The sequence below is a fragment of the Epinephelus moara genome, chromosome 19 (assembly GCF_006386435.1).
Source record: "Epinephelus moara isolate mb chromosome 19, YSFRI_EMoa_1.0, whole genome shotgun sequence".
In the NCBI taxonomy this organism is placed as follows: domain Eukaryota; kingdom Metazoa; phylum Chordata; class Actinopteri; order Perciformes; family Serranidae; genus Epinephelus; species Epinephelus moara.
In genome coordinates, this window is record NC_065524.1 from 31,780,999 (window position 1) to 31,853,087 (window position 72,089).

At 41.3% G+C, this 72,089-nt stretch overlaps 1 protein-coding gene and 1 long non-coding RNA gene across 2 annotated transcripts; one reads left to right on the plus strand and one right to left on the minus strand.

The window, feature by feature from the left end:
* Positions 1 to 2,429: 2,429 nt before the first annotated feature.
* Positions 2,430 to 41,544, minus strand: LOC126406514 (uncharacterized). The gene is made up of 5 exons (XR_007571703.1): positions 41,491 to 41,544; positions 31,413 to 31,519; positions 26,271 to 26,344; positions 4,611 to 4,740; positions 2,430 to 2,511 (listed from the first exon to the last, which is right to left on the minus strand). It is a non-coding gene; the product is annotated as an uncharacterized LOC126406514 (long non-coding RNA).
* Positions 41,545 to 41,598: 54 nt separating this feature from the next.
* LOC126406500 (ewing's tumor-associated antigen 1-like) lies at positions 41,599 to 47,987 on the plus strand. Its single transcript, XM_050070806.1, has 6 exons — positions 41,599 to 41,926; positions 43,189 to 43,317; positions 43,543 to 43,607; positions 43,730 to 43,839; positions 43,985 to 45,399; positions 46,728 to 47,987. The coding sequence occupies exons 1-6, from the start codon at positions 41,785 to 41,787 to the stop codon at positions 46,838 to 46,840; spliced, it is 1,974 nt and encodes a 657-aa protein (XP_049926763.1). The 5' UTR covers positions 41,599 to 41,784; the 3' UTR covers positions 46,841 to 47,987.
* The last annotated feature ends 24,102 nt before the right edge of the window (positions 47,988 to 72,089 follow it).

Consider the following 72,089-nt stretch of genomic DNA (forward strand, 5'->3'; position numbering starts at 1 on the left):
AAAATCCCTTTGCTTACAATATATCTCATAAAATAAAATCATTATACTTCCAAAGCAGGATTTATACCTCTGCATTGTATCAACGCCGTACTTATGGCATAGGTTCTGCGTAAACATGCACACTATCCTGTAGCCTACATTGTAGCCTGACCTGCACCTCCACAGAAATGTAACTTCACAGCACAATGCAGACCTCCTGTTTATTTACTTTAATTTACTTTTATTTGACAGATAAGAAACAATAAAATGTGACGACAATAAAGCCCCGCAAAATTTTAAGTTTTGTGTTTGATTTATCCTGGCTTCATGTGAGTAGAGGAAAGTCAGCTAGCCGCTTGGCTAATTTATGCAATGGGAAATGCCAGGGGTTAATGCTAATAATGTTAGCATGTTATTTATGTTGGGAAAGCATGTCTAGCAAAAGAGGTGTTTGGTCTGTACACCTTGAGAGTTATAAATGGAGCCAAATTGTGTTACCTTTGTTAGATGCTGCTGTTGTTACAGGCTTCATATGAGTAGAGGAAAACTCTGCTAGCTGCTAGGCTAAATTATTCAGTGTAAAATGTCATAGGCTAATGCTAATAACATTAGCATGTTGTATTCATGGGGAAAACATGTCAAAAGACAAGTGTTTTGTCTGTAAATCTTGAGTTATACTGGAGCCAGAGTTTATACTTGTGCTTAATATTGCCACTGTTTAGCAATGTGTATGTTTATGTGTGTTTTATGTGTGTTTTAGAATTAATTAAACGTTACTGCACTTCACAGAAACTTAGCACAGCGGTACAGAACCCCGACCCCAACTAGTGTTTTCGAGGTGTAATTGCAGAGCGACACACACACACACACCACCGCACACACATGCTCACAGCAGCGAAGACCACTTGCGTAGGCTACATCGTAGGCTCTGCGTAGAGCCGATGCACAACTAAAAGTCAGTCTTAAGGCAGCCCTGACACCTATGAATTACATTCATATGCAAAAATAAAAACTTATATATACATTTAAAATGCCTGGATCTAAATGAGCTATTTCTTTCTGAACATCAAAATCTATAAATTCCCAAATTATAGCTGCAGAAAATGCAAAAGACAGAAACAGAATCCCTCACGGCTCTGTCCCTTGTTTAGTTATGTAATACCCAAAAAGGAGAAAAAAATGTTTGGCATATTAGGAATTGTTCATTATCATAATTTTGCTGTCTTTCAAGCAAACTTTTGTGAGGTCACACTGTTGTTTTTGGCTCGTCTCACAACCTTGGTAATGGAACATGTATAGCCTGCAGACACATGGTGCTTTGAGGTGTGTGAGTCGGGGTGGCAGCATATGGCTCCGGCGCATGGCAGTCGCGCACAAAACCTACAGCGTGTGCCATATGTGAGCGTATTTTGCATGCTCAGTGTATACAGCCTCGGAGCTTAATGGCAATAACAATTACACATACCTCCTCTGATCTCGTATCACAAAAGACTTGGTTTCACTCCAGCATGATTCAATCAGCTGCAGCGTGTCTGCCGTCTCTGAAAAGATAAATTACGCCATTACCGCTCTGAACTGGAGCACTGTGCGCTTAGAAAACAGTAAAGCTACGTTGGACTTTAAAGAAAACGTCACTAATTACCCACTTTTTGTTTAGGATAATATTGTTAAGTCATTTATCACTGCAAAGGGTGCCACCGCAGCTGAAGAATTATGAATAGCCGGGTTTTTCTGGCTCATGTATGCAGGATATTTAGGCCTCTGTTAAATCCCTTAAACTGTGAGATGTGCACCATCTGCAAAATTCAGCTACACTGACAAAATGCTGCAATAAGAAATCTAATCCACCATATAATATTATTGTATGTATTGAGTGTTTTAACCTATATTTACTTTCAAGATAGTAACATTTTACAGGCAGCTGTTCAGTCTTTTAAACTAGAGTACAGTATCAGTTTCAGATGTTATTTTGACATGGCTGTATGGGATTTTGTAATGACGATTACAAACTATTACAACGTAACAGTGCAGCCCCGCTGAACTCATGCATTTTCAAATCACTTTAAATTAGTGTTAAACCTGTATTGCAACATTTTACTTCCCCTCAGTGCCTGTGGAAATCTCCCCTGACCAGGACTATTTTTTTTTCACACCCCTACTCATTTCATTTTGATGCTAGCGTGTGATGGAGGCACAGCATGACAGCGCTCACATTTCCAATAAGGTTGGCACAATGTGGCTCTGGACTATTAATATCCAACAATGCCATGGCCACAGTGGTGGCATCTGTCTTCTCGGGCCTCCCCCTTTTCCTCCACCTCTCCCCACCCCCACCACCGCCTGTCTCATCCTCCTCACCTCTTCTCCTCCACCACCGCCTGTCTCATCCTCCTCACCTCTTCTCCTCCTCCTCTCCTCTCTCTCTTCATCTTGCTCAGATGGACTGCGCAGTCCTGCAGTACGACACACAGCTTGGTGAAAGGCAGTTGAACTGTTGCCAGCAGCCACATGCTGCTCTGGCTATTTCCATCTCTAAAGAGTAAATGAAGAGAAAATGCAGAATATGCGTTAACTTCCTTCGAAATCAGGGCAGCTGGGAGTCTTAAAAGTTCTTTAAAATCTCAGGAACAGGGCCAAAATGTCACCTTTTGTCACAAATAGATATTAATATCAGCTAAATATATTAATTTCTCTGCTCCAAATGTGAGACTATGTTTTGCATCACTCTAGGTCATGTCACCATTGCCATTACTGATCTCTTTTATGCAAAAAAATAGCTTTTACTATTAAAGTGATTCATAAAATCATGTTATATCAGCTTAGAGAGGAGCAAAATGGACATTCATTTATGTGTTAATGTTGCCGATTATAACTGTAATGTGAATCTGGAATACATCGGCTTTCACAGTAAACAAATATTCCTTTACAAAGGCCATCAACACCAGTGTTTTATGTCCGAGCCAGCACTTCATGCTAATGCTATCTTAGGACTCAGTTTGCATTTATTATGAGAAACATTTTGGACAACTGTCCGGCTGCTCATGGCCCTCGCGTTTCATTAGTTTCACTTGCGCTTTAATTGATCTTTATTTCCCTTGATTATGATCATAATTAAACACCAGAAAGCTGTTCGAGCTACCAGCCATCTGCCAGGTTGGATGATGGGCACCATCAGTGTGGGTATATGGGTACAAGGCCACCACGGTGCACTCTGCCAAGACCCACGTCTGAAAATGCCCCCTCAAATGTGTTGTTATAAGGTCAGCTGGATTTTTTCTCTTGATGTTACAGCAGTGTTTTTGTGCACAGCGTTTGAATATGTTTATTTTATTGTGGCATACTTCACAAAAACATAACTGATGTACAAAGCATGTTTTTAAATGTAGAAAATAAGTGGTTGAAAGGTTCTCTCGCCCTTCACTATACTTAATAATAATCATTATTTTCACAGTTTATTGTCTTTGAATGTAATCTGTTTCATGTTCTTATGATGTGAGCCGACATCTTCGCCAGAACTCCCTTCTTTATTCTCCTAAGTGCCCGCCTGCTTATCTGATTATGTTTAAAGGCCTTGCAACATGAAGTTAAGCATATTTATCTAAAATCCCCAAAGAAGACTTCATTACTGGGCCGAATTAGCGCCATCAACTCTTGACCTCTTTAATTGAATAAGTTGAGGTAGTCGGAGCCCAAGGTTAGGTGAGCCTAATTTCAAGAATGGGGCCACACTGCCAACATATGGCTTGGATAGAGTTGATTTGGTCGGCTTTACCTCCCCGACCTATATTCTGATAACTTTGCTGGATGTCTCTGCAGTGTAGATGAACATGGAAGGGATCTGATAAGAGCATGTAACCTGCACTAAACAGGATGTAAAACTGTACCGCCAATTTAAACTCCCAGCTTCAACCATCCAGATAGAAAAAAGGCTCAGTCGTGGATCAAAGGTATCAATAGTCATCCAGTCAAAAGGCCATATTCTCTTGATGAAAAAAGATGCCATTAAAAACATCTACTTTACATTTTGATTTTCTTCGGATTATGTCCTCGCATTAGATTTATACTCATTCCGATTTTTATTGTCCGGGCTCCACGCAGCTCAAATCGAGTTATGAACTTAATCAATCTGTGCTCTCCTGCATTGACTGTTTTATGATTGGCCGAGGTCGCCAGGTTTTATTGACCCGATAACCTTAGATGAAAATGGCTGTGCGTATTTGACTAGGAGTGGGAGAAATGGGCAGGGCAGAAATATAGAGCCGCACGAATCCGTCTCCTCTCGGTAGCGCCTACTAGTTAAACGCATCATAAATGAGAGCTGACGTGAACTAATTTCTTCCGGTGCGTTCTCTGATCCCTTCACTATTGCTGGCTGACGGTGAAGAGCAGTCCATAAAGACAGTCATATAGGATAGCTGGTGTGTAAATCTGGGCTGGGGTGAGGAGGCAGCCCCTGCGTGAAGAGTGATGGATGAGGTGGGAATCTTGCCCTTTTCTCTCTCTCTTACTCCCGATCTCTGTGGCCCATTCCATCTCCTTCCACGGGGATGAGGAGAGACATGACTGCATTCCTGACCTCCATAAGGAAACAAGGCGCTGTTGCTACAGCTGCATGCTGAGCAGGCCCTCACCCTTTGGGAGCAGGCACGGCTCTGCAACAGGTTTGGGGAGTTTCTGTCTCGGTCAACAGATCATTGAGCAGACGCTTCATTTGGTGAATTGTAGAGGTGAAGTGGTGGAGGGTAGGAAAGGTTTCAACATCTGAAAGAGACAACAAATTAGTAAATGGAGAGCAATAAATTAATAGAGTTTGGATCTAGTCACCTTAACAGACAGATAAGTACTGTAGACTTTAAATTTCTTAAATAACTAAAAAGACATCAGTCGTATTTAATCAGAGTTAAACAAACAAATTCCACTTTGTCCTGGTCCAGTCAGAAAAATAAAATGGCTCTGAAGTGTAGCGTGCGGTTCTTTTGAAAGGAGAGAAGCTTGAATCCTAATTCCCTTCACACTACATTATAACATGTACCACATATACATGCTGACATGCTTTATTTTGTGATATTTTGCACAACATAGTGCAAAACGGAGGTAATAGTCATGACGAAATTTGAATCATGATCAGGCTTTAAATCTTTCTCCTTTGTTGCATAACCCCAAACACACCATATTTCATTTGCTGTATTCACAACAATTCTCTAACTTAAGCCGTATTGTAGTTCCCATGCATAGAAAGAGCATAAAGAGAGAAAAAAAATACAAGCATTTGGCATAAAAAAGGACATTGAAGGCTGTCTGGTGTTTCAGGGGATGTTCTTGTTTCGATAGGGTTGGGAAACCAGTGGTGAACTTATGCTGCATTTAATTAAGAAGTCCAAATAAAATCATCTAAATTTTCAGGCTGTTCTCAAGCACTGTTGGTATATACACCTTTGAAAAGTAATGCAGCAGAATTCATCTGTAACCTACATAATCTGGGAGGCTGCAATCGCAAGACCAATGCGCTGATGGGAGTAAAGACCGTTGTAGAAAGAGCAAAAGTCTGCATAGGGAGATGGATAGGTCAAACAAGCACAGGACTTTCTCCCAGGACACGGGTGCTCATGACCCGCGTAAAAACCAAGTGAGCTATGAGTGACGTGAAGGTACACTGCACCATGTTTCTTTTCTAAACCTAACCTTAAGTGACTCTCCTGAATCTCACCTATGTAACTTTACATTAAGTACGTTACGTGATGATGCCCAACCATGTTTCTTTTCCTACACCTAACCCATGTAACTTTACTTTCCTGAACCTAATCTACGTAACTTTATGTCAAGTAGGTCATGTGACAATGCCCAACCATGTTTCTTTTCCTACACTTAACCTACATGACTTTAGGACGTTCTTGTCGGGACAAGGTTGGGAAACCAGTGGTGACGGAACCAATGCGCTGACAGGAGTAACGAAGGAAGGGGTATAACGAGTGAAAGTCTGCATAAAGAGGTGAATGGTTCAAGCAAACACAGGACTTTCCTCCAGGAGATCAGTGTTCCTCTCCCATGTAAACCCAAGTGAGCTTTGAGTTATTTGAATGTACGCTGCACCATGTGTCTTTTCCTAAACCTAACCCATGTAACTTCTTTGCACATCGACTGCCCGCTCTAACAACTTACCTACTGGGCGCCCTCTTTTAAAATTCATTTATTTTTTCCTCTCTCTTTTTCTGCATGTTTTTGGTTTGTGCTTGTTCTAAGTCCGCATACATTTTCTTGTAGGGCTGCAATTAATAGTATTGATGGTGATAGTACTTACCATCACAATAATAATTGCTATACAATATCTGCCTTATTTAACTAAGCTACCAGTATTTGCAGCTCCAGTACTATGGTCTCTCCTCGTCAAGGTTTAGGGGGTTGGGGTAGAGGGGATCGGGGGGCAGAGAAATGTCAGATCTTTTCTGGTATGATACCACATATGTGACTGTACACTGCCTTTCCTGCCTATAATATAAACAGCAAACAATTGAGCACAAAAAAAAGTACGTAATGTGACGATGCCCAAACATGTTTCTTTTACTACATCTAACCCACGTAACTTTCTAATCTACATAACTTTGTCAAGTAGGTCTTTTCCTGCACTTAACCTACATAATCTAACCTTAACTACGTAACTTAACATTAAATATGTAATGGGACGACTCCATTTGTGGGCCGCAGTTTTGTAGTATGTGATACAAACCGCTGTATGAGGATACACTGACCACATCGTAGTTGCCATGTGCGTATCGTAGAAAGAGAGTATTAAAAAACACACTGGCACTGAAAACATGGATGTTGATTGTCCTTTGAGGTTCCTGGGAAAGGTTTTTTTTATAGGGCTGGGAAAACATTGGTGAATAATGGAGTCATCCAAATTTGTTTTAAAAGCCTGCTTCTCTGGCCATTCTATCCAATCAAACAACAGACCATTGGTTTACACTTGCAATACTAATCCCTCACTGTTCAATGCCATGCCCCAAAAGCCAGTTTCAACAGGAATTACATCACATTAAAGAAGGTAAGATATAATGTCATAAGACCTTTAAGTAATACAGATCAAGGTGGAATATTTAGATGTGGCACTGTCATGAGCCACCGTGCTGTATGAGGACAGTGAACCCATCATACAGTATTATGCCGCGCTGCCGCCACCACTGTGGCCCCTTCAGCATTAACACATATGGCTTTCCTTAGATCATTACTTCCATTAAGTCATTAAGCCTCGGCCTAAGCGAGGCCTGTTAGTTAGTCACATTAAAGAGTTAACACTTTCCGTCTCCACAACCCGATGGGCTTGACACGTCTGCCGTGGCAACTGACACATCGCTCCATCCACATAATTAGGAAAATTGCTTTTAACAGGTCCACCGTTTAGTAATGGTCTCATTTCTTCCATCTCGCTCTGACGAGAGCAAACTGCAAGAAGATGTCCCCATTAACTCTTTGCACCGAGGCTAAACCCCTCCTGTGTCCATTCAACATGGTCTGATCTGTCACTGCCCCCCCACACCCCCCCAACACACACACATACACTTCTTTCTAATGGTCTTAATGAGCCAACCCATGGTCTGTTCCCCTTGCAGATCTTTAACATATTTTTGGAGACCTTTGATCGAACAGCTATCATTTTAGACTTTTTTGGGGGAGTTAATGCTGTATGTGCAGAGGGGAGAGGGCAATTTGGGAAGAATGAAGGATGGTGAGACGATTCGGCGGAGAATAACACGCCAAGCTTTCATCTTGTCCCCCACCCCCCCTGCAAAAGGCACCCAGTCCTCCATCCCTTCATCTCACCCCCCCCCATCCCTTCACCACCACCACACTAACCCCCCCCCCCCCACTTCTCTGACCAAATTAAATTGAAACCAGATGGAGCAGGGCCTGGACTGTGCGTTGTGTCAGATTGTCATGGCGCATTAACCATGATTTCACATTGAGACGGTCTGCCTGGCCAGAAAAAAAAAGCGACGAGAGACAGACAGAGGGAGGGAGAGAGAAAGATAGAGGGATAGAGATGGAGAGAATATGAGTTTAAAAGATAGAGAGAGGGAAGAGAGGAGAGAGGTTTTCAGAGAGAGAGGGGACTGATGAATATGGTCCTGCTGCCAACAGATCAATCCCACTGATCGCACAGCTGGCACAGGCTGATGATATGAACACCATATGACATGGAGACAGGCCTGCAACAGGGAGGCTCAGGATGGTGCCATACCTTTACAGATAGGATTTAACATAAATCTGAATCCAAATCCAATAATCATTTCATTAACATCTGCATATCGCTCTGAAAGTAAATCCCCATTGGACTAAAGTTTTCCCTTTTCTTTACTTGCTCACCTTTGGCTGAGATTGGCTTCAACATTTAGCTGTGTCACGGTTGTCAGGACACGTGGTCTCCATTGCTTGGGTCAAAACAGCAGCAGACTTTAAACCAAGATCAAATTTACAGTGTAACAGTTTATATGAATGCTGAAAGTTAAGTCAGGAAAACTGAAGGCAATCTGGGCTTATGAAGGTTTTGCAGTAATACGAAATGCAGATTTTACAAAATATTGGGAAAAACATGTGACTGTAAAACTTAAATTAGTAGCCCAGGCTATTATTTGCTTGAATCACTGAACTCAGCAGGCCTATATTTGGGACAGGTGTCTATACAGCTTTTATACATCCAAAGAACTTCCATAAAATGAACTGCGTGGCAACCAGACCAGGTGTCTAACTGAGACAGGCCTTTATTGGTCAAAATGTGTAGCGACACAGGGCTAGTAAAAGAGACTAGGCATTTAATTTTTTACGGTAAATGATAAATAATTTAACTTTAGCTATCTGCTCACCTTACAGTAGACTATATGTTTGTGTAAAGTGCATTATAGAAATGAATCCTTGTTGACTGAAATGTCATCGAGAAGTCATTCAACATGTACATCCTTGATCTCTGGTAACATGTGTGTCAAATTTTGCATTCTGGTGCTGTCCAGTTGAAACCATGTATCTCAAAAATGTCAAATGTCAAGTTTGAAAGCTGAAAAATTTCCAGGACATATAGTGACATATACACATATACAGAGATGTGTGCACGTTTATGGCAGTAAAAATATGTTCCCACACACCTTTAATGGGAAAGGTTTTAATCGGCATTCCTTTATTGTCTCTGGCTCCGATCGACAGTGATGGAGATATCACACTCAGGTGGATGCGCAAATTTTTCCTCCTGTTCTTGCATCAAGTTCAATTTTTTTAACCGTGTGCCTACAAACAATAATGCTCGGTGAATTACCCTGTAATCTGGCACATTCATGATGCCAAATGTGACACACATAAAAGCATACATGTGTACTGAGTCAAGAAATATCATTGAAATATTCTACATACATATATTCAGAAAATTCCACAGACCTCCATCCTTCATCCTTCATCCTCTGCCCCGACTTGAAACTTTAATTTTCTTCCAACTTTCCTCAACTATTACATGAGCGTAATACTCTCAACCATAGTGAAACATTCATCTTCAATTCGCCACCCAAGGATCAACGGTCCACTTAACCTCTCGAGGGATGGAATTACAAGTTTGACTTCAACCAGCCATATCATCTCATTGCAGGTGTCATTACCCCAGCTTATAATTGACAGAAGCATTAACATGTCATTAACACATAAGCTTAGACTTATATTTGAACCTTTTAATGAGGCCATCATTCAACATTAATAGATTAGTTATCATGGGTAATGACTGAGGTGTCTTTGGCTGTCCCCACAGGTCGGTGTATAGGAAACTCAGCATAATGTTTTTGGTGGTGGCGAGGGGGGAGCTCCCTCAGGAAATGAGAGGGGAGGTCGTTCAGGGCAAACGTAGGGAGACAAGAGTGGGTACTGTCGTCCATACTGAGGTCTTTAGGTGAGGGGAGATAATGAATGAGAGAGACCATTCCTGTGCACAGTAGGCTAAAGAAGGTTTAATCAAAAAAAGTCAGACAGTGACTGAAAGTTTTGTCCTTGTGCTGCTCTCGATATAATCTAACGTGACACCTGCTCTGACAAAATGCTTGCTGGCATGATAGTAAGACCAGATGTCAATTCTTCTAAGCTACCTTGAGTCCTTTACTCACTAAAAAGTGGCCATTTTGAATTTACGCCACATTTGGGATGAGAGGCTCTGCCCAAATGTTGGCCTCGTGCCCGGGTAAGTTGTGTACCTAAATGAAAAATAAATTGGAATACGTATAGATGCCAAGCAACCTCAGCAGTTGGTTCAATTATTTCTTAAATTACACACACCTAAATCTGTGTGATTTCTCTGCACATTATAGAAAGTCAGTTTGGGATCTATATCTTGTGCTGTACATTTCTCTGGTAATAAATAAGAGCACTGGCGTAGATTTCAGGGGGGATGCAGAGGACATGTCTCCCTCGATATTTAGAATATGTGCATTTGTCCCACCTCCAATAAAAACATTACAGTGAGGGCTTTTACTTTGTCAAAATTAAAGACATTTACACCATAAATTGATGCAGGAAATTCACAAATTGATGCATAAAAATCTACCAGAATACAGGAAATTAAGTGTTTGATGATTAAAACTTCCTGAGGGGGGACTCCCAACCCCCCAATTTCATATAAGCACCCCCAGTGTTGAAACAGATTGACACCCTCGAATGAGAAATAACGTCAGAAGCAGTTTGTGATGTCAGTTTCTCACATTCTGGACTAAAACCACTGTGATGTAGCCTTTAAATGTGTGTTTATGTTGTATTAGAAGTTTCCAGCTATGAGCTTATCTGCTCTCTAACCCTCAAACTACAAAAACACCTCAAACCCCCACTGCCACATACTAATCACCCTGAGCTAGAGTCCTTCCTTGTTTACATCAGGCCTTGAATTAAAGACTACAATTAATCTCCCAGAATGCCTCCTCTCACCTCTGCCACAGCTGATGATTGATTAAAGCTGGCTCTGACGTGGCAGTGGCTGAACCTGGCTAGAGTTTCACCAACAGGAGAGGCTGTGTGAGCGGCTCGGCCCTCTCAGTGCCGGACTCGTGGCTTGTGGGCCTTTTGAGACGCCACAAACCCCCTCCACCCCCTCCTCAGGCTTCTCTGATGTGAAAACCAGGTAGCCCCATAACCCCCCGGCCGACTCTTCGGCCTCCTGTCTTTCCTCCTTTGCTCCCATTTCTCAGTCCTAACGGACTTGGTGATGGATTGTATTTTGCTCCTCAGAAACACATTGTTTTCTTTAGCACAGCAGGGTATTCTATTTGCAAAGGTCTGGCCGTTGAAGTATTGTGGATATCTATCACTGCAGAGGTGCCTCTGGTAAGCATGTTCCTTCCTGTAAGAGGAGGAGCAGTTGTGAGCAATGGATAGCTCTCAACTGTCTGGTCCCTGCAGCAGTCTGTATTGATACAAGGCTCAGAAAACTAAAACAAGGGTACTAAAGCTGTCTGTATGAAGAGAAACCTGGGTCAAACATATTTAAATAATATTTGACCCAATAATACTATAATCCTATGACAAAATATTTCCCAGAGTTTGTTTTTATCTGGTACCAGGTGGGTTGAAATCAGAGCAAGCAGAGCAGAGTTATCGATCAAATGACTCTGTACACACTGGATTTTAAATATCTCTTTATGAAAAATAAAAAGGGGTTGTTGGAAATAATGGAAAGAAGACAAATGTGCTGAAAAGTGAAAGTTTATCCAAAGCAGTTGGACCACGGAGACAGAAACCACAAACTCATACTCGCATTTTCTCCAGCTCACAGAAGAAGCAGCGGAGCAGACCGCTGATGAAAACAGAAGTCGCTTATTGTTTATAGCAAGAAAGTTGCAATTACTTTGTTCCGTCGTGCATTTCACGTTATTACAGGACGAGGCTACAAGTTGGAATCAATCACTATCAGTTAATCAAGAGGCAACGGAGAGAAACTCAGAACCTCATTTGGTGTCTTAGCATCAGAAAGTCCCGTGTAATGCAAGCCCCTTTGTGTTTCTCTCAAGTTACGATATCACAATCACCCAAATGGATGCTTTCCAACGAGGGATTACCCGCTCTAAGTCTCCTTTTAGCACCTCCATGTGAAAGTCAAACAGCGGCGGCGTTTCGGAGAAGGCGACAGATGACAACCTTGAACCCCTAAGCGTTGGTCGGGCAGTCCGTTGAAATGGTTTGAAAAGGTCCTGCCTCATGGCATTTCCACCGCTGTGTTCACCTCAGGAGAGACTGAATACATATACAGAGGTCCTGATATGTTTTACATGCTGTCCTCCGAGGGGGACCAGGGGGTATTTGTAACGCAGCTATTTCAACAGAGCGATGATGTACACACCCCAGCTATGTTGAAATAGATTGGAGATGATGTGAAACGCAAACAGCACCAGAGACTCTGAGACCTGAGGCGAGCGATTGGAAATAAAATAAAACAAAAATAAATAAGATTGTACATCACAGATTTGTGTCTTTAATCATGTGTAAAAAGTGTTGTTGGGATTAAATATCACAGAATATCTTTTTGCTTCACACACATACACACACTTTCTTTCTAACACACACACAAAGGGGAGGCCTGGGGTTCCTGTGTGACCAGCAGACGAGGGAGTTGAACTTGTGACCCCTCCCTGGGGCGTGAGGCCCCGGGGGTTGCAGTATCACAGAGCTGATCCACTCCAGCCTGCCTGGCTTGGCTCGAGCTCCGCCTGCCCACCCACTCCCACAGCTGGCACGTAACACACAGCACTCAGTGTGCAGCCCAGCGCCTCACACCACAGCTCATGCTATGATGCAGCATTAGAACGCCACTGAGCAAAGTCCACTCTGAGGATTTGATATGATCCTGGAAAATACACGATTGAAGATTGAAAATGTTTTGACTCAGCAAATGTGGAAAATTTAAAAAAAAGTCATTAAGGATATTTATTGTTAAAAAATACACAAAAAGTATTTTAGATTATTTATTTTATTATATTATTATTCTATTATTTTATATTTATACTATTATTTCTATATGATATTATTTTATTTATTATTATTTTATTTATTTCTTACATTAAAAGCATCAAAGTCAGTTGTGCACAACTGGTTTAATTTTCAATTATGATGTCAATCAATGAAAAAAAGCAGAGAATGACACATAAAAAAAAAAAAAATGCATCTCACCTCACCTCTGTGTATTTATTGTAAGCAGCAGGCAGGGTGCAGATAACACTTCTTCATTTTGTTCACCTGTTGCTGATTTGCAATAATTGCAGAAAGATTAATTTTCTTTGGTCTTCACAGCTCTCACTGCAGAAGCTAATGTGCCTCAGTAGGCCTCAGACGAGCTCGCCGGCACACTATCACCATAATCCAGCTGAAAGTGTGAATGAGGAAATTTAAGTCATTGCAGTAAACGCAGGTCGTCCGTCACCTGACACAGCAGCCCCTCTTGAAATCAGCTCAGATTAACTCAAATGTTTACTAGTGCAATAATACATCATGAGTTCTGACCAACGTGAGCTAACAAATATAAAACAATCATTTATTCATCCTCAATTGGGAGGGTGGTTCTTCAAAATATTGAAAGGACTCTATGATAAAAGCTTATTGATATTAATATATATATTAATATATAAGAGACACATGTATGGAGACACACAGGAATTATTAGTGTGGTTGTTTAAATGCAGCATGCATCTATCACCAGAACCTGTCAACAATGAAATAATCAATAAAAGATCTATTTATATATGTAAAAGGAGAGTTTAGATTTAATGCAGAAAGACAAAGATTATTTATATTATCAGTACCTCAGCGAGCTATATTTTAAAATACACACACAAAAAATCCTAAATGATTAAAAAATTACACACAGGGTAGAGAACTAAAAAAAAAGGCATTAAATATTTGTTAATTTAGCTGTAAGGTATTTTTAAAAAGAAATGTCTGTAATAATTAAATGTATAAACAATAAACTGATTTTTTTAACCATAAACTGCATGTCTGTAATTATTTTGCTTCGATATAATTTCATAGATTTCTATAGTTCTGATATACTACACCACTTTCAATAATCAGCTCCATTAATCTTTTGTTATATCTTATTAAATCTCCTGAAGACTCCCTGGTTACAATAATTCAGACAGCAGACGTGTTTTAATATCTGAAACCTCGACTGTATAATAATTATAATGTTAATTAGGAAATTATTGATGGAAAAGCAATACTGTTTTAATAATTGGGGCATTTCAGATTAATAATTATTATTTCATAATTAATGAAGTGTTTCAGGAGCGAATATGTGACCTGATATTTCCACCTACTGCCACGTGCGGTGTGTGCAACACAGGGAACTTCATTATTGTGTTATAACGTCTGATAGAAGAATAACCAAAGATAGCATGAGGCATGACGTTTAACAAATTATACAGATGAACATGAGCTCACATCTTTTAGATTTAAAAAGAGAAATGCACAGAGCGACTTAATGAAACGAGACGCTGCAAGTTGGGATTCTCTACTTCCTAATTTGTTCTAATTTGATTTAGTTAATGTGGAAAACAATTTATTACAAGTAGAACTGCATAAAAAAATCCACAAGAGCAGAGATGTTTTACTTTTTCACACCATTTAGCCGCCACACTACGGCTGTCCAACAAGCTTGAATATCCACAGATTCCCAGAGCCAGAGGAGAAGCTGTGGACCATGAGCCACATTCAGAGAGGAGGAGGAGGAGGAAGAGGAGGAGGAGGGGAGTTAGCACATGGTTATCAGGGTGTCAGCACCCCCTGCTGGCTTTGGCTGCCTGACTGGGACATCTGCCCTCCTGTCGACCCCCCCTGCCCTTCCACCCAACTCTCTCCTCTTCTCCTAATATCTCTGTTGCAAGTCCAGTTGGATCATTTTCCGATGACACTGCAGGTCAAGGAAATTCCACCACACTTACACTGGTGTAACATCTTCAAAAATTACACGAATACACACACTTTTCCGGCAATGATTCACAGTCATCATCAGAGCAAATTAATATCTACACTCGGCCCCACTGACCACTTCAAATGCTTCATTGAGTCACTTTAGGGGAATTATTTCATAAACAAACCGCTCAGTTACAAATTTTCTGACGCACACATGCATGAATGAAACAAGAGGTTTCATTTTGTTCATTCATTTATACTGTGTGTGTCCCCTTTGATCAATCACATGTGCCCTTCTCTCTATTTGAATAGTGTCTGTGTCTCTGTAAGTGCACATCAGTTCAATGACACAACTGTGTTAATGGACGTTGCAGTATGACACATATCACACTACATTCCTCAACAAGGGTATATGTGACAGGTAACCTGGATGCTAGTTCACGTCTTGGGCTAAGGTCATGTTCAAGATAAGCTGTTTATTAATGCAGCTTTAGATCACATTTATACAAATGCCTTTCAGCATTAGCAAACACAAGACAGTGAATAAAAACCAACAGAATATAAGATGTCATTTTACCTTTTCTGATAATTGGGATATGAGTTTAGCAAGACAGTCATCAACAACAATATAATGTCTGCATTTATCGACTGTCACAGAGAAAACCTACGTTTCATGAGCAGAACTGAAACACTAACCAACTGTATTATTGTATAATCACCACAGCTCTGACTCCCCCAGACTGGTTTTATTTAAATGTCTTAGGTCTGGTTTAAAGAGTTAAGCCAGTCTTTGCTTTGCTCTTAGACTTTACTGATGCTTTTAAAACTTAGACAATAACAAGGACAGGTATAAAGTGAACCACCGTCACCTCAGGTGAACTACCAACTTAAAAAAAGTGTTTCTATCGTAACAATAAATGACACCTGCTGACAACTGGCCGAAAGAGGTGGCGACCAGTTACTAAGAGACAGCAGCAACCACTTGGAAAAGTATGGGATGTGAAGACTGATAAAAGTAAATCTGCCACATGGTACTGCAGTTCTTCCACTGCTGTTAACAGAGCAGCTTAAACCTGCAGCTCCTACGTCCATGTTTTACTGTCTTTATTGTCTTAATTTGCCCAGAATAAATTCTGCTTAAAATAGCCTTGACTTTTTCCAGCAGACACTTGAGTTCAACTGATGAACGGAAATCGAATTCTATCTTTGTGAGACCAGCCCTGTACAGTCGGAGCAGTGCAGTCATGCGCAGAATGGAAAAAACACCATCGGCAGACTTTAAGAGGAGACGATCTGTCACAACGAGGGGGATCATTAAAAGTTCTGTACGAGTACACAGGTGTTCTCGGTTACACAAGCTGATTAAACCTATTCTCAGAGCTGACTCTGAATGTACTGTACAGACTGTGCTTGACATCCGTCTGACTCTCCTGTTATTTTTATTCACACATTAGAACAGGAAGCAACATGGGATCCTTGATTTGAAGCTACCTCGGCCAAAATTTAACACAAGGAAGGGCGTACTTGAGTTGATTTTTGTTGTTGTAAGTTTCTTTTTTGGGTTATTTCACAGTTGAAATTATGACACGCACCCCACCCAATGGAAGAAATGGAAGTCTCCACCAAGACAAAAAGAAGAAATTAGGAACTTGAGAATTTAGCTTCAACATTTGAAATTGTGAAGTCAAAATTGATGAATTGCAAATGTGGGAAACGGTTTCCAGACTCGGATAAAAATAAATGAGCCACAGCTCAAAATGACACCTGTGTTCTCCTTTAATTTGCATATAAACACTCTCACTTCCTAACTGTCCACTGACTCATCTTCCTCAATGGGAAGATTTACCAACCACAGGAATATCAAGGTCTCAAATCAAAGCCAGGAATGTGAAAACGGAGACGACGGCAGCACATTACCATGACACCGCCGTCTCCCGCGTGGACGTACGGGAGAAGGGTGACACCACAGGGGGCTCTGGGTCTTGTCGTTAGCCAGGAACGAGCTGCTCTCTCTGGGTTATCAGGCTTCTCCCGTGACCCCCCAGTGGAGCAGCGGGGCTGTTCTGTTGTTTCATTATCACAGAGGTTCACGTAGCATGGAGAGGCGCCATCATTATCCATCAGGCTTAATGAGACTATCTCGCTGCCGTAAAAGGTCAGGCAATTACTGCTGGTGCAGTTTTCAGCCTGGAGACGCGAAGGGGTTGGAGAGGGATGAAGGCGGAATAGATACACACAGAGCCCCACACATACAGACAAACAAACACACACGCTTGGTATTCACACTATTTTATAAAAATGTTGTATCTCCTAAATGTCAGCTCAGAAAATTAATTTAAGAAAGCATTATTTTTAGATTTCCATGTTTGCATTTTTATGAGTATGCATTAAATAACTTTGGTTGAATTTTGTTTGTTGAATTTTTCATTTTTACCTAAATATCATTGTAAGAATAATATTTTTTAGATTTAATTTAGCCTTTAACACAGCTGCTGTTACTCGCACTGATTTGTGGACGAGCCCCAGAGGAAGAGGAACTCTCTGCAAAACAGCAGGTGACTTTTCCAGTCATCTGGATCATGTGCAGTATATGACAAGCCTGTAATTGGATCAGGCATTGGACCTTTGACCTGTGGCATATGACATCACCTAGAGGCTGCATACGTGTGTCTCTCACAGTTCTAACCATAAGCAGCCACGGCTTCAAACAACAAAGTCTCAGAATATCCAGGACGATGCTGATAGAAACCTTCGTCCATTTACAACCAGTGTAGTTAAATGGAAAACAAATCACACAGTGAAGACACTCTAAGGTCTGATAGTTACTTATTTGTTACTGCAAACAATTAATTTTGTTAAGACACTGACTCTCATTTAGTTTGAAAAAATAATCTACCCTCAAGATCCGTCTGTTAGGTTTTTGCCAGGGCTTTCAACTGCATCTCACATACTGCTTTTTCAAACCAACATGGAACCAGTTCAGTTCCAGTTCCCGCACCTAATTCTGAATGCTTCAGTGCATTTCGACCAAATATAAATTGGTTCAGAGCCAAAAAATATGTTTTCCTTGACCTGAAGTGTGAACTGACATCAGTGGACATGTCATATTCTTGCAGTTAGAAAGAGAAGATGGAGGAATCAAGTGAGAAATCATTGGGGGAAAAAAGTTCATGCATTAAAAGTTGGCCCGTGCTTGTTTTTTGGGCAGAAACAAATATCTGTAATAACAAAACAAAAGTTCATATAAATCATATAAATCAAGTTTATTTATATAGCACATATAGTTGGCAGGTAATTAATGTAAGCCACAATTTTACTACTATTGTTTATTTCCATTGTGCATTGTCCAACACCCTCCATTGATGACACATATTTGACGACAATGGTTCCGCACAAAACTGGTAGCTATAGCCAAGAATCCTGAGCAAACCAGTTCAAGCACCAGAGCTATTTTGATGGAAAAGAGGTACGGTCTTTAACAGCTGACGGAGTTTGTTCGGTTGGCATTTAACTGTCAACTTCAGTCATGTATAACAGGTGGTTGTCAAAGGAGATCGTAATCTCTGTCTCTGTTGAAGGTTGGTCTTTGGTGTCTAATGTGAACAACCTCTAGATGTGATTAAGGGTGCTTTCACACCTGCCCTGTTTGGTTCGGTTCAATCAAACTCGAGTTTGTTTGCCCCCTAAGTGTGGTTCGTCTGGGCAGGTGTGAACACAGCAATCACACTCAGATGTGCACCAAAACAACCGGACTGAGAACTCCAGTGCGGTTCGTTTGGGTTGTTGTTTGGGTTAAACATGAGCATGTCACAGTCCTGGAGGATTATTAATGTGCACCTCCTCCTGTACTGCCTTAATATGCACATTCAGCACATCCAATGCATCAAAACATTGTTTTCTAGTTGGAGCCGCGCCTCGTTTTCAAACTGTATGGTTTGACTAAAATGAACAATGACAGCAATATAGTCCACGATGAGCAGCGCTAAAATCAACCTGCGTAGTTGTCCCTCCATTGTGACATTAGAAAGTGTCACATTTATCTTGCAAGTGTACTCTTCTTCAACGTTTGCTTTACTTCCTGGATTTTTCCCACATGGAAATTCTGACCAATCAAGAGCAGCTTTCTTACACAAGGCATTTGATCTGGTCCGCTTGTAAATGCTGCCGTGAGAACACGAACCAACTCTAGGCAATTATACAACTTTGGAACAAAATGAGTCCCTGATTCAGACCAAAGCAAGACAACTCTAGGTCTGAAAGCAGCCTAAAAGTCTGGAAAAGTGGAGCTTGAGTAAACTGTTTACACACATTTAACATTTACGCACAACTACTTTTAATTTGTTCAACACAACATTATGACTGTTGGTTAGATGGATTCTTTACGCTGCTGGGGTTGCAGCTCAGCTCTATTGTTCTAATATATTTTGTGATAGATAAAAAACAACCTGCTCTACATTATCCCTCACTCAATATGCAATGTGCGTGCATAATCTTGTTGCCATCCTCACAGATACATCCTTAAGTCTTCATTAGCAATGAGGAATGATGATAACTTCTCCAGCGCCATGACAACAGTAGAAGTGCAGAAATGATCCTTTTCTATATTGCCTCTATTTCAATGTATAATCATCTAACTCCAACTGAAGTCTCTGCAATGACAAAGATACCTGCAGAAAAATAGCACCCCTCCTTCCTCTATCAGAGCAATATCTTGCCTCCAGAGCCACAGGCGATCCTGGGACAGGTTTATGCTCCTCTCGCAGAGAGTTTGAGCCACTGGTTACAGTGTTTTAACGGCTGGATTAATGGGGTGGCAAGAGGGGCCATAAATTGATAATATAACCGCTGAACATACTTGCCAGGACAATTAAGATAATACAACTGGAAATAGAGGCCCCATGAATCGCCATGGTAAAGACCAATGGCTGCCTTACAATGATGCGCGCCCTTGAGGCCTTTGGCTGGAAATTGTCGTCTGTGTTCTCCGAGATATGAGCGGCGATAAACTTCTAACAATCACACCTGACGGCCGGAAAGTAAAAGACATTTAGAAAATGTGGAGGATGGTTTAAGCTATTTGTTGCACATGCAGGGCTTACAGGTGAGTAACTAAGAGAGTTTTTAATGCAGAATTAGTGTTAATGTCACGACAGGTATTACGGGACTTCATGCTTGCGTGTAAAAAGAATCAAAAGCCTTCAAAATGTCTCTTTTACATTCCCTAGGGTAATTTGTCCTGTCAAAACACCATCTACAGGCATATCCATAGTTTATTACATGGGGGCTTGACATTTCAAATACTATTACAGTGAGTAGAGTGTCCAAAGGTCAATGGTCTTGTCTGTCATTAACTATGCGGCTGTGTCGTTGAGATGGAGAGCTTATGTGCTGAATGATTTGAACACAATTTGCTTAATACCTTTCTCATCTCTTTCAGGCTTTTTGAGCCTGGAAACACACAATGGATTTTGTCAATCCACGTGCAGCAGAGTAAAGAGCCGAGTACCCACCCACTTCCCTCTCTGAATAAAATAATGAGTAGTTTCATGGCGTCATTATCAATATTTATCAACATTAAACAACAAAAAAATACAAATCCACTGCACCTTAATCACGGAAAGTGACAAGATTAGAGGGCCGATTCAGGAGCGTCCTTCCAGGATCGTTACTCAACATCCGTAAAAAGAAGGCCATGTTTTTCCTCCCTGCCCCTGTCGCCGTCGACCACCATCCCACTGCATAACGAGCGCGCGGCGACAAGCGGGTAACAAAAACAAAGGCGTAATAAGAGAGTGAAAAATGATGCGGAGTGGTTGTAATGAAGATGAAAAGACTTGCTCTGATGCCTAATGAAGATACATGCCCGTATTTCTCCGACACAGTGCTAATTACAAGCTGGGTTTCCATTAATAGCTCATGAAATATTAAGTTCCATTAGCTAATAAAAGCAGACGGCAAAAATGAACGCAGGCTCACTGGAGCATTCTGAGGCAGGTAAAGAGATACAGTATAAGGTCTTGGTTTTATTGCGGGGAGCAGAAATGATGGAATGTGCCTCCTCATTATTACAACTTAACACTTATCAAGACTGAGGCGGAATTGCTCTTTTTCCCCGGTTATTACAAAAACATAAATTTGTCACATTTTTGTAGACATGTTTTACATTTATCTGAGTTAACTCCATCTTTTTTTGCCTTCCCCGTGCTGCTTGCTGACACTTCACTTACAATGAGAAATTGAACACATCACACAAAATAACGTGAGTAGCTTAAAAATACTGAAATGCACCCACATTTGCAGAATGTGTTTCAATTATTTTAGGCTTTAAATTCCTTCTTTAGCCTCATCTTTATCTAATAAATTGGATTTAATAGATGAAATCAATTAGAAACCATAGTATTTAGCTTTTAGCTTCACGTAGCCACACTGAAAAGAGCACGGCAACACTTCTCGTTCTCTGCTCAAATAATATCTTTATTAAGTAAGCTCATTTAACCAAAGATAACACAGATACATTATCCTCTCCTACTCCTCTGGACATGAATCTAAGAAGAAATTCAGGGAGAATTAGTCCATTTATCATTAATGGTCGGCCGGTAATGATCCCGGGACATGGCGTTATTGGTAAATTACAATGAATGATCATAAAGCCTGGCCCCGCTCGGGCCCCTTCAGCTCCAAGGCCCCTGCAAATGAGAACGGAAAAGACCCGTAGTCGGTGAGTATGGGCAGCGCTGCCAAGCGCCCGATTGATTTTCTTATTTTCGTGCCGGCAGCCTGGCTCTGAGGAATGAGTTTTAATTCTGGCAGTGCATGATTAAGTCTGCTTGTGCTTAACGCCGGCCTGCTCAACTGGAAAAGTGGATGCGGTAGGAAAAGGAGGAAAGAGAGTGAGGGCTGAGATAGTGAGGAATGTGTGCAGGTTTGCTTTAGTAAGGCTTTATGTTTGTGTCTTAATGGGTGTCTGTGTATGTGTGATCCAAAGTGTCTCAGTGTCTGTGTGTGTGGGTGGGTGGTGGGAGCTGCGGTTGTTCAGAGGGCCTGAATGGCACCTGTCAGGCTCTTGATTAACGAGGCCCTCTGCCCTTCAATTCCCCAGCCTGTCACTCAGAGAGGATGCATTAATCTTCATCGCCTGCTTGTCAGGTCAGGGCCGGTCCAAGACACCCACCAGTGTGTGTCCGTGTGTTTGCGCGTCTAATGTGTGTCTGTGCGTGTTCGGACGTGGGCTGCATGTGTTTCGGTGCGTTTAAGTGCATGTATGTGTCCTTGCGGGTGTGTGAGATCATGTGTGTGTCTGAGTGCACGTGTGAGATTGCTTGGGTAGAGGAGAAAAAGCAGGAGGGAGGAGGTGTTTGGAGTCAAGTAACATCAGGCTGGACGAAAGTACAACTACACGACCACAAGGGCAAGGTGACGGCGATCAGAAGACACTAAAATATCAAAAACGCTTCTAATTAATATTTAGCCCTTCAAAAGTAGACATTTGCATAATTTATTAAGATTCACAAGAGCGTGTGCACTCTGTAACACCCACATCATTCCCCTGTGTGAGAGGTGAGAAGAAAGGCTGGGCTGATGGGGGGTAGGTTGCTCATCACTAGTAACAGTGTGTGTTTGTCTAAGTGTGTGTATGTGTGTGTGTGTTTGAGGAGACAGATGGAGAGTAGGGCTGCCACTCCTGCCAGCCGCCACTCGCGCTCATCCAACCAGCACCCCACCCCTAACCCCTCGACACAACCCGTCCAACCAATCAGATGAGCCCAGCCGCACAAGCATCGGCCAATCAAAGAGCCTGCAGTTCAATTAGAGCATAATAAAGGGCCATTCATCATTCAATTAGGCATCTGTCACCGAGCCACAAAAGGGGAAAAACTTGGAGATGCAGAGAAAGAAAGGGTGGTGCAAAGAGAAGACAGAGAACAGGAGCGGGGGAGAAAAGGTGAAAAAGGAAAGTGGGAAGAAAGCAGAGATGCAAACAATAAATAAACAGACCACCAGAGAAAAGGACGGACAGAATGACGGAGAGAAAGTGTGTGGGAGATTAGGTGGAGACGGAGACAACAAAAACAAAAAGAGAGAGTTGAAAAATGCAAAGGGTGATGAGAAAGAAAACAATGCGGGGATGCAAAATATTCATAATGTTAATTACAGTGCCATCGCAGTGACAGTGTTATGACTAACCGCCAGCTCTGGTGTAATGAGGAGCAGAGAAAAACATATCAGGACATCAGAGACATATCGGGGAGATTATCTGCCGCTGTGCGTGTTATCATAAAAACTTGGGCCATAAACTATTTCAAAGAAGGAAAAGTTCTTTTGTATTCAGCCTCTCATCATTTCCAATAAAATATGGAAATACATGCTGCTTACAACACAGCAGCTTGTGCAGTTAAGTATAGTGATAGCTATTTGACTTAAAGCTTTTACATAGGAACCTTTAAAACACACACTGCATAGGTATCATTATATAAAACAAACATAAGACTATTAATCAAGATGACTGGGTGCCTCTGTACCACACTGGTGGTATTGTTTGTTTTTCAAAATGAAGATTTCCTACTTGAAAGGAGGACATCTCCACTGGTGGGAGTTGTGGTCGCATGTGTTTTTGTTTCTTTAATCATACTGAAGACTTTGAAAGAGACTGAAAGCCTCGGCTCTGTTTATACAGGAAGAGCCTGCTACCTGATTTTGTTGTATAGTAACCCACTACACTTGCTTCAAGATCAAACTCAGTTTAAAGGTACGCTATGGAGGATTCAGTCACTGTTTTAAACACGGTCGCTAACGAAAATGAAATTAAAAACCAACCCCAGATTCAATCTTGTTTGGCGCATCGCGTTGAGTTGCTGCAGCAGTCCAGATGCCAGTTTCCTCAAAGTAAATGATTTCTAGCCAGCGGGCCTGTAACCATGATAGTCTGGGAAAACAAAGACACACTGGCGTAGCATGCTACTGCTAACTAGCATACTTAACCTTAGTTCAGTCAGGGACAGCTATATTTGGTGGTAAGGCTCTGTTCTGGGGCCCCTCTGCCTTTCCTCAGGCCTGTGCAGAAAGCCTAAGGCAGAGAGAGCAAACCTCCCTGCCCTTCCATGCGTCTACATGGAAAGCCTTAAAGCAGAAGGAGCACACTTCACTGACCTTCCACATGCAAACGAGGAAAGCCTGAGGCAAAGAGAGCAAACCAAGCCCTTCCCTATGCCTACATGGAAAGCCAAAGGCAGGGAGAGCAGCAGCAAAGACCCCCCGGGAACAGAACAGAGCAGCATCAATGACAAACAGAAATGACACTGATAAGTCAGAGACAACATGAAAAGGAGGAGCTGGGGTGGAGGCCCATTGCAAAGCAGCTTACAGAGGAAGCAGCAACAGTAGGCAGGCCAGAGCAGTTTAAATAGGGCACCCTGAATGAGATTCACCAGTTGGTTGCATAGAAAGGAATCACGTGATCTATCAGCTGACTCCCTTCCATCGGTCAGCTGCACCATCAGTTGATTGGTTGTTTGAGATCAGCTGTTGTAGCTGGGATGTGAGCTGAGCTTGACACTGTGTCCTGTCTGAACTAACGCTATGCTCAATTTCTGTGAGGCTAAAAGTTGCTAATTGATTGATGGGTGGATGTCATGATATTATTGGTTGAAAGTGATCGGTACTAGCTTACATAAGTGCAACTCATATTTTGCTTTAAAGAAATAAAGATGGGGTGTCGGTGGCTTAGTGGTAGAGCAGGCGCCCCATGCACAAGGCTGCTGCCGCAGCGGCCCGGGCTCAAGTCCAGCCTGTGGCCCCTTGCTGCATGTCTCTCCCTCTCTCTCTCCCCCGCTCACACTCAACTGTCCTGTCCATTAAAGGCAAAAAATGCCCCAAAAATATCTTTAAAAAAAAAAGAAAAGAAAAAAAAATTAAGAAATAAAGACAAAGAAACCGATTGTACTGTTGGTATTTTTTTTACAATTAGGCGCACAATTTGGCCGGGGATGTGATCTAAAAGGGTTAAAAAGACATTTTTCTTTAAAAGTCACTGACTGTAACGTGCTCAGCAGCAAAAGTGATTGTGAATGCCAACCCCAGATACACTCTCATTTGAAGTTTCACCTCGCTGTATTTGTGTCTTTTTTGGTGCTGTTAGGTAAGTTAAGCTACTGTGGTTAGGTTTGGGGAAAAGAAACTTGGTGAGCAAGTACCTTAAAATGACTCAAGGTTCACTAAAAACTTCACAAGGTTCCAAACACCGAACTCCTGGGGAAAAGTCCTGTGTTTTGTGACCCATCCACAACCTCAACCTGCCTCTTTACTGGACCACTTGAAAACGCGTTCTTGTTTACTCCCGTCACGGCATTGGTCGCTTGATCGCAGCCTTCCAAAATACGTGGGTTATGCACAAATGACTGGCTCATGATTACGTGGGATATGTACGAATTTGGGTGCATTACCTATGGTGGGAAAATGTACGAACAGTGCATGAGAACAGCCTGACTATACTTGTACTCAAGGGCGTAAGGTTTTGTTTCAACATTGAGGGAGACACATATGAAACTGGGGGGTTGGGGTCCTCCTGCGGAATAGTTTTAGTATCAAACACTTAATTTCCTGCATTTTGGTCAAAATAAAAGTTCTTTTATTAGGTGGAAAAATGCACATGTTCAAAATATAGCGGGGGATGTGTCCCCTGTGTCCTCCCAAAATCTGCCTATGCTTGTACTTACACAAAGTCTTAGTGTACTGTATAATATATAATAAAAATGGTGAGTCCAGTTTTCTATTTTGATCTTGTGCTTTCTCATCAGTAACCAAGAAATTAATTTTCACAACTGGCCTCAATAAGGAGTGCTCTCCTTTCTGCTGTAGCCACACTTTGAGATTTAGGTTGGTATTCTTACACAAAACTATGCCTGGTGCAGCCTTAAATAAATACTTGTCATAAAAATCATTTCAAACACGCTCATCACATTGTCTCTTTCTCGTCTTCCATCTCTCCTTCTCTCTGCCTCTCTCATGCCAGCTGTCTCCAAACCCCTGTGGTCCTCCCTCCCTCCCTCACACCCCACCTCCTCTCGTACCTCCTCCCCTCCGTCTCTCTCACCCCAGTCCCCAACCAAGCAGGAAAATGATCCCTAGTAAATAATATATCAAGATAAATGATAATTGCTCCGATTTTTTGTGTGTTCCGCGTCACTTAATGAGCGCCATAAATTAGCAATGAATACGGCTGACAGCGTTTGTCAGAACACGGTCGATGCAAATGCGCCTTGGCATCCCGACGGTTAAAACTTCTCATCTCTGTGTTGCTTCAGCTCTGAGACGCGTCACTTTAATTCAAATTATAAAACAGATCAAAGTTCATTTGAGAGTTTGTGACAGAGTTCACTTACTTGTATTTTGCAGGAGAGATGAATCCGCTGGTATCTGCTCTGCTGGATCCTCTGAGGATGCGGGCAAGGAGGAACTGTGAGAGTCGACGAGGAAAAGGTCAAAATGTAAAAGATGCTGTGATCTGAAAGGGAATGCAAGCCACAAATTTGGCCTTAAATTCACTCGCTTGCATACAGAAGCCATGTACTGTGTTTCCCTTTGACCCTTCTTCACAATATGGCAACATTTTTTTAGATTGTTTCATTATAAATTTCAGGAAACAACATTTTTTAAAGTATTATGGCCCATTTATTCATATAACTGAAAATATCCTGCAGTATTATGTCACTGTAACAAAAACCTTCCAAACAACAGCAGTGAAAGCACACACACACACACACACACACACACACACACACACACACACACACACACACACACACACACACACATCCTGTACAGTAATTGTAGATTGGCTGTGGGTGAGCACCCGCGCTTAAGCCCTGTCCCTCCGTCCCTGTCAGACATCAAACGGGGGGCCTTGGCCACAGATCGCACACGCGGGCATCCCCAGAGACCGCCTGATTGAAACCTGGCAACAGGACCAAACAGCTGCTTCAAACAAAAGACATCTGCATATTTCAGATTTGTTTTTCATAAATTAACAACGCAACCTGCCAAAAATCTGGGCGAGGGAGTCTATCGACTTGTGTATAATTAGATAAAGTTTACAAGCTTTGAAAGTTGGAAATTAGCATGAGGTAAAGGGGTGCTCACCGGGGAGAGGGAGGGAGGGAGGGAGGGGGGACCCCGGCTTACAGGCATGTTTTGCCTTCTTTTGTAATGACAGGGAGGTGGTGGTGGAGGTGGTGGGGGGTGTTGGCTGTTGAAGCTAAGGGAAAACATACAAACACAACTCCTCTGGTGTGTGTTGAAGCCACAACAGTAGCTCGGTCTTGCTGTTCTCTTCGGAGAGGTTCAGGGTGAAGTTTTAGCGTGTCGGCGGCGTGCTGACAGTAGGTGATGCTGCTGGCTGCAGCCAATTAAAAACTGTCTGGCTTTTTAAGGCTCTGCCTTTGACCTGATGACACCTACTGTGCATTTGTGTGTGCATGCATGAGCGTATCTGTGTTGAGCTCTGATAGGGCCCCGTGTGTCGCCTTTATGGGATCAGATAGCGAGCTGTTTCACTTGTAAAAACCCCTTCAATTATTCAGTGAAGTCAAGTCTCCCCTTTATCTCCCGCTTGTCTCCTGGTGTGTTTGGGGACAGCAGGGATAGAGAGTGAGAGGAGCGAGGGCGAAAGAGAGGAATGGAGAGAGGGGAGGGAGGGAGGGATGGATGGATGAGTGGATGGATGGGAAGGAGCGGATGTCTCCTCAAAAGCATTGCTGCCTAATTACTAGCTCATTTAGATCAGCAACCACAGTTATAAATAACCCAACAGCTGGCGCGATGGAACCAGACAACACCAAACACGGAAATGCAGCACAATATCACAGTCAGCTGAAATAAGCGTTGGAATGATAATGGTGTCTGTGGTGCAGGGAGAGAGACTGATGTGTCTCAACATGGCTGTGCTGTTTACAATCTAAGAACCCTCAATTGGGCCCGGGGTAAGGGAGAGGTGAAGTTATAAGAATAGATGTTATGCTGCAGTTTCATTGCAAAACTTGTGTTCATTTTGAAAAACATGTGTTGCCTGAACATCAGATCTAAAATAATAGAATATATTAAAGTTTGCCAATGACGTAAAAACGCTCTAATTTTATAACCAAAGGTTTGAGATCACAGTGGCAGATGAAAGTTGTAGCTCATGGTTATGATGTTAGAAAATGAAAATTCCACTTTTCCCACAGCAGTAAACGTACAAATTGAAACTTGAATTGAAGGTAAACATCCTCACATTGGTACCAAACTACTGCCTGTTTCTGCATGCCTCCTTTTGTGGTGGTCAAGTATATTTCTGTCTTATTTTGTTAATGGATCGTGACATAAACTTCCTCAGACCAGGCTGAGAGAAGCAATCAATGCCATAATGGTCTGTGAATATAAAATATTGTCATCTGTGCATCCCCCGGGCTAAAGGAAATATTTTAAACAACACTCTGTTTGTGTCAAAGCTCCCACGAATGCAGGGCTGCCTCTTCTGTTAAGTGATTATACAGACAACTTGGGAGTGATATAATTACCTCAAACATGGCAACCCTAGTGGTGGAGCTTGTGGAGGTGATAATATATGGTAATTACCAGTTTCTAGGGCTGAACAATCTGGAAAGAATGTATTTAAGATAAAAGCATGAAAACAACCCCGGCAGCGCTTTTACATGTACGGTGTGGTGTTTGCACTGTAAAGGAAGACAATGGCTGTAAACATTTAAGAAATGGTAATGAGATAAATGCTGTATCCCTTCCGGAGTACACATGTATTTTTGTTCATAGACGTACAGTGTAACAGCCCTCACAAGGAAAGAATTAAACAATGGAAAGATTAAAATCTTTATCCCCAGAAACCAAGTAGATAAAACGACTGTCTAGGCAGTTCTAATTAGGTTTTGATTGTAATTAAAAGTTTATTGTTTCAATAGTTTGTTCTGTTCACTTGAGGGGGAAGTAAAATCACTCATATTTGTTTATTCAAACCCAAAAATACTATTAAGTGTCGACAGCATTTATAGAAGTCTGTCGAGAACTACAAAATCCTTTTTGCTGTAAACTTATTTGAGCATCTCCAAATAAATCTGACTTTCCCTGACATTAATTAAAGGCGAATGAAAGATTTTTCTCCCAATTTAGCCCTGAAATTTCATTAACCACTTTGTGGCAGCTCATGACTGTCAAATCCTTGTCCCATTTACACAAACCTTCACAGGGGGAAACACAACTCTCAGACTGAACTCTCTGCGAGCATCAGGGGAACGTCGGTTTTCAAAAGGTATTCATTCAGTCGCAGCGCTTTGACGAAAAGCCTCTGATACAGTGGATCTGCTTTGGTCGTTGTCTCTTGACAGACATTTTGGCAGCAGATGACGGCTCCTCGGTTCGAAACGAGGAGACCAAAAGACTGTAGCTCTCTGTTAGCAAACAATGGGCAGGTTTCTGTTTCAGCAAAGTGAAAGACCAGAGCGAGAAAGGTGATCTACATGTCCCAGAACGCACTAGCAGAAATGAAAAATCTGATGGGGCAAATCCAGTTTTCCGCCCTAATATTAAAGATATTTAATATTGCAATATATAACAACTTAACGTGCGTGTCATCTGGTGGTTCACTTGGACGGCCGCCTACATTGAATGTGGTGCAGAAGAAAGGAGAGCAGGTGGGTGAGATTAAGATATCAATTTACCGCATTTATCTTTATGTTGCTCATTTTTCAGGTTCGCTGACGCTCCGATGTTTAAAAGCCTACTGAGTCTATTAAAATAAACTTTGCCTCGTAAGTGTTGCTGTCACAGCTACAACAGTGTAACTAATTTCCAACATCTCTAAACCCAGAGTGATGGAAGGACTCTGGGAATAGGAGATGTTAAGAGTGGGCGGTCCCTCCTGTTGTAGGAACTCCGGTGAGGGGTGTTCGCCATATGCTTGCCGGGTTCCGAGGGAAAAGGGCTCGGAGGATAAAAGTGAGCGCAGCAGCGACGGCCCTCCATCAGTGTGTTCAAAGCCTCCATATGAAAATGACTGTGTACAAGACTTCTACTGAGGCCAAATTTAGATCAAAGGCAACCCCAGGCAGGAGGGGAACAGAGGGAGGAGGGGAGGCGGTGTTGGTTTGGGGCAGACGGGGAGTTGTGCATGAAATGGAAGTTTGTGCAATGTGATGAGCAAATCTGCGTGTGCATGGGAATGTTAATAATAATAAGTGGGGAAATTTGTCAATTTATTTTCCCCCCTTTACACTGAGGATGTCAATACCAAATTGGAGCTGTTAACTTGTGATGTGACTTCCAGCTGGATGAAATTAAGTTGTGTCTTTTCCAGGTCACCAAACTGCCACTTTTACTGTACAGGATTGAATTTGGAGAACGGGACATGTAGCAGGAGATGCAAATTAGCTTTTGATGTTTGGAGTTTACAGTATATTTGTTTCCTTAATTTTTCTCTTGCGGTCGAAGCAGAGAGAAATGTACCCATCTGTGCTGGCTGATGTTCTCTCCAACATCTGCTCTACATGCAGTCACAACTGTAACTTTGTGATTAATTAATCTTTTTTTAAAATGTTGTCTCTCTGTTAAACATTCACTGTTTCTGCACTCCTGCACTGCCCAGAGATCACGTCAATCAAATCGTGTGGGTGACTAAAGCACGTCCTTTTTAAGGAAAAGTCTGGTGTTGTACTATAACTTTCAACTGTCAACTAGTCCCATGAAAAGTCCAAAACTAACAATGTGTAAGTCCATCTCTGATTACTTTTCCGACGTCTGTCTGTGGCACTGGGCCCATTCATTTTTACGGACAATGTAAATCTTTAAAAACAGGTCACTAACATATTGTTTTGTTTTTAAAAAAAGCTAAATCTTCCTTAAACAGCTGGACACTGCTGTTTTTGGCAAACTCAAAGAGTATATAGTGCATTTGTTGGGGGCTATCTTCTGTTGTGGATTAATACATATTTAGTGCACTATTAAGCATTTACGCCACCAGGACTGGATTTTTTACAGATAAGAAAAACTTTAAGTTTCACAAACCTCATTTTACTACCTACATCTTTACTGTTTCATCACTTCCTGCTCAGAGGCTTTTTTGTCCGCAGGAAGACCCTCCAAACACTTGATGTTCAGACAACTAATGCAAAACCCTAGCTTGCTGAATCACTGTGCTACATCATTCAGAGATATAAAGCAAAACAGAGCAAATTTATTTATATGAAAATGTTATCGACGTCTTCTTTAGTGTAATATATATTACCATAAATCACAATTTCAAAGCCCCCGATCTTACCGGTGGAACAAACGCTAACACTGATATATTGGCGGCTCAGTCAGCTCCACTCCGCTCATCTTTCTTCCATCTCTTCACCTCCTTTCCTTAATCTCACTCCCCCTCCTCCTCCTCGCTCCTCCCTCCTCTCCTCCTCTCCTCCTTGCTTCCTGCCTCTCCAGAGAGGAGGTCACATGCTGCAGACCTGCTCTGTGCCATCTGGCTGACTTCCTGTCATCCTTACCCCAGGAGAGAGTGGCTCTGCAGGGTATACGACTGGAGAAACCCCCCTTTCTCCTCCTCCTCCTCCTCCTCCTCCTGCTCATCCTCCTCCTCCAGGCCTCCGCACACCTGAGCAGAAAGGGTGAGAAAAACACACAGAGAGAAGAATAGAGTGGGACAGAGCAACACAAAGAATACAGTGAGAAGAAAGACATAAGTAGAGAAAACAGAGAGGGAGGAAAATTAGAAAAACCTGCAAGCAAAGACGTAGTGCAAGAAAAAAAACTGCTCTGAAGAAAACTGATTAATCAAGTCGGATTTTAAACCATGTGGTTTGGGAGGAAACAAGTCAGATGCCATCATAATGACAAATCAAATTTCACCACAACCAAAACGCTGAGAGGCAGTTTTGACGTTATTATATATGTTTGAAAATCAAAATGAAGGGAAAGAGCAGTCCCCGCACTTCTCCTTTAATCAGAGAGGATCATGTATATTAAGTTCAGGCTTTTTTTTGTATCTTGACATTAACCATGAAAACTCAGAAACATCATTAGGGAAAAACAGTGGTCGCGTTTCCACCGACGTCCTTCATGAAAGCACTTTGTTTGGCACCTTCTCACCTTCCACTCACACGTCTCCGTCTAACACAAGAACGTTAGAATTGGTTAAAAGCGCATACATGCCACATTAATCTTAATGTCCCACCCATGGTCTTGCATATTCATATAAATATAACATGACTGCCGCTCACATCTGAATTTATTGGTTTTCCTCCTCCGCAAATTAGGGGGCCTCCAATTGATGAATATTTTAGCACATGTGCACTCTGCGGGACATTTATCATCGGCTTTGCTATTATAAACAGAATAAATGAGCAGTCAAAGTAGGCTGCTGCTACAGTGTGCTGTGCGCAGACACACCGCCCCTCTGCGCTCTCTTGCTTTAGCCTTCCTCCACGACTGCTGCTGCTGCGTCTTAATCCTGCAAAATGGCTTCCACTTTGGCATCTCCTTTACATGTTACACAACGTCTCTGGGAACATATGGATAAGGGTTTACCATAACGTGTAATGTTGCAGGTTTGCCCATAAACGGCGACTACGGAGATCACGACAGAAAGGTCTTGCACCTCATGTGTAACACCTAAAGCAGAGCTGCAGTCAAGACAACCTTAGTTGAATCTATGTTAAGTGAAGCCCTCGGGGGGTCGAGACAGAGGTTAATTGGATATACTAAAATTATGTTATTTCATTACAGACAGAAGTTTTGGAGGTTAGCCTAATAAAAAGGATGAAAATTTTAAAATAAAGTTAAGGTATTGCTTAAGTCTGAGATTCTTTCCCCCCATCCTTGTTGCTGAGCTAATCATTGCCTTCTTCATGGCCATCTCTAGAGACCATCTGTCAATCAAAAAGTTTAGATGGTACTGTTGATGTCACTCTCATTAGATATCTGATGGTAAAGTTTGAGTTTTCCACAGGAGGTTTTCCTAAAACAGGGAAACCTGGTGAGTAGAGCAGCAAATATGAAGGGTTTCCTGACTATCTAAGGTCAATTTAAGTCTACTGTGACAACTTAAGCCCTTATTTGATAATCTGGACACCCTACAATCTTTAAAGGGACAGTTCACACCCCAAACATAACACATTTTCCCTCGTACATGCAGTGCTATTTATCAGTCTGGATTGTTTTGGTGTGAGTTGAAGAGCTTTGGATATATCAGCTGTAGAGATGTCTGCCTTCTCTCCAGTATAATAGAACTAGATGGTACTTGGTGCTCAAAAAATAAAAACATGTTTGAGAGACTGAGCAGCAGTGGCTCTTTCTAGAAATCATGACCCAGTTACTCATAATATTCCAGAGACCTTGTTGTGAAAAGTTCAATGTAGAAACTATTTTTTGTTGACTATTTCGTTGACGAAAACTATGACAACAACAACCTTTCTTCCTTCTCGAAAACGAGACGATGACGAGGCAAAAATAGATCCTGATAATAAAACTAAGATGAAATCTATGCTTTATTTTTGTTGACGAGACAAAAATGTTCATAGTCGACTATCGGACATTGAAAGCTGAGAACAGCCATGCTTGTAATTACCTTCAAATGGTTGGTAAATGCTAGTAAATAGTCTGCACCATGATGTTTCGCTAGCCAGCAAAACATTCACACTGGAGCAGCGCCTGCCGTTGTGTAGATGCACACTCCTTCCTTTTGACACTCTGAGCACCAAAGCGCCCTAAGTTCCATATATTAGAGAGAAGGTAGACATCTGTACAGCCAATATCTCCAACACTCAGCAACTCACACCAAAACAATCTGGATTGATAACTAGCATGTCAGGTAAGGGGAAAAAAATTTGTACTTTTGATTTGGTGGTGAACTGTCTCTTTAAAAACCCTTACTGTGCTTCCCTGTCCCTGATAGGTAATTCAAAACAACTGGGGATTGTGTTCAGTAAATGTTTGACTTGTTCAGAATCCTGAAATCACACCGCTCATGTTGGCCAGCGAAATGATGAAACAAAAGCCAAATGAAAATGAGACCGCGGCTGTCCTGCTTTGATGTTCTCTTCTCCTCTTTCTCATCTTCATCTCAGCTATCCACTGCTGGTTGAAAGTGCAGTTGGACGCCCTTTAGCACTTCCTTTTTCGCCCCATGCGACCAAAAAGGGCTGCTGGGATTCTTTCAGATGGCCGCCAAACCACCTTAGGCTGCATCTAACCACTGCTGAAGCCCACTGATCTGACACTGCAGAACCAGGCATTGTTTCAAATGCTTTCATTCACAGTCCCAGCCATTGGCAAACACTGTGAAATGGGTGAAATCCCAGCTTGGTGAAGCTGGCACAGAAACCTAGCATCCTGGATCCTTTCCACTTCAGAGAGCTCTGCCACATGCTAACTGTCATCCATGAGGCACTGCTAGCCCAAAGGGGGGTCTGGCAGAATGGGTGAGGGAGAATGGGGGAGAAGACGGGGGTGGTATAAACACTGGGATATACCCTTCACATACAAACATGGAAGACAGCATGCACTCCTCGGAGACGCAGCACCAGAGGCCATCAGAGGTGATTATTATTTATGCAGACACTATTCTGAGTTTCATATTCTCCCGCTTGTCTCACTCACCTGGCATCTGCCCAGTGTGAACCATCCCTGGGATCCACAGCAATGATGAGCCCCCCCTACCTCACACACATACACACACACAAACCTCCTTGTCCTCATTGCTGTCTACGCCTGGTAGATCCCCTGGCATGTTCACTCCTCCTTCATAAACACTAGCAGCTGCTTGGGCAATTAGCCATTAGCTCTTTACTTTTTACTATAATACCCGGTCCTCAGAAATCTCCACAATTAGCTCCTTAATTGCTTCTAAACAACCCAGGCGTAACCGATAAATACAAGAAGGCGGTAGGTAGTTAGGTGAAGAGACAGGCTTCTGGGAAAGAATCAAGCTAGCTCGGAGAATCCGGGCTAAACTGTTCTTCCTCTTGCCTCCCTGAGCAGCCTTTGGCAATATTTTTTTTTTCTGGCGTGACACGGCTTGGAAAGGCTTGCAGGAGGAGGAATCACAGAGCGGGTAAAAAACACAAGGCAGCACAGGGCTGATGCCTCATATTCAAATTGGAGCTGACACATCCATGCCCTTTATTCTGTGGTCTAACTATCACTTCTGAGAAATGCTAACATTCAGTGTGACAGAGGGTGTTACGGTGACTTTTAGACGGGCAGGAGACGGCGCCCCCCAGGCGTGGATTTGCGTGGCAGCGTGATATGACACAGCTCGCTTGACAGAGCAATGGGGATACCCCCAAGATTAGCTGAATGCATTAAAGGGAGGCATGAAACGTAGCTAACTGTTGATTAAATCGCTGTTACATCCATACTGGCGGTTCCAGTTAACCTGTTTAACATTGACAACAGCTACACTACTGAAATGACAATGGCCTATGGGCCTAAATGTGCTGTCTGTTGTGTGTAGCATCAGAACAGACATGTTTATCCAAGGAAGGAGTTGATGTATAAATGGTATGTATATTTTTTTAATGATAAGTCAATTAACTGATGAGTCAAAGGCAGAAAATTGACACAAATATATTTAATTTTAAGTCATTCATTAAGCAAAAATGCAAATATTTCTGGTTCTGGACTCTCGAATTTTGAAGAATTGCTGCTTTTCTCTGCAATTTTAATACCTTTGAAATTGAATATACTACTTTTGGGACATATGACAGCCATTTTCATATTTGTTTCACATTTTATACATAGAATAATCAATTGATAACTTTAAAATATGTATAGAAAACTATAAATATGCAGTTGCCCAGAATTTACCTCAGGTCAGGGTGAAAAAAAGGATGATGAAATAGCATTTAAAATACTAGGTACACTAAAACTACACATTTTTATGTCACTACTACAACAAATTTGAGATAATTCCTAATTGCTGTCTGTTCAGTATTCTGCTGATTTTCTGGCTGTATGGTAAATTGCTTGATATGTTTGTTAATTTAATGATGACCAAAAAAATATTAGTACATTTATATCAGCTTGCATGATTTGGGGCACCTGAATATTTTTCATATTTCTTCTCTGCAAAAACGATGCTTTAGACTCACTAAATGAGAATGAGTTTGCCTCAAAGATGACGCATGTTGCAGTTGCCCTCGACTCCCTTGCATTTATCGTTAGCGGTGGCTAAATATCTGCTGATGTTGTGATGAAACAAGAAATATGCCTTAACTTGGGAAGTGGAGGCTCCGACTGCAGGTCGTCAGTTCACAACAGATTCTGGCGTTCAATCAAAGAAACACAGTTGATTGGCTTCCCCAATTCTCTATATTGATAAACTGCTTCCAAATGAAAACAATCAAAGCAGAATCAAGTATAATCAAGCATAGTAATTCACTGCAGCTTGTGTGTGTGTGTGTGTGTGTGTAGGCGTGTGTGTGCGTGTGTGTTGTGTAGTACAAAATACTATCCCAGCAGCACAGCACCTCTGTAAAACATTTTCTAGACAAATCTCTCTGCACCGAGTCCACACTGACTTTACTTACAGTATCTCACTTTCCCCAGCGCACGCACACACACACACACACACACACACACACACACACACACACACACACACACAATACCAAGGAGGTATACAAGCACCATCTAGTGCTTTATTCTGGAAATTGCTCTGCAGAATGTCAGAAACGTGTTGAAGAATCCCATTTCTTCTATTCCTTTCAATTTATTAAAAATATTTGTTCTTATTCAATTTGATGACATCATCCCAAAATTCTCTGTGTAGAAAGATGGCAACTTATTTCTGCATCACATAATAAGAACAAGATAAAATCAGGAATAAACCACCATCACTTTCAGCAAATCTACAAAGATGCAAGACAGTAAAATACACAACGACCATCTGATTACATTTCAAATCCTTACTTGCTCCACCTGACCCCATGACCTCTGACCTCTCTGGCAAAATATGTGTGATACACAAGTTAATACCAATAAAAACATTTTGCCTGAAATGCCTCACAGCAATGCCTCACAAGTGATATCAAAATCCATTGATCACATGTCAAAAGTTTGGTTTTCTCGCAGAAATAAGTTTCTTTTTTTTTAAAACCAAATATTTCAGTCTTGATCGAAGGAGTCACACGGCGTGCTCAGTGGAAACTCTGAACACCGTTTGAGTGTGTGCACGCATGACATCGCTAAATATATAACAGCAACATTACTCATGTACCTCCTTTCTTCACCTTTCACAGATAAGAGGACGATGATGGTGGAAACATGGACTAGTTTCAACAACACGTGGACTTATCTGGAATCATCAGCTCACATGTCACTAACCTGTTACCACTGAAACCATTTTTCATTTGACTAAGACGGGCATGTGGAAAGCCAAATTTTTGAGCATTTACTCAGCGAAAATGGCAAATACAGTTTAAGGAATGATGTTACGAAACATAAAAGGGCATAAAAACAGTTAAAAGGTTTCTGTTTGAAGCAAAACTAACGTATATGAAGTTTGCCAAACATGACGTATCCTCTATCTATATCTGCACCAGATCTGAATTAATGTCTCCTAATACTGAACTACTTGAAACACAGATGATTACAATAAACAAATACAAAAGTAATCCCTCACATTTTTCCGTACAAAACAAACAAAGGTGGACTGAGAGTAAAAAAAAATGTGTATCTACGAACTCCAACAGGCTGGAAAAGTCAGTAACACCCATCAGCAGCCAAAACCAAGACAAATCCTGGTTGGATACAAAACAGTCTGAGACAAGTCTCAAAGGTCAGAAAAACAGTCCTGAGACAGAGACTGTGTTCAGACTACTCAGAGCTGAATGTCACGTTTGAGAAATGTGTTTTAATTAGAAGTGTAAATATAAACGAGACTCAGATTTTGACACTGAAGTTCACTCCCTAAACACACTAAAACAAGAGATAAGCCGCTGACCCATCGGCCACCTTGGCTCAAAAAAGCCTCGCTGACATACTTAACCTCAGAGCACCGTGTTTGACCTTTGCTCTCAAGGCTCTGAGGCCGTTATCACTTTAGACTGGTTATGAAAGTATTCTTGTCTAAGTGTACCTCAGTGAGCTGCAGTCAAGACGCTGAACAACTGAGATCTAGTGACTCCACTCAAAAATGTGTTAGATGATAGAGTGTAATACAAGAAGGCTGCTTCACGTTCATCTGCTGAAAGCGGGAAAGTTTCTCTGCACTCAACTTATATCTGTGGTGTGTGTACAAGAATGATTTGTGACATCAACAATTTTGCAAGCACGTTTGGACCCAATTATAGTCAAAATGCAACTTAAACAAGTGTGATGAGGAAAGTTTAAGCCTCCATGCTCATTCTCTGAGAGTGGACTTTTAAGCGAGGGAGGAGACATCTTGAGTCCAGGCATTAAACTTCTGAAATGAAAACTATTTGCATATTCACGGCTTGAGCATTTTCTATTGAGGAAGAAGGAGGAGATGTCATTTTAAGGGTTTTTAACAAGGTAGCTGAGCTTTTTTGTGGAAAAAAACAGACACAAATTAGTACTTAAAGTATTTTTATATGCCTTAAATCATGTCTCAAGGGGGTCTTTGTAAAAATAAAAGCTTATTGTTTTGGATTGGTGAACGCCAAAAGCTTATATTGTGTGCTGGTATTCTGCATAGTTGAATGATTGAGAACAAAATGGGAAACAAAGTCATATTAAAACAAACCCAAATTAAATTCTTATGCTTGCAACTGTGAGCCAGATGAGGCCATTTTAACCCAGACTTTCCATTCAGACTCTCATTATTTGGCCTTGGTTTATTGGCAACACTCAAATATGTTTACAAAAATACAACACATCCGACTTTGGGGATCGAATGGTATCTGATTGTTGTTGAAAGGACAATACTGACTGTTGACAATGGTACAAAGGCCGATCCCCACAGCCTGATGTTCATAAAGGGAAACCAGTTGCAGACACGGCTGTAGCTTTGGTACTGTGGTAACCTCAACAGACCTTTGTGGCATTTTTGCCAAGCAGCATGTAATATGAATTGTGCCTACAAATTTGTTTGATTCACATAATAAACATTTGTGAAAAGTGCGATTGATTTATTTGACATTACAAACAACAACCTTCACAAACAAGACCTCTGCAAACAAACAAGCTTCAGGCCCAATGAAGCCTGCACAATTACTGGCTCAACATATGGGCACAGAACTACTTCATAGTACCCAGCCGTCTGCCATAATATTTACTGTGCTCCCTGCAACCAGCCAAGAGTAATACAGGCTCAGATTTAATGTCTGTATTTCATGAAGTTCCCACATAAACTCAGAGTTCGGGAGCATAAGTGTGGACTTTTTTTTTGTCCCCATTTTGTTGAAACTAACTTAAACACATGGAAGACATGGAAAACTGTAGTGATACTTGTTTTTCAAAGCAGGAACTGACAACATGATAGGACACACTTTACTTTAATATCTACTGGGGCACTGATACACAACTTCAGTCCAGGGTCTGTCAAGGGTCCTTGAAGAGGTTTCAGGGTGCCCCAACATTAACCTCCTGAGACCCTGTGTCCTCATATGAGGACATCACATTTTGGGTTTACTTGTCTTTATACTTCATTCTACTTAACTCAGACCTGTTGTCCTCGTTCGGGGACACTCCTTTGTGCCATCTAGTGGTAGTAAGCTCACAATACACTAAACCATGTAAAAACAAGATGGCAGGCATCTCTGTCAAGTCAGTCTGCAGCTGATCCAGACACAAAAGTGGACAAGGTCCAAAACCTGATCAGATTTTATTGCTGAAATTTGTTTTTTCATTATTAATAATGTTTGTAGTTTGATATGGCAACACATTTGACCAATTTTAGCAACAGTAACAAGATAAGACGCTGTTAATAAGAAAGTACTTGTTTAAGGACATCAGGATTTCATTGTCATCTCATTTAAGGACACTGAGACTTTATTATTGTTGACAATGTTTAGTTTTTTATATTTATCGGGTCCTATTGATCACAAACAGCTAGGAAAAATTAAAAATGTACACCAAACAAAAGTTCAGGTCTCAGGAGGTTAACGCTTTTCTTTCTTTTCCAAGATAAACAGCCCAGTGACATGTGTGAGGATGCCTTCTTCATAGTTTTCTCACTTCATCTTTTCATCTTCCATCTAAATCCAAATTTAACCACTAATATTCAGTGTCGGAAGAAATATTCAGATATTTTACTTCAATTAAATAGCAACATCACAGTTTTTTTGGTAAATTAAGTTAAAGTATGTAGTATTACCAGCAAGTTTTACTTAGAGTATAAAAGTAAAAGTACTCACTATGGATGCAAAATGGCCTCCGTCAGGTTTAAATCATTATTTATTATATTATATGGTTGTAATATCACTATTGATGCACTCACATGGAGCAATATTTCAGTGATGAGGAGCTAATATGACCCTTTAATGTGGGTCTACTTTTTCAGTTAAAGATGCTGTTTCACTGTTTCTTTAACCCTTTGAAACCTGGAGTAACATCACTTTTCTTGTGCTGCTTTCAAACACATTTCGCAAGTATTCAAACCTTTGAACCCTGAGCAAATTGGTGCAATTTTCAGTCAAAAAAAGAAGAAAAAAAAGAAGAAAAAAAAAGGCAATGAGCATTTTGGTAAGAAATGTCCAACAAATTGAAAAAAATTAAGAGAATTTTTTTTTTTTTTTTTTTTTAAGAAAAAAGCTAGGGTAAAACTATAGTTATAATTATTATCAAATATTAATATTATGTTACAGAATTATTAGAATTTTAAGCACTCTTCCCAGGTCGTTTTCTAGTCTGTTTCTTTTTTTCTTTTACTTCTTCTTGTATCAATTTTCCCTTTTTACTAACTTTAAATATACTTTAAAAATAAATTTTTTGGATCATTTTTCCTTTCATTGCTCATTGCCTTCTTCCTCTTTTTTTTTTATAAAGGAAACAAGCATATTTGCTCAAGTTTCAAAGGGTTCATTTATTATAACAATGTATTTTATATGCTCACAATAACTTTTAAAAATATATATAACGTGCAATTTGACATGTAACTAAGCCTATAGGCCTATATGTTGTCCCACCTTCTCATTTTATGTTTTATCTTATGTTTTATCATGTCTGTTTACATATGTGACATCTTCCTATCTTACATGTTTTTATTACATGAGTTTTGTCATTTATAGTGCATTTATTTTGCGCACATTGATGACATGTGCTATATAAATCAAACTTGACTTGACTATAGCTGCAAAATAAATGTAGTGGAGTATAAAGTAGGCCTACTATTTTTCCCTCTGAAATGTATGACGTAGCATCATATTAAAATACTAGGTGAAGTACCTCAGAATTGTACTAGTACTCATGTAGGTTACTTAATAGCTGTTAAGTACCTTCCACAGCTAATCTTCTCATACTGTGGGCCTGTGTTCATGAACCAGCTATTTGTCCATGAAATTTTGGCAAACATTAGTTTTTCACAAAATGGCTTCCAGTATTTTGCACAACTATAAGCAACGGGTCATAAAAGTAAAATAGTGACACGTATTTGTTCGTACATACCTTACAACAGCTCAGTCAGCGTTTTATCTACCTCTTAACAAACGGTTGTCGAACGAACTGCGGCTAAATCTGCCCGGTCGGCTTCCGTAGATTGATGACGTTGCGGCCAAAATGGCGGCTTGCTTCAAATGAATGAGCTACGGGCAAAAACACAACAAAGGTGTTTGCGAAGACATGAACAAACGGTGAAAATAAAGTATTAGTGGAGCAGTGCTAAGCTACGGAGCATCCAGGAGGCAGTTAGTATCATAATGTTCACCGGAAGTTGCGCCGTCGCTGCTGTTTCAGTGAACAATGACAGAGCCGAGGACACATGCTGCTGCTGCTGAGTTCACTGAGCTGTGGAGGAGTGTGTCCAAACTTAGCCACAACAAAACACAGGATAAGACAAATGGACAGCAGATGCCTGGTACATCAGCATCTACAATGTGTAAAGGTGAGGCTGCGGATCGATTTAAACAGACAGTGATCTGCTGCTCGGTGCGATGAATTAAACAACGGTACAAACTGATGGATCAAAACCCGTCTGCACGCTTGGAGGTGTGGCAGTGCTGTTGATAATGATCACAATATGTGGCAGTGACAACATGCTAGCTGACTTTTTTACTTCTTACTTTATCTCATTCCACACACTAACCTTTTAAGAAACCATAGGCATTCATGAATTATTGACATGACGTGACAAAGACGGAAATGAGAATTAATGTTGAGAAACCCGCTTGTTAGTGAGATTGTATTTGGATTTATAGAGTATTTAAATGTATACCAGTGACTGCATAAACTTGCAGAGCCACTCTTGCCTTGGCATAACGCTAGGGTGATGTTTTGGGATTCAATTTGGATGATTAATATAAGAAATCCTATTATATGGAGCAGATGTGTAACCTGGAGAACCTCCTTATTTTATGGGCATGTGACTTTATTCTATTTTTTATTTTATTTTATTTTATTTTATTTTATTGGCATGTGACTTTATTTTATTTTTTATTTTATTTTATGGGCATGTGACTATTTTATTTTATAATTTTTTATTTCATGTTATGGGCATGTGACTTTATTTTATTCTTTATGTCAGAAATGTATTTATTTTATTATTTTTCTTTTCTTTTCTTTTTTCCTGGATACATATTCCTTCTAGCTTACTTACAGAATTTAATTTATTATGCCCTGTCTCTTTGGTTAATAATATGTGTAGTATATTCATGATTTGTCTGTAAGTATGTTGACCCCTCTTGGTTACAGGTGGTACGGGTATGTTCTGTTGTTGTGATGGACTTTATTATGTAGACCATGCGATGTGAGTGACTGATTTGAATATTATAAGATAAAAATTGCAACTCATAAAAAAGAAATCCTGTTAGATGTTATTATGACATTTGTTGGCATTATATGTTTTTGCAGGACTCATTTTTGTGTGTATTGAAGCGACTTCAAGCTGATATAATGCACTGATTATGACCAGAGACTTTCAATTTCACCAGTGTCATGCCAAAAGAAAGTGTTACTGCTTGATCTGCGTTCTTGTCAGCATAGAAAAGCCTCTAAAAAAGCATCTACGTCATCATGTCACACTAGAAGACGCCTGTCTAATCATGTGTAATGTCAAGTTAAATGCACTCAGCTAACTGTAACTATAGCACATGCACTGTGGATTACTTCGCCGATACGACCTAACATTTGATATCTGTCTGTCCACAGATTTGCAGAGTCCTAATCGCAGAGGCTACAGCAGATACCCCGGCTTGAATAATGGGGATTCTCCAGGTGATGTGGAACCATCGCAAGACATTATCTGGGATCCCACGTCACCCACCCTCGCTAACACTGGTAAATGACACAGATATTCAACATAGAAATCACACCTGTATGACAGGCTCTAGATGAATGACAACATGTACACCTGTGCTGATCCTATTTCTTGCTGTTTTACTCTACTGCTTTACCTGATGCGACAAATTGTTACATTAATGTGCACACTAAAGAAACTTTTAATTGACATCATTTTTAGGGCTGCATGTAGTATAAAATCTATTTGTTTCGATCTGTTTTCAGGGTCGAGACTGAGGAACACCAGAGTTGTGGAAATATCAGATATTGTCAACCGCATTGCCCCGAAGGTCAGCTGTTTCCTGTCTTTATAGTTCTGTCACTCCGTTCTGTGAGCTCTTCCAAGGTTTGAGGCTTCATCAGTTCATATTTTGAAAGAAATTCTTCAACGTTTTGCTTGTGTCTTACACAGGATGTGAAACGGAAGGGGACTGAATCTCCTCTGCTGCAGTGGATAGATGACAGCGCTGTCCCATGCACGCCGGATGTTCCAAAGCCAAGAGGCAGGAAGAAGTCCTCTCGGTACGTTATCAGTTTATGGACCCAGATACTCACCTGTGATCCTCACTATATCCAAACATTAATCATTTTGAATTAATAGTAGTAGTTTTCCTGTTTTTTCTGTCTTTGTTGGATGTTGATTAGTGTCCTTATTTCCTCTCTACAGGCAGAGCAGTGTGGACGACCTCATGAAACTTGCCAGGCAGTTTGACGAGAACATGCAGCAAGACAGGGAGACTTCCGAACAGCTTAACACTGTCAACAGTAACCTCACAGAATGTGTGAACACTTCCAAAACCAAACTGACAGAGACATCATTCCTTAACACTGTGAAGGACCTAAGGTGTCCATCCTCGTCAGATCAGGTGGAGGCGGAGCTGCACGCTCTGTTCGACTGCTCCACTCAGGCAGTGAGCGGCCGGCTAAGCCAGGGCTCCACAGCATCAGCCCATTCACAGGAAGTAAAACACCAGCATTTGACTTCGACTTTAGCTGAACCTCGACAATCAGGGCTCAAGTCAGCTGACAAGTCTGCCCCAGCTGCACATCCTGCAGAAGAAAAAGGATGTTGTGGTTCTAGTGCCAACAATTGTGATGACTTTGATGACGACTGGGAGAATGATGACCTGCTTAATGACTCCCTTGTGCTGGCGATGACCCAGAATCCTGACCAACAACATGACACCGACACTAAAACCACGTTGCAGTCTAACCTTAAGACAAACACTACTCAGATCACCTCTGTGTTCAAGCCTACTGCAAATACAAACTCTGCACATCAGCCGTCAAACTCCAAGCCAAGCTGCAGTGCACTCCAGGAACTGTGTCCCAAGCCAAAGACTACCAACCGAAGCACTTTCAAGTTAGAGCCCAACCCTCACTTCCATCCCAAGACAGCCGCCAAGGACGTTTCCAAGTCCAGCTTTACTGTTCTACAATCTAAATCAAAGATGTCTGACCAGAAATCTGCCACCACAAAGACACTGTCTATTCCTATTCCCAACAAGATCACTAATGATCATAAGGGGAGTCACACAGCTGCAGACTCTGGTAAAGACATTTCAGACAGCTTATGGGATGATGGGGACGATGATGCGCTGCTCTACCAGGTATGTGACAGCGTGGAGAGGATCTCCAACAGTCAGCCGCAGCGAGCGAGCCCCAGCAACTGCCAAGAAAAACAAGATTTTGCTGTGGACAGACAGCGAAAACCCCCTGCGCCTCTGCCAATCGACACGTCGCAGTCCACAAACACCAGTGCCAGTGCTAATAGACAGTTGCCATGTGCTTTTGTTCGTTCTAACTCATTACCGGGGACCGGCAGAGAAACTGTGAACTTCCAAGGATGGAACATTCCCATGAAAGGTGCCAACAACAAATCAGGGATGTCTCAGAGCCTCCCAGGAAGCCATGTGAGTCTGGGCACATTTAACCAGTGCAGGGATTCCTCTGGAACTTTCCAGGCTGGGAATGTGGATGTGAAGCCACATACAGTGACAGCCAGGGCGCCGCAGAACTCCAAGTCCCATCACACGGCCTTCAAGAGAAACCTATCTGACTCAGCGGCTATAAGCAACAAAGGTAAGCTGTCTTGAATTTGATATTTAACCCTGGACTCTATTAACTCTTTGAAACCCGAGCAAAGTGGCTTGATTTCCTTTAAACACATGGGAAGAAGGCAAGGAGCAACTTAACAACAAATAAGTAAAAAGTTGCACGAAAAACAAAGAAAACGTGTAAAAAAAAATAAAAAGATTCAATTTCATATTCATTGAATTAATAAACAGAATTTTAAATATGTAATATAATAAATATAAATAAATATAATAAAAATATAGTTTTCTGGACATCTGCCTTATTTTTTTAATACATGTCATTTTCCAATAATTTTTTCTCCCCTTTTTTATTTTTATTTTATTTTATTTTTACAAATCTTAAAATTATTTTCTTGTCACCTTTTGTTTTTAATGTCTTGCAATTACTGGACATCTCTTGCCAAGTTGCTCATTGCCATTTTAGCCGTATTTTAAAAGAAATAAAAGCAGTTTGCTCAGGTTTTAAAAGTTTAAATGCTTGTTAAAGCTGTCGCAGCACAAAAAAAAAGGATGTCGATGCAGGTTCAAAGGGTTAAAGCATTAAGACATAATGTAAATTAAGATTCAGTTTGATTGTTTTATAATGTTATCATGCAGAATTGCTTGTTTGTTAAATAAAAAAACAAATTCAAAATTTATTAACACTAGTAACACATCTTCAAAACATTGGAGGAAATGCATTTGATAAGCTCTATTCAGGAAAATAAGTAATAACTACAATAGGAATGGCCCTAAAATAATGATACTGAATAAAGTTCAGTGCTTTTACTCTTCTTCGTGACTTTGTCGAACTCGATGCATCTTTGCAGTTTGCCTGTCCCATCTACTGTCCTCAATGCTTTACTATAAGCCTGGATATCGAAGTGAAAACTCACAAGTAAAACAGATGTCACATGTTGTTCTTATAATCTTTGACAGTTCAGTGCATGTGCACACGAACAGTTCTCCCTCAAAGCAAGTAAACATAGCCCAATGGCTTTAATTTGGGATGCTGTCAAGAGTCCAAACCTCAGGAAGCTTCATTGCCAATGAATTGCAAACTGATTTTCTTCTGGACATGAAGGGGGTTTTTGTACTTCCAAATCAGCTTCACCATGGGTACCCACTGGTCCTAGTTATGGTGGCGAAAGTTTTATGTTATCAAATTAAAACTCAGTTGTTCGAGGTTATAGCAATGACACACACTTTCTGATTTAGAGCCGCCTTAGCCTTTCTTCGTCAGGTCTTTGCAAGGGTTTTAATTCTCAATATTTCCGAGCAAACCATATTCAGTGTTTCCATTGATCATTCTCACTTCCCTGCCTTCTGTTCCAGTTTTTGTCACAAGCCAGATGACATCAAAGTGCTCTGCAGCCGAGATCGAGAAGAAGAAACAAGAGGCCTTGGCCAGGAGGCGACTGCGAATGCAGAACATCCCAAAACCATAGAGGAGCTTCGTTCTGACTGAAGGGATCTCATTGTACTATAATGAGACTTTACAAAACTCATCATTCCACACCAGTGTTTCAGCCGCCTCCTTACTAAGATGTTATAGATGATGATATCAAGCTGGTGTTAAGACCTCACTATTTCAGATTTATCACAGAAAGGATCTGGTGTCTATTAAAAAGAAGTAAATACCTGCTGTAAAAGCTGCTGGATGTTCCTGCTGAAGGAACATGTTTATGTGAAGTGAGTTTAATGCACAGATTTATGTCTCAGATCAGGTGCTGGGGTAACGTTAAAGAGATTTTCATTTGCCTTTTTTCACATTTTAATTTTGTAAAATAGTTTACATCCACTTGAGTTAGAAATTATCATAAATGCTGAATAAACTTTTGTGTTTTCCAGCATCATCATTTCAGCTCTGCACAGATTTTGCTGTTTTTTTCTTTTGCTTAAAAGTAGTAAATTGTCTCATCTTAGTGTGCCTTCTCAAACTGTAACAGCAAGGGCTGACAGACATTATAACACGAGTTGATGTTATCCATCACACATTGGTGTCTGTAATTTACACTGAAGGCAGTGATAAAACAGATTTTTGTGCCTGCACCTTCTATTGATGCATACTTACAGTATTGCTCCTACTTTATAATGAGAAGAGCATTTGTTTAGTTGATGCAAATTAACACCATGTTGTAACACAATCTAAAACCTTTGCTTAGGGCCAAATAGCTGAGAAAATGACATGTCTTTACTATACACAGCAGTTTTTGTTTTGTTAGTATTCCTTGTTTGTATTTTTCCATGTCTTGTCCAGCATGTCACACTTTTTTTTTTTCGATTTTGCACAGAATTAAGTGTCAGACTGTAAAGACGGTGTCACGACCGGCATAATTTTAGACAGGTGAGACAACAATCAGATAAAAATGTTGGTCACCACTTTGTTTCTACTCTTATTCCTGAGTATGTGACAACAGATTTGACTCCAGCCTCTGTTACTTCACAACAACATGATGGACTTGGCTGTGTACATTGACCTAATTTAACAGTCATGATGTGTGTGCCTTGTATGACCACTTTTCCACTTTTCTATGTTTTTTCTGTCACCTGCCAGACCTGCAACAAAGCAATAAACATTTGAGACTGAATAAACTGCTCCAATCGTACTTGATGTTGACACACTTCCAAGGTCTTAAAACACACCTCACACTGAGTATAGGCACCCCTGGTCGTTTTCTTCCAGTCACAGTTACAGTAAAGTCTACTATAACAAGACGACTGCGTTCTCAACAATGTTGACAAAGAGAGAGAAAAGCAGCATCACTATGTGCGATTCTACTATTTATGGAAAGTAAAGAAAAAATATGGAGCCACAGATGCCTGGGAAGATGCCGACAGTATGATCTGTCTGTTCTGCTGTGAAGTCAGTTTCATATATCCTGACTTTTAGTCCATGAATGAAGCTCAAAAAACAATGGATACATTTCCAATAATGCAACTCCCACCTCGCAAATGCCCAGCCCAGTCACCACAAGAAAATTATCACATTTGCATGTTTCAGACATATCACATCAATGTTTCTAAAGTGACGTAATACACTGCTCAAACAAATTAAGGGAACACTTAATCGTCACAGTATAACACCAAGTCAGTTAAACTTCAGGGATATCAGTATGTCCATTTAGGAAGCACAAGTGATTGTGAATCAGTTTCACCTGCTTTGGTGCAAATCAAAGTGACAACAGGTGCAATGGAGAGGCAAAAGCAAGACAACCCCCAAAAAGAGAATGGTTTTACATGTGGTGTCCACAGACAGTTGCTCTCTCCTAATCCTTCCTGACTGATTCTTCTCTAGTTTGGTCTTCTGCTAGTGTCCTTGTCACTACTGATAGCATGAGGCGGGACCTGCAGCCCAATCAGGTTGCACAGGTAGTCCAGCTCCTCCAGGATGGCACATCCATATGTGCGGTCGCAAGAAGGTTTGCTGTGTCTCCCAGGATAGTCTCAAAAGCATGGAGGAGATACCAGCTGTTACACAAGGAGAGCTGGACAGGGTTGTAGAAGAGCATCAACCCAGCAGCAGGACCGGTATCTGCTCCTTTGTGTGAGGAGGAACAGGAGGAGCACTGCCAGAACCCTACAAAATGACCTCGTGGTGGAAGGCATGTCATTGAGGCAAGACATTTGCCAAGCTGCAGGCCACTGTTCGAAATCAATAAAACCGATTGCTTTTTGGTGAGCCCTCATGGCGTTTCCATCAGCGTTTGGGCCACTAAACCTGGGTGTTTTTGCCAACCCATCCCTGCTTTTCCAGCGGCTTTTGTGCAACACATCATGGGTCTCTTAAACCAAAACATGATCTTTCCCCACCCACCACCAAGTGTTTTTTGTGCCGATATCTAACCACACCTTTACCACAGTGTTGCTGAGAAACTTCTGGCGATTGAGTTGTAAATGCCACTTCTTTCAAAACCCACACCTTCAGTCCATCATCCAGACTTTATGTTAAAATTTTTAGCCTCTAGCCCACGACAAGATAACACTGATGATACCATAAGGGTTGGGTTTTTTAAACTTTGATAAACTCCCCTTTCAGAGCAGAGGACATTGTACAGATGTTTTCTCAGGCTCAGTAGTAGTCCTCGTGACTTACTGGACCTCATGCAAAACTGGCAGAGTTCCCCTTTTAAAGACACTTTGTCTTTTTGCTGCATCATTGGCTCTACTTTTGAATCAAACAGCTGCTCAGGATTTTGAGTGTACACAGACCGTCTCCTCGCTGCAGTTATTGGCATCCATTACTCTAACCTCTGTGTATTGCAGGACTGTTGACAGGTTGAGCAGATATGATGGGCCCATTTCGCAAACACTCAAATCTGTTTTCAACAAGTTGCTGCCTGAAAAGGAAGACCATTGTGGACGTGCAATAGCCTCAGTGTGGAGCATATTATTGTTATTAGACATGAGGGATTATTTTAATATGAGGGCTAATTTGTCCTCTGGCCTCTTATCACTCTACTCACCTGCTGGACTGTGTGTGAGGGTAGTACAATGTTCCTCTTTGTAATCCCAAGAGAATTCCTCAGTGTTCCTCCCCCGAGCCCATCCCTAGCCATTACAAGCCCAGGTGTGTGTGTGTGTGTGTGTGTGTGTGTGTGTGTGTGTGTGTGTGTGTGAGACGGGTGGTCTGCAGGTGTGTATATTTGAGTATTTATGCCATTCCGAGCACGTAACAAGCCCCATCCTCCTCCCTGCCCTGTCTGTTCCTCCTCCCCACCCAGTCCGACTGTAAATCAGATGGCAAGGCAATTTGGCAACAGCATAAAGGCCCCTGGTTTTTATGACTATGATTATGGTTATGATGATGACTAGTATTTGTTTCAACTATCTGATGAAACCCTTGGCTAAAGCTAACAGGTGTCGAGCAGGTACAATATCGTGCTCGCTGAAGGATCCCTGTAATGTCGCCATAGAGAGCGAAATATCGTCCACCAAACAGAAGAATGGGCCGTTTCAGCGCCCACTCGTTAGGCCGTACATGCAGCAATTTCTGATTATTGGATGGGAGTGGAGCGCCACAACGTCCTCTTTGTAGAGAAAGAATGATTTATGGCTGTTAGTCAGGCATAAGGCAGTAATTGCCGCAGTGACGATTATGTTACCATGGCACCTGTTTAAACTGTCCATTCTTATGTGAATGTTTTCATTTTTGGAAGAGGGGAATTTGCAGCTTGAAACTGATGTGCGGAGACATTAATTGAAGTTGGGAAAGGGTCCGGGATGGTGTGGTAACAATTTAGGGGGCAAGGAGAATACATGATGGACAGATTTGTGTTGTGTCATCTGATATATTAGGGAAAGTTTGTTAAAAACAGCTTAAACACAGGAGACAGAAGCGGTATATTCAGCATGTACGATAAAACACCAAAATGTGTGCTGATCATTTTGTTGAAAATTCACTTTACTACATTACGTAGAAACATATTGTACTGAAAAACAAGCTACAAAGACAGCATGTGCTCATATACAACTCAAAACAGGAGCTTCACTTTAGTCCTCATGTTACACCTCATGTACAAATTTAGCACTTGATAATGATGATTAGGGACGGCACACTCAAGGCGTGACAGCTCAGAGGCTGTTTTTCTGTATCAAGCCTGACCTTTGACCTCCCCTGCGTAGGTGTTTAAGTGAAAAGAGGATTTCTCCTTCATGGATCAAAACAATGTCTTTGTTGAAACCCTGTTATGTCACAGGTTCAGGACTCGGAGGGCTGCACTGATGAAGGATATGAAAGAAAATAAATCTGTAGGATGCATCCACATTTCTTCTGCACAGGTAAATTAAAGTAAAGCATAAAGTTATGGTCTCCCCTCCCTCTAAATCTTTAGTGAAGGTGCCTTATAGCAAGACATGAACCTCCACGTGTTGGCAGGTGAGCACAGTCTTTTGATCTGGTGAACAGAGATGACTGAACATTACAGGCATAATGTACATGAGGTACATGAAGTAATAATATCAGACTGATGTTTTTCTTTTGCTTAACAAGGAGAGGAACATTTGAATATCTAAAAGTTAAAAAAAAATGAGATTAATTTTAGTCTGTATTGGTGGTTGTTTGCCTTTTGATGTTCACTGACTGGAAATCCTAGTTCATACCACATTTTCACTTAGGATCCGTTTGTAAGATTTAGGGAGATTAAGCAGCATCAAGCGGTGAGGACTGCAGATTGCAACCAGCTGAAACTTCTCTCAGTTATTTCTACAGGGAGCCAAATTATTCGCAGAGGTCTCTTCCTCTCCAAAGACAAACAAACCCCATTTATAAACATTGCGTATGCGAAAAACGTTAATGGGAGAAACTTTGACCCATTGTTATGAACATTTAGAAGACCTGAAATTGGTGACACAGATGGTGAGGTGGAAGAAACTGTTGAAAATTTTATGGTGCACGCCATTTTTGGCTTTTGTACATATGCAGATTTTTAGTATGGAGCCGTCGCGCTATTCTATAAATGAGACCCCAGGTAATAAAATCCAGTAAAATGACCAAATAGTAGTTTCAGGTGACAAATCTGTGTTTCTCTGACACTGGTTGGCTTGTTGCAGATGGGCAGCTAGTCTAGTGCCTGCTAATATGTGCTCACCTTTTTCTTAATCCAGACGTTCAGGAGGTTTTTACCGGGAGATGAAAAATCTGCAGAGGTCTCCTGCTCTGTAAAACAAACAGACCCGATGATTTAACCTGGTAAAACTCTCAATAAAGCAGTTTCCTGTTTAAAATCAGAATCAGAATCACAAATACTTTATTGATCCCCGAGGGGAAATTATTTATGTTACAAAAATCAGAGTTTTTCAAAAGCTCCTGGTTGCGGAGGGGTTGCTAACTACAGTGGCCGATGCAAAAACACAAAAATATTAAAATGCAAAAGGCACTGTCTAGAGCCAGTGTTTGGTTTGTCTGTTCTGGGCTACTTTAGAAACATGGCAGTGCAACATGGCAGACTGAGAACATGTTCCCTATGTAGCTATAAACGCCTCATTCAAAGCTAACAAAACCACAATTCTTATTCTCAGGTGATTAAACACTAAAGAAAACATACATGATATTCCAATTATGCCAATATATCCCCCTAAATCCTACACTGGACCTTTAAATCACAGATCAAGAGAATGCATTCATAAAATATTTAAGACATAAATACATCTACATTAACAAACAGACCCTAGAAAAGTATGACCCATATTCCAATTACAAATCAAACCTAAAATCAACCTGTTGAGAATTTTGTCAAGCTACTATTTGGGTCACAAATGAACCTTTAAGTTTAACTTTACAAATGCTGTGAGAATCTTTTCGAGATAAGTAGTGTTGTTTTTCTTTAACAATTCAACAATGATAAAAGTATGAAATGTGTGAAGGTGTTTTCCTCTCTGCTGGGAGGTCAGAGGTCAAGATGAGCAACAGAACAGCAGAACATGAATCAGAGGCTCAGTCTCAATTCTGCCAGCATGACCTCACCCCATTCACTCATCTTCTGTTTGATTATTTGCCAGAGTCATAAGAGCAAAGGAAAAGTGGACTTTAAAACCCTCTGACTGTGAGAGTGCTCCGGTACTGACTTGTGATAATCCAATACACATATGCAGGAGAACAGAGGGGAAAATCACACAAGCTTCCATCTAACTAACATTCTTTATCTCATATGTCATCTGGTTGAATAACTACAATAATCTAAGCAAGTCAAAATCAATTTCATTTCCATTCTAAAGTAGGGATAAACATTGTGTTAAAAATGCTGTTCAATCATCCAGTTTCATCCCACGCTTTAAAATTTTGTAATTTTGGCAATCTACTATAGAAACTCAAAGTGATACTGTTTTAGGAACCAGAGCTGAAAGACTATTCCCCTTATGTCACTCTCCTTGGCTTCTTTCTGCACTCATCCCAGTATGGGGTTGAAGTGGCGGAAGTGAGTAATGAGGCCTGGAGGCACACCAGTGCGCAGGATTACAGATGCATTTGCAGTCGATTAATATGAGCCAAAATTTTCCAAGGGCATCCACTGTTCCGCAAAACAGACTCCAAGAACAGCAAACATACATTAAACGTCTTTGGAAATACGACCCGAGGTAGCTATTGCCTCCTTAACCCGAGTGCAGAGCGGCCATTGGAGATAGCATCTCTAATCGCTTTCCCATGCTGTGAGGCCGCGCTGCAGAGAGGCTAAACACTGTTATCATAGCTCAAAGATTACCTCCCAATGTAGGACTAATGCATATCACACATACATCAGCTTCTTTTTTCCACTCGTTCTTACTCTGCAACTCTTTCTCATCTGTTTGTGTATCTGCGTCTGTGTCCATGTCTGTCTCTCTCTCACATACACACACACACACACACGGAAAGGAGGAGGAGGAGGTGTGCAACGCTGTGGCAGCAGCCTGTCAGCAGCGTAAATGACCTGTGAAGAGTTTCACGGTGCGTGTCATTAGGCAGCTTTAGATTTGTTTCAACAGCGCTTTACCTGAGGGCTCCATTCATGGGCCCCCAGGTATGACTGCCCTCCCCACTGGGGGGGGTTTGCCAAATTCCCCTGCTCCCTCTGTGGAGGACAGTGATGGAAAGCCCATGAGCATGATGAGGCAACACAAGTGTAGAGTTCAGGGTGTTTTGGGAGTCTAGAAATGCAAAAGAGTCGTTGTTTAGACACATTTTTGCTCATGTAGTTTCTCTGTAAACATTTTAATTTATCGGTTAAACATGTTCTGCTCTCGAGACGGAAATTCACAGACACAAAAGTGAATCTTGGGATTGTAAGACGTTAAAGCTGGATCCAGATTTTGGTTTTAACATTTCATAACAGACATATTCTCTGTGTTAAACTATGGTGATGTAACACTGGAACCTTAAATGTATTGCTTTTAGCATAAAAACAACATACCTCCAGTTTTAGCGACTTTAAGAGTCTGACAGTGATTTTTTTTTCCACCTACCTGAGGCTAACTTTATATTTATGTTTAGCTGACACTCTTTTCCGAGTAATTTACAACTAGTTCATCAGCAGAATGTCTTTTCTAGGAAAACAAGTCATGTAAAGGTCAACGTCACCCAGACGTAACACTGATAAGGAGTAAAGACGGGTCTACAGTGTCTTCAGTCTTGTTATTGTAATCTAAATCATTTCTTTGGGATGGAACAAGTTACAGAAAAAAACACATCTTGTGAAGGATTTATTAGGCCACTGAAAGCTCTGCAATCAACTCAACTTTCTAAAATTCCATGTCGTGCACACTGTTCAACGTGGGATTATCGCTATGTAGTTTTTGTTTTTTTAAATCTCCTCTATCCAAACTGATCCTGTACTGATATCCCGGCATCACCATGCTTTATTAAGCATGCTGATAAGAGTCTGCAGACTTAACCGTGTTTTGAGAAACGAGACTCTCTTGCACACAGCCAACAAATATCCCTGTTGCCACATTCCTCCGGCCTATATCTGCCAACACCTTTGCGCTACAATGGCTTTGGCCCTTTTTTCCCCAGCCTGTAATAGTCAGCGTGGGCTGTAATGGTCTGTTGACAGGTTTAGGCTGAGGTAATTTTGTTGCTGGGCTTTACAGTGAGGTGCCAAATCTTCCCCCGAGGACAAAAAAGGAGCAGCAGATGCAGGGAAGCTAGCTATTAGCTTTCTAATGCGCACTTTGTTAAAGGCTGATTGTTATTATAAAAGTTTGGGGAGAAAGAGCCCGCAAATCATTTTTATATCACGGCCTTCACATTACGTCGGCTCATCTTCAAGGACTTGGATGTGATTGCAGAGTTAGTTGTTGCTTTGTTGTAGCTACAGCAAGAGTAAGAGACTTAATGTGAAGGCAGGGTGCTAAAATGTTAAGTGGTGCTAGCTTCTGGGAGTTGTGTGCTCTTGAGTTAAAATGGCCCCCGCTGTGCAGAAACACAGTTCATTATTTGAAGCAGGACTGCATAAAGAGAGGCCAGCTGAGTGGAACTCCAGCTGCTGGACTAACACACACACACACACACACACACACACACACACACACACACACACACACACACAAAGACACACACACATGAACCATGGAAAATGCAAGGGGAAGCAAGACAGTTGAGGCCAAGGGGTTCCCTTAGCAATGTGCAAAGCAGATCAACCGTTCACACACACAGCAAACACAAGCACCTGCCAGCTGACCATCTCCTGTGGGATGGAGATCCCAGGGTTCCCCTTTACTCCAAAGCCACAACTACTGCACACACACACTCACTGGTCACTGTGACCTTTTCAGAGTCATGCTGGGTCCTGCCTGTTCCTGCATGCTGATGGTGAGCAGCTAATGATGTTCGGTCTTTGTGCTGTTAGATCATCTGGCTCTCATTTAAGATTGGTGGCAAGAGGAAAAAGAGGCAGCATTACACAATATTCAGAGCCTGGTTTGTTTCTTGTGTTTGTCAAGTAAAGGTTTTTCAACCAGAACAATGTGGAGGCTACGTACCCTGCCAACGAATTGACAATCTTAAAACAATCTGCACAATATTTCTGTTTTAGTTTTTAAACTTTCTATTTATGGTGCTTGAGTTTCAGTCTTTCCTTTTTCTGTTTACTGCTCTTTCTAACTAAATCTTTCAAAACAATATTCAGTTGTTGCCACACACATCCTTTCCTGTGTGCTGGAAGCGCCAATGTTCCCAAAATCAAATGTGAAGGCCAACAAGCACCAAACTGACATCAAAGAACCAGTGGCAACTGAGGCCAACTGTTGCATCACCTCATGTCCCCGGTATCTTGGCTAAAAAGTTGCACATGAAAACACGGCATAGACTACAGCCAGCAGCCAACTAGCATGCACATTCTGCACCTGTGGGAGAGGAAATAACTCTTCATTGCAGTGGGTGGCCGAAGCCTGTATTCATCCTTCAAAAAGGGAAACCGGAAGACTGACAGGACGGATTCAAGACACTAGTTAGCCAGCTAGCACATTAACGATATTTACTTGCTAGCAAACAAGAACACAAACAGTTATGAACTACTTCTACTGACGAGATCATTTCCACTTCTCTTTTTGTGCAATGAACTGAACTGCCAGTCGGAATGATTTCATTAACTGATGGGCTAAGCTGTCTCCGTTGCCGATTCAGCATGCTGTATCAGCCAAAGAAAGCCGTCAAGGCTGGAGGAGAGCTAACGGTGTGGGAGACACCACAAAAACTAAGGCGACGAACGCCCCAACAATGACCAATGGGCTGACCGTCGGCTTGTTGTGTCAGGGTCCTAAGTGACTTTGGTTACAGACTGCTCACAAAAAGCTGCAACCCTAACCTTTACTCCCTTACCTCTACTTTTATCCTAATTCCAATCTTGACCCTAAAAATGACATCTGACCTTCACATAGCTCCTTAAAGACTTGAGGACTGGCAGAATTCTTAACTCTGAGATACAGTCCTTATCTTTCCAGATGAGGTCATTTTTTCTCTGTTAGAAATACAAGAACACACACAAACACAAATCTCTGTTTATAGCCAGAGGTTGGTCCAGGTCCAGAGCTCAGCGTTGTCTGCTCATTATCAGTAATTCCATTTCCTGGCTCTGATAAAGTATGACAGATAGAAGAGGTGTAAAGAGGCTCATATGGACAGAAGATCAACCCTCTTATAACACAATAATTCTTTGTTATGTTCGCTAATATACACTCTTTTCTCTGCCTCGCACTCCCAAACACAATGTATGCCAAGTAGAAAAGCAAAGGGAAGGAATGCCAGCGCACAGTACAGCAATGTTTGCAGCACCGTCTTCTCCTCTAAGGCAAATTGGGAGTCCCCAGTCAAATTACTCGAGCTGTTTCCAAATGCAAATATGTGTTATCAAATCAACAAAGCAACTAAAGATGCAAATCGAGAGATCCGTGCTGCTCGTTTAGCATCTGTTGGGAGGAAAAGAAATGAAACATTTCCATCAAGGCTTTGCCCCATATTTCCTCCGCTGAGAGCGAGACAGATTTGTAAGTTTTTTGTTTGATTCGGTTTTGAAAGTCTTTGCAGAGGAAGCTGCGCCCTCCTGGCGGCGTGGGAATTTGCCACATGCTTAGTTCATGAAACAGTCTTATTTTTGTTGGGTTAACTAGTCGCCATGTTTGCAGTTTATAAAGAGAGGTTGGAAACAGGGGAAGCATCTGAGCCAAGATGGAGGGTTCATCCCTGCAGCTAATATACACTCTGCCCCAGCATGGAGGTTGGTATTAAATGTCCAGGGTGAGTTGGCCTCAGACTTTGTATTTGGCGGTTGTTGAAGGAATTTATCATCCCCTTGGAAACACTTTGTTCCTCTGTATGTGTGAACTGTTTCCTTTATGTATAAGGGGTAAGGCTTGATTTTTTCCCACTTAACTAGAGGGGAATACAAATATGGTAAGATACTCTTCTCTGTGGTAATGGCTTGTTACCCCAGGGCCTCAAAATAGGCTACAAATTCTCAAAAGTGAATGCAATGAGTTAGTATTCTGTAGTTTTTCAAGGTTATGACAATGTAAGAGAGGTTATTCTGGTGTCACTGGGTTATTTTTTCTTTCTCAGCAGACAGCACAGCGTGGGGGCTGATGGGGAAGACAGAAATGTGCGCAACAAATCCAACAAAGTCATGAATCAGTTGTGGCCCTACAGCATTGCAGACACATGAGGAGGGCCTTATGACAAGTGAAGATTATTTATAGAGTGCTTTCAAAGGGATGATCCTTAAGATTTGTGTTTACTTTTTTATTCTGGCCACATCTTTGCGGCTAATCATCCCAGCTGTGATGTCTCTCTACTGGACATCTTGTCCTTACATTTGATGTTTAAGAAGTGTTGAAATGGTGATATTTCTTTGGTCTGTTTAACAGAACATTTGCAGATACTAACTTCCCAATTATTTTGTTTACTCCAAACAAACTGTTGTTGCTGCTGCTGGCAAAATCAAGAAAAGTACCCGAAAAGTTTTCCCAGGACCACAGACTGGATGTTTAGTGCATTGAATGCAAAGGCTTTTATGAAGTGGATACTCATGCTGCACAATTACGTAGTGATAAGAAACAGAGAGAAGCAAATCCAAAAGTGAGAACATGCATTTCATTACTTTAATAGATCACACTGCCACCAGTTCTCTGCAGAAAAGGAGGGTCACAAAAGTAACGTCATGTGCACTGCAAACCTGAAATGATGTAGATATTACCTGGGGGAGCTGTGCATGAACTGTAAGTGAGAATGCAAATGTCCAACTCAGATGGATCAGAGAATTAAATGGACTTTATCCTGCAATATCCCCAATACAAAGTCTGTTTCATGTCCGATTGAGCTCATGTGTGAATTCACAGTGAGCAAGAGGGTGTGTTGATGACGTTTCCATCATGTCGCTTGCTTAAAACGGAAGAAAACAAACATCCGGGGGTGAAGAAGAAGAAGAAGAGTCATTACAACAAAGACAGCAACTAAAATGTTTAATTGGAAAAATGATTTGTCTTTTTAACCTGTTGTTGCTGCTGAGTCAGTTTGACATCCTGGATATATCCTTCAAACACAGACTGTAGACCCCTCTGTCAGCTTCTCTCTGGAATCACCATTTAATATTTCCAAAAATATGATGCTATTTCTTCAGGGAGTGCAGTTAGTTACAGTGTGGGCTCCATGCTTACTCCGAAAGCTTGTTGGACCATCACAAAGGGGTGTGGCTTCACGAAAGGTCAATTGAGAACGCTTCTGACACAGACAATCTCGGCCTGATTCTCCAGACGTACATATGAGAAAACAGCTAGATATGTTGTTTCTGATTCTCACAGCGGCCACTGAGTTTATTTCAGATTTAAAGGATTTTTAATTTAATTTTGCGTTCCAGTTACAGATGCCGAAGCCCAGTCCTTGCTCATCTGAATACACTGCCTCCACAAGATGTGACCAACTCACCCCAGCGTTGTTTTTGTCTATCAATAGTGTTGAAACATGCTTGTCCGATGTCACACATGCCACCTTGACATATAAGGCCTGTTTACAAGTTACTAACCCCCTACCACACACACACACACACACACACACACACACACACACACACACACACACACACACACACACCGCCATCCAACCGCCCACACACAACCCTCACTAAAGGTTACCATGCCGGGATTTTAATCTACATGTGAAATGTGCTCTCCTACGCTTCTTCTTCTGTCTACTCAGCAATCTGGCTATTGCCCTGTGATTCAGAGAGCCTCGCTTTATTGATTGAATGGGTTTTAGTCTGGAACACACACACTGGAAAACATACATCCATCCACGTACACACACACTGGTGACTTTGTTGCAAATGGAGGGAGGGAGAGGGATGAGTGTCAGGCCTAGCGTGATGGGCGAACATCAATCATTGCTTGTCAGCCTCGCCTTTTTTCTCTACCCCAACCCCCCTCCGCCTCCTCTTACTTTTTTTCTGCCTCACTGATCAGCCTTTGTTTTGAGTGGTGGTGGTGTGTGTGTATGTGTGTGTGGAGAATGCGGTCCGACCACATGGACAAGACGCGGGCTGTTCGCAGGTGTTATCGTTCTCAGCTGCCAATTAAGTCTTGTGTCGTTTACTCTCGTACCTCCAGGTCATGACAAACGCGATGCATTTTAATAAGTTTTACATGTGATAGGCATTAGGGACCTGTTGTCCTCTGTATGTGCGCCTGCATGAGTGAGTGCATTACAGCTCACGTGCGTGTGTGTGTGTGTGTGTGTGTGTGTGTGTGCGAACATGCACAGAAGTTATGCATCAATGCATTTCTACCCGTGTGTTAAGAACATTTACATTATGTTCATGAGTGAAGGTATTTCAAGCAACAATACAGGTTATCTAAGGGTTTTATTAACACTGCTTGGTCTCCAGAAGCTATTTCTCATTATGTTCCTTGGCGAAAGGTGATAGTGCACCGCAAAAATCTCAGTCTTATCAAGTTATTACAGCGGACGTGTGCCAACCTTACACAACCGTGTCTCTTTACAGGTCTTAAGGACTGCATGTGTGAAAAAAGTTAGCAAGTCTGACAAATTGCCTCAAGCTATGTCATTTTAGTCAGCATGGGTTGGGGCCGAGACTACAAGTTTGAAAATGAAATAATATCTGGAGGTGTGGAGTTTGAAAGAAGCCTACACTAGCATAGGCAAATCTCTGACCAAACTGTCAGTGAGTAAATTGCATTGTGGGGAATGTAGGTTCCAGATTTTGACAAGGAAGAAGAAAAAGTTAAAAAGACAATCGTCCTCCTTCTGTTTGAGGATCCTTCCTTGACTTTGAGAAACACCCAATATCTCTAGTTCTGCTTCATCAATCCTTTTTTAAGAAAGCATGCAATGCTTTTAGGTGCAATGCTAAACTAGTGGAGTACTCTTTTAAATTGTCCAATATTGATTGGTTTTCTTTTTTTGTTTGTTTGGTTTTTTTAGTAACATAAAAATCTGTCACTGAGGCAAGGCAGCCCAGTCGCACTCCCAATTTGTCAAATACAGACGCTTGGTCAGTGGCCCAAGGTGTCAGACACCGACACACCGTTTAATGGTGGCATTTTTTGACACTCTGAGCAACAACCGTAGGGTAAACAGTGAAAATGTCCGCGTAGGGTAGGCAGGTCAAACAAACTCTTGACTTTCACCCTGGAGCCTGCTGTTTGTGTCCCATGTGAAACCAGAAGTCAGTCGAGTTATATTACCAACAATGTAGTGTGCTAGTATATGTAGCATAGTATGCCAGTGATGTATGTCAAAGTTACCAATCAAAGATAATTTTTCTACACCTAGCCATGTGCTTTTATTGTGTCAACCTAAGGAAGTAAACCTAAAAATAAAGTGCTTAACTTACATTCTAATTTTTTTGAAAAGAGACTGTATGCATTGAATGAGCAGTAAATTTCCTGTGACACACAAGAATATTTTTAAAAAGACACAACGCATGTAAAGAGCATAAATTGACATGCCTTCCCCAAACGTCCAAAACTGATACAAGAGGACTACCTAGCATGTCATACGTTGGCACATAGGGCCAGCATTGAAGCGCCAGTATTTGACGAGTGGGAGAATGTGTCGGGTGAGATAATAATTTTGATTCCAGTGCAGTCTTTTCTCTTAATTCACCTTTTAGTCCATTCACAAGATACATTAATTTCTAAAAAGAAAGAAAAGAAAAGAAAAAATCCTTCAACATCTTGAGTGAAAATAGGATGAAAGTAAAGTACACTGACGCTGCAGCACTAGCAGATTCTAGGTTCATTTTGGGCTCAATAAAAGAAAAAAAAAAGAATGACGAGATGGAGCTTTTTTGGCAGTGTGTCTGTGTTAAAATTTATTTTAGAAATGTACAATATAATATGTGTAGCTATGGTTGTTTCTTTCCGTCTGCCCGTCCCTATGTCCATCTGACTTTCTGTGTGCTTCATGCCTAAAATTTCAGAGAAACCGGAGGATAAGACGACATCCGGAACTAATAGACTTTCCAAAAACTTGAGCTCAGAGTATGACAATTTATGAATCGGCCCGGGACAAGTGCTGCGTCTGTTTGTCAGGGAAACATATATTTCTTCTTTTCCCTTTTTGGAAAAATGGATTTGGCCCTCCACCAATCACTGGGAGCGTGTTCTCTTCATGTTGTGCCAAAAACTACAGCATGCTTCTTTTTCTCTGTTGGTCGTTCTGACTCTATTTGTTATTATGCTTTGTTTTGTGCGGAGAAAGCCCCAGTGTGTCTTATTTGTAATGGGTGCCAGGGGCTGGGGGAGATGTGTTTTCAATTACCACTTGGTAGAATGACTGATGGTAAGACAATCAAGCACAGAACTGCAGCTCAGTGTGCGTGCGTGTGTGTGTGTGTGTGTGTGTGTGTGTGTGTGTGTGTGTGTGTGTGTGTGTGTTCATCCATGTGTGACTATGTTTGTATGTGCGTCAGCTTGCATGTGCAAACTGCTCTGTGCATGTTTTTGTGTGCATGCCTGCATCTGTGTTTTTATGCGATTTGTGCTCTGATTTTTTCCCATTCCACTTTCATTCAGCATTATAACATCCAATCTCAGTGATTCCTGCGGCCTAAACACAAAGCATGAAGAGAGACCAGCGCTTAGACTTATCACTTTTATCTATTAAATTCCTAAACGATCCTGTGGGATTTCCCTAAATCATTTGTAGTTCTTTGGTTTGATGCTAAATCCCCTTTAAAACTAAAATCAGACCAAAACCCAATTAAGGATATGGAACCAAAACCCAAACAAATCCACTGTAATGAGAAATTACAGGGAGGCACTGATAATAGTGACAGATTGTCCTCACAAAACCTGAACTGGATAGACACACGAGTCCACAGCTTGCCTTCATAATCTAACTTGTACTGAAAAGTATAAAATACCAACTTCTATGGAGCATTGATTTGAATTGGCTCAAACATTACATCCACTAACATATCCTCATACAACAGTTCATATGATATCCTACTAAAATGATGATTTGTATGATACCCTACAAATTATGTTACGCACTTAACATAAAGTTACGTTGTTAAAGTCTTGCGAAAGAAACCTGGTGACAATGTACCTTAAAATGACTCAAAGTTAACTCCGAGTTCACACAGTGGAATATCGGTCTAAGTCCTTGGGGGGGCGTCCTGTGTTTTATGACCCATCCACTGCCCCATCCTACCGGCCTTACGGGACTGCTTCCTTCCATACTCCAGTCAGCGAGATGGCCACGTGATTGCAACCCTCTCAAATATGAGGGTTATACACAAATTATTGGTTCATTTTGATGCATTACCTTTTCATAGAACGTACTAACAGTGCATGAGAACAGCCTGCATCCAGACAAGTTCAAAGACTTTACTTTTCAGAATTCATAAGGCTCATTTATGCTTAACGTTAGATATGTATACGGACACGGATAAAGCTTTCTTTCTGTACACTGGGTTTATTTCATCTGTATTGGTGCACATTTTCTGAGAGATTATAGACACGGACAGAACGAAAAAGCTCCACTTGAAATCGAGGGGCAGTGTAGCATATTTCAAGTGAGACACGACGAAGACAGTAAAAATGGCAGAAGGGAACGAATCAGTAATAAAGTCAAAACAACTCTCCGTCCACATGTTCTGATGTATTTACGACTTGCAGACCACCGTAGTCAACACATTCTCACTCCGACCTCGTCACATGTCGATGTTTGGTCAAGGACTTTCCACGTCCACATACAATGTCCAAGGTACCCTGGGTGCGTTGGTTGTTGATGTTCTGGGACGCCGTGTCAAGTTCTGCCTGTTACATAAGTTCTGCCTGTTACATGCATTGTCTTCTTTCAAAATACACTTCTGTTTTCACAGGAAATTTGACCTTTACATACAGTCTCTTTCAAAATAAACACATTATGTCCGTATAACAATGCGAATTGACGTTTAACAACAAATACACACGGTTGGGTTTAGGCACCAAAAACACGTGATAAGGTTTCGGAAAAAAAAAACGGGGTTTGGCTTTAGAATCTTACGGGGCGCAAACACCGCTCTCTCAGGTGAAAGTCAGTGTTTGTTGGACCCATCCATCACCCCTTCTGCCCGCCCTAGTCACACTTTCACAGCTTTAACTTTCGTCCTTGTCCTGCCGTGTTTCCCCCTGACGCCACTGGACGCTATTAAACTATAATGGCAACCGGCCGCGTATCATGCTGACGTTAAAGGACACCTTTTTTAGTTGGTTTCTGAGGCGCCAAGTCACTGCCCAAGCACCAGATTTTGACGACTTCGGAGTGAGACTGGGCTTCCGCAGTCTACCGCACTGCCTCTAGTTAAAAGGTACATTATTATGACCTTTTCCACCATCGCTATGTTTGTTGTCAAAAACTTTGACTCTGTCCTCTAGTGCCATCCAGTGGATGTATCGTACATTTGAAATAAACTTATATTTTCAAACATAAACGGAATATAAATGTGCCCCTATGGAAATCTTGTTGTCTGTATCCACAGTGACTTTTGTGAGTGCAAACAATGCGAGTCTCACGAGGTTTTTCTACACAATATGTGAGGCATACTTTCTTATGTCCACCCTATATGTCCCTTATTCATTGACATGAAAAGTGTATCCCTGAGTCCCTGTTTCCCGCTGTATTATGGAGCCCTGGAGTCTGCTGTTGACTGAAATGTCCAGGACACAGATGGAGCCTATGAATGATTAATCACAGGTGATGTAGTTCACAGCCAACCAGTCACAATTCCAAGGTGTGTAAAATGTGAGTAATGAATTATCTTTATGTTCATGATTTTTTAAGAACTTTGAGTGTAAACGTGAAAGAATTCAATTTCAGTTTAATGAGAATTACCCCAGCGTGATTAAATGCAACAAATATAACACAACATTTTAAGGTTTAATACAAAACAGACACAAACACACGTGCACACACTCCCATAAACACACACTGTGATAGAGAAAGGACATATTAGAGCAGTGTATTGTATATTTATGAGGCCACGTAATGCATCACATTTACTCCATATTCATTTAAAATATTAAAGACCTTCCTCTCCCCTCTCTGGCAAGGAATGACACAATGCAGGAGCACAAGTTTTTGGAAGTGAAAAAGGAAGAACATAAGAATGTAATGCATGTTGTAGAAAAGAAGCATATATGAATAGATCATTTGTTAGACAAAGAATTAAGACATTGGAAAGTAAAACCTATGGACGGGTTTCCTCAGCAGTAACATGTCTTTGTGTCTGTGTGGGTGTTAATTAAGGACAACAGAAGGCAGTCACATCAACATGTATGTGATATACAGGTGACATGCAGACAAATATTACGTGACATCAACAATTCATAACATGAAACCATACAGCAGTAAAAAGTTAAATTTATGGTTCACATCATCCATCCACCGCTCCCTGCTTTCCTCTGAAACTACAACAGTGACCTCTAGTGTGGCTGCTTCCCTGAAGACCTGAAAGCAGGGCTCACTCTGCAGCAACACAAGCCCTCAGTACAGTGGAGATTACAGCTAAATAAATCACGTGTATCCTCGGTGACAGAAAATAAATTTCACTCTTGACTCTTTATTCCGCTCTGCTTCGTTAAATCAGCACATGGCATTGTCTGAGCGATGGCAGGGCAACATGTTTAAACCTGCTGCCTTCCTCAGAAGCTGCAGGTGATTCTGTTGCAGACCCACATGAGTCAGAGGAACATTTCTCATGTTTGTTTTACTCAGCTTGCAAAACCAGATGGGTGGAGTTCAACACGGGCAATGAATACCAGAAAGTTTAGACAATCCTTGGAAGGCATTTAAAAACAATACAGCACACGATTCGGTGATTGAAGACTTCCCAGGCGAATATGAGTGAATATGATCTAGAGATCTTCTTCAACTCTAAAAAAGATTAGGTAGAAGTCTGCATCTCTGACTTTCACTAAAAATTGTGAACATCTAATTTATTTTATCTTCAAAAAATGTCATCTGGCATTGCAAACCCTGCAGTCTGTAATATAACTAACTGTATATGATCTCCTACAAAGTACTCTGTGTATGATGGGCAGTATTCAGTGCTAATCTTTAAAACTGAATTTTCCTCCTAGGCAATAACTGGCATCAAACTAAATCATAAATCTTGTGGCCTGGTTTTATACACACATACACACATACTGCGAGCACCTGCTCACAAATACAGTACTCAGACACACCAACAACACCCCTGTGACAACAAACTCCCCACCACTACAAATGTCAACCAACCCCAAATCACTGCATCTCAGAAACTCCTCCACACACACACACACACATGCACACACACACTTGTTCTCCACCAGCTAGGCCCTTTAGCCTCAGGCTCCCCACAATGAAATTTTCATGCAGCCATATGGAGGAGTATTGGTGATAGAGATTTACTGTCAGGGCTACACGTCCCGCTGGAGAAAACAAGGAAGCCTGAACATATTGGCTTCTGTAAATCAGGAGGAGAGGAGAGGAGAGGAGAGGAGAGGAGAGGAGAGGAGAGGAGAGGAGAATTCCCATACATCTCTTGGACCTCACCAATGCTCCTGTTGACAACAGAAGTCTTAGCAGGCCTGTGAGTGCCTGTGTTGCGTGCGTGCTCACGCCGGTATATTTGTACAGTATTTGTGTCAAAGTTCAGCTAAGCAGGTACAGGAGCAGAACAGTACAAGTGTTGACCCCTATTCTTTGTGGTGGTATTATGAAGGAAATAGAGGAAATGGAGCTCAGAGCCTTTAAATTGACCATGAACTTTAGAAAAACAACCCGCTGTGACGGGAAAGGTCACTGTTATTGGAAGACAAAGAATGTTGACTGATACCATGTTTGCAGTGATGCAATGCCTTCTCTTTGGCTGTGTGCATGTGTGTTGTGTACATTTTGTGTAGCAGGCTTAACTGGTTCTCTGCAGTTGCAACTGTTACTAGAGCAAAAGATAAAACAACGTATGCAGTACGGGTTGTTGGTCACATTCCTTGTCAGTGTCATCGAAGGTTCACTTAAAGGAATTGTAGGAAATGTGCTTACCAGTATTCGCTGATGGAGTCTGGAGGTGGTTAGCTTAGCTCAGGACTGGGAGCAGCATCAATAAAGTGGAATTTATACTTGTGCTCTGCAGTTACACCTCAAAAACACTGGTCAGCTGCGGGGTTTCTGTGAGGTGCTGTAGCGTTTAGTTGATTAAAAACACATTAAACACACATTAAACATGGCTTAATAGAGACAAACACAAGTACACAAATCAGCTTCACTATAACTCAGCATTCACAAACACTTGTCTTTGTCTGGACACATTTTCCCCACAAATACAACATGCTAACGTTATTAGCACAAGCCTATGACAATTTCCATTGTATAAATTAGCCTAGCAGCTAGCAGACTTTTCCTCTTCTCATATAAAACCAGGGACAACAGCAACACTTAACAAAGGTAAGGTTACAAAATTCGGCTCCATTACAACTCACAAGGTTCACTGACAAAACAACTTTCTTATGCTAAACACATTTTCCAAACAAATATAACATGCTAACGTTATTAGCACAAGCCTATGGCATTTTACATTGTATAAATTAGCCTAGCAACTAGTGGAGATTTCCTCTACTCATATAAAGCCAGGATAAATCACACACAAGAAATAAAATGCTATTTTGTGGAGGCTTTATTGTCTTCACAATGTATTTTTATATTTATAAATCCTGCTTTAAGCTCACTCATTAATACTTGATACTTACACAAGTAACATCAGGCAATGCAGAGGGCAAGTAAGAAAAGCACTGTAGTAGTAGAAAGAGAGGAATATGATAGCAGAGCTTATTGGCTTGCATGTTAGGTAACCAGTCCTTGGATGGTTGTTAAAATGACACCCTTTCAAAGTATATTATAGGCGTATTTCATAGATATAGTGGGTAATGATTTCTCTTTCAACCTGCAACTATAGGGCACACTGCACAGAATTCCAAAAAATAAACTTTTTGTTTTAATTGATAAGATACAGCACTTTGTTCTAGAGAAGTGCTCCTGTGATTGTAGGACCCCCTCCTTCCCCCTGTGTTTGATCCCAAACGCTCCAAGACGGATCAGCTAGCAGCACAAATGTGAACCAGATTCCCAGTGTTGAGGAGTGGGAATGCTGAGGAGGATTATAGCACATGGTCGTCCTTCCTGATAGCCTTGTTAGCATGCATAAATGCTAATGACTGGGTTTAGGATGCATGGATGATTAGGCAAAGACAAGAAGGCATGAGAGTTGACACTGTAATGACTCTGAGGTCTGAGAAAGGAGATTTAGAGATTGGAAGTTGTTTGGAGTAAAGAAGACGCCTATAGGCTGAGTTGTTCCATCACAAAGCCAGAAATCATACCTGCTGCTTTCATGACGTTACAGTGATAAAGAATCAGTGTGGGCATAAATAAAATTGACAAAACTGTACAAACTGTTCATTTGGTCTAGAGTTGAAAGATTGTTGAGTATAAGATAAATGGTACTGTTACTGATTATTGATCAGTGTATATTAAAGGAGCTATATGTAAGAAATCTAAAGCAAATAGTCGTAAAATCCTCCTAATGTCTCACAGAGACTAAGGAATAATGTTCATGTAACATACTGATCTCACCGACAACAATAGTACAGCCAGAATATTCGCATTTAAAAAAAAAATTTACGGTCCGCAAATCATGTTTATGTTTTGAATTTGTGTTTTGGACTGTTGCGCCACCCACCGCCATCTACCAGTCACACAGTCAGTAGAGTCTCAGCATCAGTTACAGTTACGACTGAGCTACAGCAGCACGGCAAGCAGCATTAGCAGTGTCCCGGTACATAGCATTAGCAGCCGGCTCCTCCTCAGCTGTATCCCGGCAGCAGCGTTAGCAGCAGAGAAGCCGGACTTGCTCGAACGGTCCGCTGGAAAACCGAAGATCAAGGACGCGGCGACGCGGCCCTGCCACGGCAGCCGCCCGTGGGCAAACAAATCAGTCTCCAGCGTGCCGCTGTCCAGCAACCTCGAATCTGTAGGGGAGGGGGGGCGGACACGACTCGCGGCAGTATTTTGAATTTGAGTGCAGTAACCGTTTTGGCCACATTCTTACATACAGCGCCTTTAACATTAGAAGTAGTTTGAGAGATGACACAAAGTAGTTTGTTGGTCTCATACAGTAGTTTGCTGCTTGGCTGTTTGGCAGCTGTCTCGCCTAAGTAACATGCTTTCCACCACCCCGTCCACCTCCCAATGATCACCTCAAGTCACCTCAAATACCACGTCACTTTAAAAATGTTGATATGATACTTACAAAACATTCAAATGTAATGTATATTCATTTTCTTCTGACAAATCTGGTCATCAGGTGTTGTAACCCTCTCACTCTGATGTCATCGAAATCCAGCGCTTAGGCAGTGACTTGCGGCATCAGACACTGACAAAAACATCCGAGTAGGGCGGGTGGGAAGCATGGTGGATGGGTTCAACAAACACCAACTTCCACCTGGGAGAGTGTTGTTCGCATCCTGTAAGATTATAAAGCCAAACCCTGTTCTTTTTTCCTAAACCTTATCTCGTGCTTTTGTTGCCTAAACCCTTGCGTGTTATATCTGGACATGGAAGGTCCATAACCAAACGTCGATATGTGACGAGGTCAGAGTGAGAATGTGTTGGGTGTTCCAATTAAAAACATCCTGATCAGTACGTTACTGCTGCACAGGCAAGATTAATTCATACAGAGCCATTTAAACCTTTTGTTCAACTCAATCACCACACAAAATGTAGCATTGTACATTTGTGTAATCCACGGATACGTTACAAACTTGACATTTCAACAATGCGATTAGGTTTAGGTGTGAAATCCACTTGGTTATGTTTAGGAAAGCTTATAATACCCACTTTTGGGGGCACAATCCCAACTGGAAAAGCAGTGATGTCTCTATAAAAAAAAAGACTGCTTTTCTTGTCGCTATTCCCAGTGGACAGGTCACTACAAAACACCGTTCAGTGACTAAAAAAAGATAACTAGATGGTACAAAACAACTACAACCAGTTTTGTTGTCTGATGGTCTAAAAACAGTAGTCTGCAGCTTGGCAGGCGCATAGGTGACACACTATCCACCATCCCCTCGACTTCCTGACTACAAGGTTAGGTCACATACATGTAATCAGAACTATAGAAACTTTAGAAACAATATGATACGAAATGTGCAAATGTAAGATATTCTTGGTGTGCAGAAATGTACAATGCCAACATTCTCTTCTGAGCTGGTTGGTTGGATGCAAAAATATACAGAAAGTAAAGGTTAAGAAAACAGATCTAAAACCAGTTACGACTGGGTGGACAAACATATGGTTGTATTTATTTTTAAATGCTGACATTTCATGACAAAAATAAAAAAACTTGGTGTGCAAATGTTGTCTTATGATCGTCCTTATGTTGAAGTTTGTAATTAAACTGTTTTTCAATGTCACTATAGATGCACATGTGTATAAGTAACCAGTAAATATACAAAAAACAGACACAGTTTATTGCATCTTAACCAATGCCAAGACTTATTAATTACAATGCTTCCTTGTCAGTTTCTTCACATCTTTTATCCAACACCAACAGTGAAAGGATAGTCTCTCTCTGTAACTCTCCGAACTGAACCTGAATCAGTGCCAGTGTCAGGAGAGCAGTGTAAACATCCAGGTCTCAGCTCAGGGCCTGTCGGTCCAGACCGCACAAGGCCCCCAGCTTCAGCCTCAGCCAGCACATTCCCCCTGCGTCACTCAAAGACCACAACAATCCCGTCTTTGTCGGCCAGTGATTGATGACACACAGGAATTTCATTCACGACCGCCCCGTGTTTTGGGGTTACCGTGACGACCAGGTGAAAACAGAGCACATCGGGGGTATCGAGTTTCCCAACCTTGATCACAGGGGAAGAGGTAAGGGGAAAAAAAAAGGAGAAGCAACAACGGAGAGGTCACTGTGAAAGTTAAACAAACAGCCATAGTTGTTATCTTAGAAGATAAGCGCTGGGAATTATCTTGTTGATTGTTCACAGGTCCAGTCGATGCTGAGCTCACTGTGTGACGTTCCACACAGGTGACGTGAAACGGAACATTTCCTCCTCGGGTTTACAGTTTATAGTTTCACTGAAGTCAATAGAGGCCATAAAGCTTGTTAAGATCATTTGTTTAAGGCTTAACAATTTGCTTTTGGATCTTTTTTTTGGACAGTCTGCATCAGCTTTACACGGGCAAAGTACACAAATGACTCAAGCAAAAGGAAAAGCCAAGCACACATCACTTATCCACATAAATAAAGGCTCTGTCTTTCCACCCGCACATGCAGATACACGCACGCTATCTCTAATGCACACACATGCACATACATTCACATTAAGCACACTCATTTAATGGATATAGCTAGTTGGTAAAGTGCACCATTAAGACAGACGTGAGCCTGAGCATAACAAAGCTCTGATGCAATATTCATGCCTTCTCATTCTGGGCTAATGCTGTTTTCCTCCATTCCAAAGCAATGGATTTGCACATAACATGTCTCTATAAAGAGTCTTAAGGAGGAGATTTTCTCCGAGCACTCGATCACCTTATTCCACAGAGGGTAATTAGGAATTTGTTTGTTCACATATCCATCTGATAGACATGAACACATTAAACCTGAGAGGTCAGAGCTGCGGAGAGCAAGTTAAAGGTTCAGTTGTCTTTCCCAAGGGCATATTGCCAGAGATGGACACGCTGGGAATCAAACTTAAAAATTCATCTTTAGTGCTTGATGGTAGGTATGGATTTACTTACGTTAAGCAGTCAAAGCTATTACATCACTATAATGACCGAATCAGAAAGCCATGGAGTGGACTGACTGTGGACAGCAGGCAGGCCTAATGGCCATTTTGTGTCTTGCATCCAAATGCAGGTTATATATCAATCTCATCAGTGTGCCTATACATTTATTTCTAGGTTTTAAAAAAGTGCAGCATTTGCAGCTTAAAACAAAAACTGCACTCAAACAACCAAGGTGCACAAATGCACAATTTTACACTACAATACAGTCTTATTTGAGGAGCCCTGAGCGGAGCAAATTGTCACAGCGTCCTGAGCCTTCATTTTGGAGGACGATCAAACAAATCATGACAGCAACCAGAAACCCAATCTTTCTCCATCATACATCACCATAATTTTCTGCAGCCTAGAGCCATGCATCTTTATGTCACATTAAAGCTCCAATATTGCACCAG

Bases quoted from the DNA above. Each gene is read 5' to 3' on its own strand.
- LOC126406500 (XM_050070806.1), top strand. From the start codon at position 41,785: ATGACAGAGCCGAGGACACATGCTGCTGCTGCTGAGTTCACTGAGCTG. The intron at 41,927-43,188 runs GTGAGGCTGCGG...GTCTGTCCACAG, and splicing joins AGCATCTACAATGTGTAAAG to ATTTGCAGAGTCCTAATCGC. The intron at 43,608-43,729 runs GTCAGCTGTTTC...TGTCTTACACAG, and splicing joins TCAACCGCATTGCCCCGAAG to GATGTGAAACGGAAGGGGAC.